The 56,795-nt window shown below is 43.3% G+C and overlaps 1 protein-coding gene across 2 annotated transcripts; it reads left to right on the top strand.

Annotated features, from left to right (window-relative positions):
* The first annotated feature begins 30,774 nt into the window (after positions 1-30,774).
* SYT13 (synaptotagmin 13) lies at positions 30,775-56,522 on the top strand. Of its 2 annotated transcripts, XR_007774678.1 has the most exons (7): positions 30,775-31,343; positions 41,145-41,367; positions 42,856-42,996; positions 44,917-45,230; positions 49,766-49,895; positions 51,159-51,821; positions 53,222-56,522. XR_007774678.1 is itself a non-coding variant. In XM_050955424.1 (6 exons), exons 1-6 carry the CDS (start codon positions 31,161-31,163, stop codon positions 51,461-51,463), a joined length of 1,296 nt encoding a protein of 431 aa, XP_050811381.1. In that variant the 5' UTR covers positions 30,775-31,160; the 3' UTR covers positions 51,464-56,522. The 2 variants fall into 2 exon arrangements, 1 of the variants encoding a protein (XP_050811381.1); XM_050955424.1 differs by having other exon boundaries at positions 51,159-56,522.
* The last annotated feature ends 273 nt before the right edge of the window (positions 56,523-56,795 follow it).

The raw sequence follows: 56,795 nt of genomic DNA, 5'->3' as shown, positions 1-56,795 counted from the left end.
TTCACACACTTATTTGCTGCCTACTCTCCCCCTTTGAGTCCCTCTCATCAGTGCCTGCTCCTTGGGTTCCTCTCTCCCACTGAGGATCTTGGGTTTATCTTGCTTTTCCTCAGGTGGATTAGCTTAATTTCCCCAGATTGAGTTGTGTTTTATTTCCTGCCCATGTTTCCAATCCGTTTAGGCCTCCTTGGATTATCTTCCTCTCCTCTTTGGTGTTCACAGCTGTTCCTTGTTTAGTATTGTCTGTATAATTCATTTAGTGACATGCCCGTATCATCAATGACCAGCCATAATCCTGATCCCTGGCACCAGTGGGACACCTCCCTAAACTTGGTACCCTGCCCTTTATCCTGATCTTTCATTTACAGTGTCTGAGCTAGTTTTCTGTCTGACTGTGGTAGTGAACTAAATCATGTAACCTGGTGCTAAGGAGAGCTGGGTGGGAAATGGTTTTCCTGTTATGTGGAAAAAAAATTAAAATTTCAAAAAGTTTCCCATTCTGTACTGGGACAAAACCAAGACTGTTAAAATTTTTTGTACAGAAGCCAGTGAATGCCTGAGCCAACAGACTATTGACTATTCTGTGGTGGGGCTCTCTCACTCTCATCTGTTGGAGCTATTTCACTAGATACATAATCAACTATTCATTGGGCCAGAGAGAGAGTTTATAGCACAGTGGTCAGGGCACTTACCTAGCCTACTGTAGCGGCAGGTTCCAGTGCCCTCTCTGCTTGGTTCAGGCCTGGATCTGAACCTGGATCTCCTATATCCACTGCGCTATTCAGGGGTCTCCATGCTGGACCCAAGAAACAGTCCCAATGACATTTTCATTGAAATCAACCCTCTCCCATGAAAAGTTTTGATTTTAGCAACAACAAACAACAACAACAAAACATTTGGTGAAAAATCCCCAAAACCAGCTGTACTGCTAAACTCTGCTAAGGAGACATGAGGAGGTAATGAACTTCTAATTATCTTGAGCTTTTCCTGAAAGAAAGGCCAAATTCCTCACTGGTATCTGGAGAAGTCATCTGATGTGTCTGCAGCCCTTAGGCGAAAAAAGATCGATCAAAGGTTTTAAATCATGTATTTGGCCCTCAGGACAATGCTGAGTTTAGCTGTCTGCAAAGGAATCCATGTGACAGGGTAAACTGAGAGTGGCTAGAGTAGGTGCCTGAAGGTATGTTTGGTTTCCTGCCCTCCTAATGTAGACCTGCCATCATATCACACTGCTAGTGCTACCACATGTATAATAGCAGAGAGATCTCTCATCTGCACCTTCCTGCTGATATTTTAGTCAGTACCACCCAGTTCCCTTGAATGTTCTCCTCTTCTTGGAATATGGGTTGCTCCATCCTGGCTGGTATTTTCTGAGTGCTCTCTGATTGTACCAGAGATACTAACCACACTGACTCCCCAGGGGTCAGTCCTAGGACCAATCCTATTCAATTTGTTCATAAATGATCTGGAGAAAGGGGTAAACAGTGAGGTGGAAAACTTTGCAGATGATACTAAACTACTCAAGATAGTTAAGATCAAAGCAGATTGTGAAGAACTTCAAAAAGATCTCACAAAACTAAGTGATTAGGCAACAAAATGGCAAATGAAATTTAATGTGGATAAATGTAAAGTAATGCACATTGGAAAAAATAATCCCAACTATACATACAATATGATGGGGGCTAATTTAGCTGCAACGAGTCAGGAAAAAGATCTTGGCGTCATCATGGATAGTTCTCTGAAGATGTCCACGCAATGCGCAGAAGCAGTCAAAAAAGTGAACAGGATGTTAGGAATCATTAAAAAGGGGATAGAGAATAAGACAGAGAATATCTTATTGCCCTTATATAAATCCATGGTACGCCCACATCTCGAATACTGTGTACAGATGTGGTCTCCTCACTTCAAAAAAGATAGACTGGCACTAGAAAAGGTTCAGAAAAGGGCAACTAAAATGATTAGGGGTTTGGAGAGGGTCCCATATGAGGAAAGATTGAAGAGGCTAGGCCTCTTCAGCTTGGAAAAGAGGAGACTAAGGGGGGATATGATAGAGGTATATAAAATCATGAGTGATGTAGAGAAAGTGGATAAGGAAAAGTTATTTACTTATTTCTATAGTATAAGAACTAGGGGTCACCAAATGAAATTAATAGGCAGCAGGTTTAAAATAAATAAAAGGAAGTTCTTCTTCACACAGTGCACAGTCAACTTGTGAAACTCCTTACCTGAGGAGGTAGTGAAGGCTAGGACTATAACAATGTTTAAAAGGGAACTGGATAAATTCATGGTGGCTAAGTCAATAAATGGCTATTAGCCAGGAAGGGTAAAGAATGGTGTCCCTAGTCTCTGTTCATCAGAGGATGGAGATGGACGGCAGGAGAGAGATCACTTGATCATTGCCTGTTAGCTTCACTCCCTCTGAGGCACCTGGCATTGGCCACTGTCGGTAGACAGATACTGGGCTAGATGGACCTTTGGTCTGACCCAGTATGGCTGTTTTTATGTTCTTATGTGCATGTCTTTTTATTTCTTCACCATGAGAGCTGAAAGACAGATGCATGCTAGCTCTATGCTCTTTGGGGCATGAGCATCAGAGCTGGTTGCATGTGTCCTGATTAACTCCACTTATTACTGGCATTAGTATACAAAGATCTCACAGCCTAGGTCCTAGATAGCTGAATGAAGGTTGGATCTGAGGCCCAGTTCCATTCAGGCCTGTGTTGTAGGAGTGCTTTCTTGGTTGAAGACCCACAGCTGTGGAACTCTTCTCCCTTAACATGGGGGGACTGACTAGGTGACCTCTTGAGCTCCTTTTCAGTCCTACATTTCTATGACATCATGAAGCAGAACCTTCCACTGTACACGCTAAGGCATGATTAAGTATACTTAGACCATCCCTGACAGATGGTTGTCTAACCTGTTCTTGAAAACCTCCAATGGAAGCGGATCACACATCCTCCATTGGTAACCTGCTTCAGTGCTCAACTATCCTTATAGGTAGAAAGATTTTCCTAATATCTAACCTAAATTTCCCTTGCTGCAACCTAAGCCAATTACTTCTGGTCCTATCCTGAGTGGACATAGAGTATAACTGGTAACTGTCCTCTTTATAACAACACTTTACATACTGGAAGACTGGTATCAAGTTCCTCCTCAGTCTTCTCTAGACTAAACTTGCCCGATTCTTTCAACCTTTCCTCATTGGGCAGGTTTTCTAAACCTTTTATTATTTTTGTTGCTGCTCTCTGGACTCTCTCCAATTTGTCCACATCTTTCTTTAAAGTGTGGGGCCCCAAACAGGACACAGTACTAATGCTGAGTAGGGTTGAACAATTACTTCCCATGTCTTACATATGTCCCTCTTGTTAATACCTCCCAGAGTAACATTTGCCTTTTTCTCATATGTTCTCTGCACTGCATCATCCATGTCATTAATGAAAATATTAAATAGTACCAGATCCAGGACAAACTCCTGTGGGACCCCTCATGCTATGTCCTTCTAGTATGACAATGAACTATTGATAACTACTTTTGAGTAGTTTTTCAATTGGTTGTGCACCCACCTTATAGTAATTTCATATTTCCCTAGTTTGCTTATGACAATGTCACATAGGACTGTATCAAAAGATTTGCTAAAGTTAAGATATATCATGTCTATTGCATCCCCTGGCCCTATCCACTAGGCCATTTACCCTGTCAAAGAAGGAAATAAGATTGATTGGGCATGATTTCTTCTTGACAAATCCATGTTGGCTATTACTTTTCACTTTATTATTCTCTAGGTGCTTGCAAATTGATTGTTAATTTGTTCCAGTATCTTTCCAGGTACTGTAGTTAGGTGGACTAGTCTGTAATTCCCTGGGTCATCCTTATTTCCTTTTTTAAAGATCAGTACTATGTTTGCCCTTCTCCACTTCTCGGGGACCTCACCCATCCTCCATGAATTCTTGCATAAAAATCACAAATGGTTCCAAAATTGTTTCTGCTAGTTCCATAAGTATTCTAGAATGAATTTCATGAAGTTCTGCTGACTTGAATACATCTAACTTATCTAAATAGGCTTTGATCTGTTCTTTGCCTATTCTGGCGTGTGTTCGTCCCCTTTGTTGTTTGTGTTATTAATTGTGTTAAACACCTGGTCACAATTAACCTTTTTAGTGAAGACTAAAGCAAAAAAGTCATTAAACATTTCAGTTTTCTCTGTACCATACGTTATTTGCTCTCCTTTCACATTAATCAATAGACCTACATATATTTTCATCTTTCTCTTGCTTCTAATGAATTTATAGAGCCTGTCTGTGACTCTAAGGGTATGTCTACACTACCCGCCGGATCGGCAGGCAGCGATCGATCCAATGGGAGTCTAGTCTAGACGCAATAAATCGACCCCTGAGCGCTCTCCCGTTGATTCCTGTACTTCACCACTGCGAGAGGCGCAGACAGAGTCGATGGGGGAGCAGAAGCAGTAGGCTCACTGTGGTGAAGACCCACGGTAAGTCGATCTAAGTATGTCAACTTTAGCTACGTTGTTCACATAGCTGAAGCTGCGTAACTTAGATTGACCCCCCACCACAGTGTGGACCAGGGCTCAGAGCACCTCACTGCCAGTTGGCACACTGTTGTCATGATATTCTAAAAAGGTGACATTTGATATGTAATTGGAAAATTAATAAGTCACTGGTCGTTAATATTTTTGCATGATATATGTATAATAAATCCATGAAGGGCTGTATAGATACATGGTGGAAATATGTTCTTAACAGGTATTTGGTAAGCAGTGCCTAAGCCACACCTGATCCAGACAAAGGAATATGGTTCCACCAGCTTGGATGAGTCTCTGATGTAAAGTAAGCAAGGTGTGATCAAAGAAAAAGAAAAGCACACGTACATGCAAGGTGAACAAAGCCCTCAGGAGAGCAAGGGGGAAATATGACCTCTTAACAATCTCCATGGCGGATGAAGACTGCAACCCCAGGAAGTCTTCCTGGTTCCTGCCTCTTGAAGCAGCGTCAATGAACTTTGGGAAGATATAAGCAGAGAGGAAAAGCCATTTTGGCATCCTTCACCCGAGGAGACAAAGGAACCGAGCACTTTGAGCTCTGTGCAGGGTCCTGGCCAGAGAGTCTGGTCAGCCATGCTGGATAAGAGACTTGGTATGAAACAAGAGACTCAAGTTTGTTAAATCAGGTTTTAGTTTTAGAAGTGTATTTCCACTTTTGCTTTCTTGTAACCTTTTCTATCTTTATTCCCTATACTTGGTATCACATATCTTTAAGGGAGCAGCGAACTTAACAACTTGTGTAAGTCTTCAGCAAAAAAGGTGCTTTGTAGGAAATTTTGGACTGGGGTTTTTTGGGGTCACTCTGCAAACAGTAATTGAGCGGTGGAAGCCAGGACATAACCCACATGTTTGTAGGCTTGCTGTTGGTGTCAGGGCTGTGAGCCACAGCAGCAAAACATTTAAAGCACCCAGAGTTGCAGGGCAGGTGGTGACACAACCTCTTACTGGTCTGGTTGAACCCCAATGTGTCACACTCTTCTTATCACCTTTTATGTCCCTTTCTAGTTGTAATTCATTTTTTGCTTTATTTTTCTAAATTTGTCCCTACAATTTGTGCTATTTCTTTACACTCATCTTAACCACTTTGTCCTTGTTTCCACTTTTTTATGGGATTCCTTTTTGATTTTTAAGTCATGATAAAACTCCTGATGGTCTCTTATTATTCTTTCTATCTTTCCTTCATATTGGAATAATTTGCTATTATGTCTTTAACATTGTTTCTTTTAGAAACTGCCAGCTCTCCTGAACTCTTTTTTTGCCTTAGATTTCCTTCCTAGGGGACCTACCAGTTCTCTGAGTTTGTTGAAGTTTGCTTTTTGGAAGTCCACTGTGTTTACTCTGCTGTCCTCGCTCCTTCCTCTCCTGAGAATCATGAACCCTATCATTTGGTGAACTGGCTGCCTGAATGCTCTCTGGTTGCCCAGATCCTTTAGCTCTGGTAAGTGCTTCACTTTAATTTTAGTATTTTGTATTGATTTTGTTCTATGATAGTCAGATGCTGATTCACAAGCACGAAATTCCTACCTAGCAAACCTCTGCTTTCTGGATTTTGTTTCTTCCACCTTCCACCTCCTTCTGAGACTTTTGGAAGATTTTGTGTCTCAACTAATCACTTCCTCTGAACGGTTGTTTGCTCAGGTAACTCTGAGCTGTCCTCGATTTTCACAACATCCCCACTTCCAGTCGAGACTTTAGAGTTAGATGAGCCCCATTGGAGTGGGGGAGGCTCAGAGGTGCTTGTGTGATCTCTCTTGGAAGTGGCTGGAAAGAAGGCTGGGAAGCAGAAGCAGGAGAAAAGCAGACAGGCTATTTCCAGGGTGAGCTGGAAGCCTGACCAGAGGGAGCCCGAAGTGAGCTGAGGAGTGTATCAGCCTCCGGACTGTGGAGTTGATGGAGACACAGGAGTCTGGGTCAAGGTGTGGGGAAAAGACAATGGCAGCTGAAAGGTGCCTGTGAGGAAGGGGTGGCCTGCTGAGCCTTGCTAGGCTATATCTTTGATTTCATTTCTGTTTCTGTTAGACTTTACTAAAAGACTCTGGGGCTCTGGAAGGAACTGGGTTCTCTAAAGTGGTCTGGCTGGAGGGCCAGGTTGTTCCTAGGGCAGGAGTAAGCCAAAAGGAGGTAGGGGAAATGCAGACAAGTGGTGCTGCAATGCCATATGCAGTCAGGGGGAGGGAGTGTGTTGGGATAGAAACTTTGCTGTCTTGTTATATCCCTTAAATGAGACTTTCAGTATTCTCCCAAAGACCTGACTCCAAAACTGACTCTTAGCTAGTTTTGTGTTATGTTCTAATCCACACATTGCCCTTTTTTTATGCAAACAAAATTTTCTGGTGTAGGCCTGTTATCTACACTAGTCGCTCTTGCACCTTTAACACAGATTGGTCAACTTTAGCGCCATGGGCCCTCTTCAATCTGTGCTCGATTTTCTCCAGCTTTGTAATTGTTTTATACTTAAAGAGACAAATCCTGCTTGCCTTACTCACTCAGCTGGCCTCAGTGAAGTTCCTGAGACTATTCACACATGTAAAGTGAACAGGATTTGGCCCTGGCTGGCTCTGGATTTCCAAATCTAGACAGATGCCCCAGCATGATGACTTCTGTGATTTCCAGTATTCAGTTACCCCATTTTTGAACCCCATGTCATAGAATATCAGGGTTGGAAGGGACCTCAGAAGGTCATCTAGTCCAACCCCCTACTCAAAGCAGGACCAATCTCCAATGTCAATGTGATTTTTCTAGAGCACTGGTCCCATACAAATGGGAGGTTCCTGGTTTGCCCTGAAATAAGTTCAGAATGCTATATGTACATGGATCAGCATGGCCATACCCAGCATTCGTTTAACCTCTGTATCCTCCCAGTTTCCCCAAGTTCTCTCAATTAAGTGTCTTTGACACCACTTCCTATCAATCTTACTCTTCATTAACTTCTGTACTTCTTGCCCACTAGTATGCAGTTATCTCTTCGAGGGATTCTCTCCCTACTCTCCTAACATGTCTTGTGGTATGTCTTTTCCAGTCAGTGCTCTAGGCTGTAGACTTGGGATCATACTGAATCCTGGAATTCAAACACCCCTGACTCTTGATCCAGACTTTCCAGCCCAGTCTTGAGTTTAGTTGAGAGCCTGTCTTCTCAAGATGGCAGCTTACTCTGCTTTCAAGATATTCTAACATTATATTTTTGATTTCCTGTCTAATTCTCACACTGTGGTTCATCATGTCAGCCAATGCCACATACTTCCTGGAACTTATCCTCCCCAAGGCAGCCAACTTTCTCAGTGCATCTGTGCCTTGCACTGCACTATCCAAAGTTAACCGACTTACAGATCATGACTTCTGCAAAATACCATTCCATCAGATTTTCAGCATTGTTTACAATCAGTTCCTAGATACATATTTGGTTTAAGTTTGGGCTTTGCTTCTGGACAGGTATGTCCCTTTCTGTAGGTGGCTAGGTGAATACCATCACCTCTAGGGACAGATCTCATGCAGGAGATCTTGGTCAGGTTTCTTACATTTCTCTTTGGTGGACCTACTGTGATACACTGTCTGGAGTTCTCCTAGTTATGCTGCCCTTGCCTGCTCCTCACTACAAGATTTTGCAATATCTCAATGGGAAGCTCCTGCTGATGAGAGGTTTTTAGTTTACTATATTTCACTGCTGGCAGCTTATGTCAGTGATGTGAGCATCATGGTGATTTATATCAATTTACTGGGTTAGCACGCTGTTCTGTTTCCTATACTCAGAAGGCAATTTGTAGTTTCCTTTAGGCCTTCAGGAAAAGCAGCTTGGACAGCTCTTCCTCTTGCTTCTGACCTCGTTTGAGTCCCCACAAAATTCTCTTGTATTTTTCTACAACAGGGTTTATATCACAATAGTTTCTTCTCACCTTTCTCACACATACATCACTTTGCCTGAGGATATATCAGATACTAAATGCAGTAGATGGTAAAAAGGGTCCAGGACAAAAATGTGTAGTCAATACTGGGGAAGTTTAGGTCGGGATCTGCGCCAAAGTTGAACATCATAGGCATCTCTAATCTTCATTGAACAGCTACAGTCCAAAGTCTTAGCTGGTAACAACCAAGAGATTGACATAAAAAAGTTTGGCTGATCCTGGCCTAGCAAATTTCATATTAGTGTCTGCCTAATGTTTCCTGAATCTGCAGAAGAGCTCAGTTCAAAAAGTCACCTGCCTAGTCAGAACATACTGATAACAGATCTGTGTGTAGTCTGGATGCTTTTGACCATGACTAATAGAGTTTAGATTCCTGGAATTGACACAGAACAGTTGGCAAATTAGTTTCTATTCAGTTGCAATTGTTAGATGATTAGCACAAGCTACTTGGGAGAAGTCTAGCATTGCAGTACTAGGGGTGCTATGGGTCAGGCCTGAGGGCCATCAGCAGAGCTGTGTCTGTGGAGCCAAGAACTAGAACAGTAGGGGTTGCTACCTATTGGGATTGAGGTCCATCAGCAGAGCTCTGGGAGACAGACATACAACTGCAATATCCGGTTTGCTGTACATTAAGACTATGGAGCATTAGAAGAGCTGCAGTGTGGAGGGCCTGCAGGACAGAACTAGAAGAGCAGGGAAGGTGAAAATCAACATTGTTATCAGCCCCTTGTTGTTGACGTACAACTTTCACACAAAATAATAACAACAATAAATAATCAAAAAATCCACAACCTGGAGCTCCTCAGTTAATATTTATAATATTTTGTATGAAAATCTCTTCACCCTTATTCACTTAGTGAGGACCAACAACTCTTCAAGAAATAAAAAAAATTGTGGGGTGCAGTGAAGGGGAGGGAAGGGGTCACATGCTGCATCTGGCCCAGGCTCTGGGGCCTGTCCTGTAACTGCTGCTGCCATTGGGTAGTGGGGCTGGGTGACTGATTCCCATGTGGTGCTGGTGGAGCATGAGCAGTGTTAATTTAGTTTATTGCCCGGGCAGGATAACCATTGTGGGCTCACTGGTTCAACCTCACCCTTCCCATTTTTAATGTAGTTGCTGGATCTCTTGTGATGCTGGAGTCTTTGATTACCAATTTGGGGGATCGGGAAGGGGCTTTTCTCACAAGGCAAAGATGGATAGCTATCATGTGATGCTTTTCACCTTCCACCTGGCATCTAGGAGGTCTGGTTTGGGGGGGTTAAATTACAATTGTTGCTACTCTGGTAGGTTCCAGTTTGATTGGTAGGTTACAAAGGGTCCCACTGAAGTCCCAGTAGCCCATTAGCTTGCTGCTTGGGCATTGATCCTGGGCATGACATTGCATGGTAGGGGGGTTTGCCTCTATGTCTCATGCAGCCTGTGGCCCCCCTTATCTCATGTCTCCTACCCGCAGCATGGAGAATGTTGGGGGGCGAGGGGAGCAGGCTTCTGGCTTCCACTCAGGGTTTGTTGGCAGCCCAGAGTGTAGTGGGACGATTTGTACCTGTTGATATGTGCACTGGAACAACTATGTTGTGAAGTTTGGCGTGGTCACCCCAGCTAGGTAATAGCTTTAGATAAAGTTGTGGCCTCTGCATTTAACCATATTATGGTATTTGTGTCTCACTGATTCTATGTCCACTTCAATGCAAAGCTAGCAAAAAGGTGGAAGTGACATACTGAACAACTATCACTCATATTCACCCAGTCACACACAGAGAAACGTACCTTTCCCTTGAGATTACACAACTGTTCCTGTTCTACAGACAGGTGGTGAACTTTCCCTTTTATATTCCAGTTCTCAGTGTCTCAACTTTGAACAGCATTTTAACCCACAGTTCACAGATTTTGACACAATTTGGGTGAAAGGTTAGACTTTAATTCTAACTCTGTAAGAGAAACCTTTTTCCTCCTAAAAACACAAATTTGAGTTCAGTTTTCATGTACAGGCCTCTTTATCTTTCTCTCAACTTTCAGTTTGATAAGCTCATGAAGTGCCCTGAGTGGAATGAGAACTTCACTGGAGTTTGGCAGTGTGGGCAGCAAGAAAAGATTGGAATTTGGAAATGTTACGAAGCAAGAAGCCATGGGATTTTTACATGACTTGGATATGTAGGGTAGGGAGAAGGATGAGTCAAAGATGACACCCAGTGTATGGGCTTGAATGACAAGGATGATGAGTGGCGACAGAGAATTGTGGGCAGTAGATAGGGCTTGGGAGGAGAGATCAGTTTTGTCCATGTTAAATTTAAGTTGATGTTGAGACATTCAGGAGATATCAGAACAATGACCCAAGGTGCAGGACAAGAGGGAGGGAGGGAGACCAGTCACTAGAGGAGATGCAGATTTGTAAGTTGTTGGCTTGAAGCTGGAACTGTGAGAGTGGATGAAAACATCCAGAGAGAGGTTTTAGAGGAAGAAGAGGAGGGAAGCCTGTGGTGTGTGGGAAAGGAGAAGATGAGGGCACACAAAAGGAACATCTAGAGTGGGTAGAAGAACCAAGAGGGGGCAGAGTTATGAAAGCAGAGGGAGAACGGAATTAAAACAGGAGGGTGTTACTGACAGTGTCATAAGCCAAGGGACATTAAGGAATATGAGGATGGAGCAGATGTCCTGAGATTTGGGCAAGATAAGCAAAGCAGTTTCAGTAGAGTGGAGATAGTACAGGAAAGGATCCAAGATGCCGTAAAAGTAGAGGGACTTGAAATAATGGTTTTAAACTACACCCATGGCTGCTCCATAACTTGCTGTTAGAGAGAGAATCCTCCCTCCCTTGAAAACCTCTCTCCTCACCACAGTGTGAATGTTTTTAACTGAAAGACCATTTATCCAGGAGTTGTGTAAGTGACCAGGATTTGGCCTTAAAGCCTGGTCCACACTTAAAATTTACATTGACCTAGGTACATGGCTAGCTAATTTTTTCACATCCCTCAGCATTATAGGTAAGACGACCTAACCCCTGGTATAGACACAGCTAGGTGGACGGAAGAATTCTTCTGTTGACCTAGCTACCACTGCTTGGGGAGGTAGATTACCTATGTAGATGAAAAAAACATTCCATCTCTATAGGATTGTCTACACTATGGCACTACAGCCGAGCTGCTGTAGCGCTTGTAGTGTAGACATAGACTAAGACCTTTGTAAGTGACAAGGCTGCAGCAGGGAGAGGAGAGCACACTAGAGCACTCAAGATTATTTTTTTAACTCCAGTTCAAATGTGAAGTGTGATTTAAGGTGTGAATTTATTTGTAAGAAGTGTTGGAAACTGTTCCTCTTGGGGTTACATGGGTAATATCAACTCATACGTTTGCTTTTGACTGGGATTTCCAAAGCTAATGGGAGGATACATTTTAAATTGAATGTATCCTTCTTAATTTCACGTTAGGGAAAGGTGCTGTATTGACAGATATGGAGACAGAAGTGCCTTGAAGACTGAAGAAATCCACCCTGGATACTTCAGTCCTAGCCAACTGTCACCAAAGCTGTCATTCCTGAGCAAGATCACAGAGAAGCTAGCCAAAGATCAACTACAAAATCATCTAACTGAAGCCATAATTCTAGATCTGGCACAATTTGGATTTAGGCCAAGACATGGAACTGAAACAGCATTAGTGGCACTGGTGGATAATCTCCTCCTGACAATGGATAGAGAACAGGCATCCATTCTCATCCTCTTGGACCCCTCTGCAGTGTTCGACACTGTTGACCATGAGATACTGCTGTCTGACCTGAAAGAGGTCACAGGGGTGCAGGGTAATGTGCAAAAATGATCTGAGTCCTTTGCCAGCATGCATCCAAAGAGTAGTGATGGGAAACAGAACCTCCCACGTTAGACTCCTCACTTGTTGGGTTTCACAAGGATTAGTTCTTTCTCTGGTCCTTTTCAACATCTACTTGAAATTGCTAGGTGAACTGGTCTGATGGCAGGGACTCAAGTGCCAGCAATATGGAGATGAATCACTGCTTTACCCATCTTTCAGCACATCTGACCACACAACTACCACCAAGATGGCCCAGTGCCTCGGTGAGATCAGCTAATGGATGAAGAACAGCTGAAGCTGAACCCAGTCAAGATGGGCAGAGGAAAGTGTTTGGAGGAGTCTGGAGCCACATTACAGTCTTCTTTGATTGAAGGTTCATATCCACAACTGGCCTATTTAGTCCATAATGTAGGAGTATTCTTGGATTCTTTGCTGACGCTGAAGTCTCACGTCACAAAGATTGCGAGTAATGCATTCAAACATCTCTGGTTGTGTAAGAGACTCCTTCCCATCCTGAGAGATGAAGACCTGGCCTCAGTTATTCATGCCTTTGTTACCTCTCAGCTGGACTACAGCAATGTGATATACTTGGGCATGAACCCTTAAGCACTTAGGCAACTCCAAGCAGTAAAAACGCTGTAAAGCATCTCCTCAGCAACACAGGCTACCACGGGCAGGAGTTGTAGGCCAAACTGGATGAGCAAGCAACTCAGAGAGGGGATTAGACAAAAGCTGAAAGCTTACAGGGAGTGGAAGGAAGGCAGAATCAGTAAGGAAAGCTACCTTGCTGAGGTCAGAACATGTAGGGATAAAGTGAGGAAGGCTAAAAGCCACATTGAACTGGAACTTGCAAAGGGAATCAAAACCAATAGTAAAAGGTTCTACAGTCACATAAATAAGAAAACAAAGAAAGAAGAAGTGGGGCCGCTATACACTGAGGATGGAATGGAGGTTAAGGATAACCTAGGCATGGCCCAACATCTAAACAAGTACTTTGCCTCAGTTTTTAATAAGACTAGTGAGGAACCTTGCGATGATGGAGGGATGATAAACGGGAATGTGGATATGGAAGTGGATATTACCGCAACTGAGGTAGAGGCCATACTTGAACAGCTCGATGGGACGAAGTCGGAGGGCCCGGACAATCTCCATCCGAGGATATTAAAGGAACTGGCACGTGAAATTGCGAGCCCGCTAGCGAGAATTTTTAAGCAATCGATAAACTCGGCGGTTGTGCCATATGACTGGAGGATTGCTAATGTAGTTCCTATTTTTAAGAAAGGGAATAAGAGTGATCCGGGTAATTATAGGCCTGTTAGCTTGACGTCTGTAGTATGTAAGGTCTTGGAAAAAATTTTAAGGGAGAAAGTAGTTAAGGACATAGAGGTCAATGGTAATTGTGACGAATTGCAACACGGATTTACTAAAGGTAGATCGTGCCAAACCAATCTGATCTCCTTCTTTGAGAAGGTGACGGATTACTTAGATAAAGGAAATGTGGTAGATATAATTTACCTAGATTTCAGTAAGGCGTTCGACACGGTTCCGCACAGGGAGCTGTTAGTTAAATTGGAAAAGATGGGAGTGAATATGAAAGTTGTAAGGTGGATAAGGAACTGGTTAAAGGGGAGACTCCAGAGGGTCGTATTGAAAGGTGAACTGTCAGGCTGGAAGGAGGTCACCAGTGGAGTCCCTCAAGGATCGGTTTTGGGACCGATCTTATTTAACCTTTTTATTACTGACCTTGGCACAAAGAGCGGGAATGTGCTAATAAAGTTTGTGGATGACACGAAGCTGGGGGGTATTCCTAACACGGAGAAGGACAGGGATACTATTCAGGAAGATCTGAACCACCTTGTAAACTGGAGTAATAGAAATAGGATGAAATACAATAGTGAAAAGTGCAAGGTCATGCATTTAGGAATTAATAATAAGAATTTTGGATATACGTTGAGGGCGCATCAGTTGGAAGTGACAGAGGAGGAGAAGGACCTTGGGGTACTGGTTGATAGCAGGATGACTATGAGTCGCCAATGTGATACGGCTGTTAAAAAAGCAAATGCGATTTTGGGATGCATCAGGAGGGGTATTTCCTGAAAGGATAAGGATGTGTTAGTACCGTTATATAAGGCATTGGTGAGACCTCATCTGGAATACTGTGTGCAGTTCTGGTGTCCCATGTTCAAGAAGGATGAATTCAAACTGGAACAGGTTCAGAGACGGGCTACAAGGATGATCCGAGGAATGGAAAAACTGCCTTATGAAAGGAGACTCAAAGAGCTTGGCTTGTTTAGCATGGCCAAAAGAAGGCTGAGGGGGGATATGCTCGCTCTATATAAATATATCAAGGGGGTTAACGTTAGGGAGGGAGAGGAATTATTTAAGTTTAGTACTAATGTAGACACGAGGACGAATGGGTATAAACTGGATATTAGGAAGTTTAGACTTGAAATTAGACGAAGGTTTCTGACCATTAGGGGGGTGAAGTTCTGGAATAGCCTTCCGAGGGAAGTAGTAGGGGCAAAAGACTTTCCTGGCTTTAAGACAAAGCTTGATAAGTATATGGAGGGGATGTTATGATAGGATCGTTAATTTGGGCAATTCATCTTGAATTGCCACCAGACAGGTCTGCTCAATGGTCTGCGGGGAGATGTTGGATGCGATGGGTACTGAGTTACTGCAGAGAATTCCTTCTTGGGTGCTAGCTGGTGACTCTTGCCCACATGCTCAGGGTTTAGCTGATCGCCATATTTGGGGTCGGGAAGGAATTTTCCTCCAGGGCGGATTGGCAGGTGCCCTGGAGGTTTTTCGCCTTCCCCTGCAGCGTGGGGCACGGGTCGCTTGCTGGTGGTTTCTCTGCAGCTTGAGGTCTTCAAACCATTTTTGAGGATTTCAATAACTCGGTCCTGGGATAGGGGTTGTTATAAAATTGGATGGGTGGGGTTCTGTGGCCTGCCTTGTGCAGGAGGTCAGACTAGATGATCAGATTGGTCCCTTCTGACCTATGAGTCTATGAGCTCCTCACTCTTGTCCTCTTCTCTCTACGCTGGCCTCCCATAGGATTTTGAATCAGTCCTTATCTTCAAAGGTCTCTATGGCCTGCACCAGGTTGAGCTAAAAGACCATCTAAAGCTCCATCACAAAGACTTCTGTCTACAACTTTGCTCTTCTGGCACAATGGAACTCTCAATAATAGAAATAAAGCTTGTCTGTGTGAGAGACAGGGGGCAGTATGAGACTGCAGAATTATCTCCCACAGATACTAAACACTATCAGAAACTTCACCACTTTCCACTCCAAGTTCAAGGCACATTTCTTTGACTTTGCTGTCTCTAATATAAGAACATAGCAACAAGTATATTTAACAACAACACAACAAAAAACCTACACAAAAACAAAAAAGCACAACCCTACCAAAACAAGACACTTCACTTGTCATGCTTGTCCCTCTAGGGAGAGCATGCAAGAACAAACAACACATGGCACGTGTAGTCACTTTGCTTAAAGCACTACTGGAAGGCGCTCGGACACTGCAATGATGAGTGCAATCTAAAAATCTACATAGACTAGAATATAGAATAGGATTTGTTTTGCTACAGAACAGGTACAGCATAGGACAGCAATAGGACAAGCTTCCCATAGACATCTAGTTCCCACTAGAGTGCCTTAACCATGATGTTGATTGGACTTCTAGAACCACTACGGGTATGTCTACACTACAAAATTAAGTCAACCTAACTTACGTTGCCATACAACTGCCACAGTAATTACATCACTTGTGTGTGTCTACATGTTGCTCCTTGTGTCGGCTGTGCATGTCTTCACCAGGAGTGCTTGCACCAATTGAATTGTCAGCATGGGGCATGGTGGGACATCTTCTAAAAACCAGCAACAGTGAATGTAAGCAACATGGTGCCCACACTGACACTGCATTGACTTAACTACATTGATACTGACTACACCACTCATGGAGGTGGAGTTATTAAATCACTGCACCAGGCAAGCTATGTCAGTGGGGGCAAAATTTTAGTGCAGGCACTTACAGAGTCGAGTTGACATAATCTGCCATGTGTCGACCTAACTCTGTAGTGCAGACCAGGGCTCAGTCCTAGGCCTCTCTGCTGAGGTTGCCAGTAAGAGTCCCAGCTGTGCAGTTAAGTGTTTTATGATGTGGACACCTGTCAACTCACGAATTGCACTGAAACGCACCAACTCATTTCACACAGGCCACCAAACAACCAAACCACCTGTGTCAGACGTGGGTTGGATCAGATTTGAACTACGACCTAGATGTGAAAGGTTAAAGATAGTCTGTACTTATTTCTGCAGTTAATGGAACAAATTCCTGGTCTGAATTATTCCAGTGGAACTCTGCTGGGGTCAATAGGTTTGCATTGGAGTGAGAGGGAAGACCCAACTAATAGTGGACCCACTGCCATCATCCTTTGCATGTCATCTCTAGTACCATGAGTGAATCAGAGTGTGGAGAAGAGCCTGCTGCAGCTGGGCTGATTTCTAAGGAGACTATTTTCGTGGAATAGTGTTTATATTGCCTGTATGTCTCCTTTTGATTGGAATGTCTGTGTACGTGATCGTATGTACAAGCTGGTTTTATAGGAATGTGTGTGCAGTAGCTGTGCTGTACAGAACATTGCAAGCATTCCAGTAGTAGAAGCAGCCTTACAGGTCAGACAGAAATTACCACAACAGCACAAACATATCAACGACATTTCTGAACTCTCACAGCACTAGAAAGTTCTGGGTCCTCTTCCTTCAGTCTTATGTCCCACCTCCCTCTTCTTATTCCATTCATAATTTCCCTCAGGCCTTCTGGAACAAAGCCCTTTGCTCGGGCAAGTGGGGCATTAATAATCTGATGACTGATGCTCTATAAATACACAGACTAGATATAAATCTCACCAGAGCAATTTCCTGCCAGCACCTTTCCAAGTCAGGAAGGTCTTGTATCAATGGGAGAGGATGACCAAGATTCAGGGGAAGTGAGGAAAGAAACAGAAAGAGCCCAAGGCTCATTGCACAAAGCATTCAACCCTAAAACATTTCCTGCCAAGATGTCAACTTTTTATACAGGCAGCTTTACACCTATAAAATAAGGAACTAATGATTGTACAGGGCCTGGCAGGATGGAGCCCAATCCAGATCTGAGGTCTTTACATAGTCCTGGAATACAAATAATAAATCTGTTTATTCATCATCCTTTTTATTGCTTGTTTCCTCAGTGCGTTTCACTCAGCTCAGCTAGTGACAATACTCTAGTCATTTTCACAAATGTTTCTCATCAGTGTTACTTAACGGTTCTAGCAGGATACCCTGCATTTGTTGGTACCTGCTTCAGTTTGGCTGTTTCTGCCTTAATAAAAAAACATGGTTCATGTATGAAAAATTGCTATTCCCTTCCCAGTTGTGTCATCCATATATCACAGTGGCTGAATTCACATTAAAGAATGTCAGTGTTTCACCAAACTAGGATGCCTCCCACTGAAATAACAATAAAAGTTGCCCCTATGGGCAAAATGCCAGAAATGCTGGAGGAAGTGTGTTTCATTACCACCACAGCAATAACCTCACCTAGCTCCTACATAGCATGCTTCATCAGCGGGTCTCAAAGCACTTTATAAAGGAGGTGAATAGCATTATCCCCATTTATAAATTTGACTCTAGCAACTCTGAAGATGATTAGTGGGAACTCTAGAGAGGAGATGGAGGTTAAAGTTGAAATAAGGCTTATTGTGTCACCCTCTGTGTTTTCTGTCACATGGGGACATTCCTTGGTAAGGAGTGGAGACCTCACATGGACAGTGTAACAAAGAGGTGCTGGGGAGAACCTGGTCTTTACTGTCTGCCCCAAAGTTTAGTGCTAGACACTGATGCCTTTAGATGCGTAGGCAGCCTATGATACTGTTGACCATTGGTTGACATTTTGTGGATGGAGCTGCTCCTGAGCAATTCCATTCCTATCTTTCTGACTGAACCCAAAGGATAGTTGTGAACAATTGTTCCTCTGTCATGACGATTTTCTCCCAGAACCTGTGCTAGGCGTAAGCAGAGTAAGCAATTGCTTAGGGCCCTGAGCAGCTTAAGGGGCCCCCTACTGATCATCAGTATGTGCTTGGCGGGGTGGGAGAGAATATTCCTGCCTAGGGGCTCCAATGGGATAGCACCAGAACTGTTTTCTCCTAAGAGGTGCACATGTGTCCATGTTGTCACTTCTGCTCTTCAGTAATGCCCAATCCCAAAAGTTCCAAATCATGAATCAGGCTCCTCAGAATAATGAGTGGTGCAAAAAAATCCTGAGCCCTTTAAAACTGAAGACTAAATAATGCTGTTAGAGCTGTCTTCTGATTTTGGAACATCCACTGCCCCTCCCCTGCAATGTGTGCGACAATTAGTGTTGCCAATTTATAGTGAGCAATAGGATGTTGGTCACCACACCACTGCATCACTGACAGCTGTGCCTCTGCCCCCAAAGGGAACTCTGCACTCCCAGCCCCAAATCAATTCATTCTGTGTCCGCCCAGCCCCAGCCCTCACATCTGCCCCAACCTCCAGCCCCACATCCGTTTCATCCACCCAGCCACAAACAATAATGCAAGTTGCCCCACCCTCAGGCTCCCAGCCCCACATCTGCCCCTTGCCCCCAGCACACCTCGGCATCCCCTTCAGCTGTGGAGGCTCTTCACCCCCTCCCAGGCCTGGCAGGAGGGCAGCTCCAACAGACTGTCCTTTGCCCCCTTTCCATACCTGGTGTTGTAGTCTGGGGGTGGGGGGAAAAGATGGGGGAGCAGAGGGCAGACTGACACATTTTACAATAAAGGAGGAAGGAGGAGGGAGCAGAGACACCTTGAGCTGCTGGGCTCTTTCTGCTCCCTCTTCCCCTTTTGTGAAAATGGTAGCAGCTGCTCCTTCTTCCCTTCCCTCTCCCCACCTCAAAACTTCTCTCCCCTTCTGAGATACAGCAGCCTGCCTCCTGAAGCAGCTCTGATTGGCTGTGCTTTCCTAGGAGGTGGGGAAGTGATCAAGGCAGCCCAGTAGAGGGTATTTTCTCAGGGGCGGTGGCCACATTGCGTTAATTTGGGAGTGTTGACAGTCCTGCCTGCCCAAAGTGTAGCTGCAGGAAGAGTTAGTGAGGAGACCTGGGCTGTGATGGAACCAGCTCTGCATCTCCATCATGACTATGTCTCCATGAGCAAGCTTACAGCAAGCACACTGAAACAGCTGTGCCCCTGTAAGATTGCTCATATAGCTGCTCTATGCCAACATGAGAGAGCTTTCCTGTTGATGTAATTTAACCACCCCCAATGAGCGGCAGTAGCTGTTGGTGGGAGAGCATCTCCTGCAAACCTAGCACTGTCCACACCGACGCTTCTGTTGGTGTAATGTATGTTGCTCAGTGGGTGTATTTTCACACGGAGTGACATAAGTTATCCCAACAAAAGTTCTACTGTAGACAACTATCTCCTAGCTCAGCAACAGAAGGAGAACAAATCACCCCCTGCTTAGATCAGGATTTTTTCAGCCTGCTGGTCACGACTCAAAACTGGATTGCCAGCAGGGCCATCCCTAGGAGGGAGCAGGGCCCGGGGCAGAAGCGATGAATTTGTCTCCTCCAGGACTGAGTGCACTGACCAATTGCACCGGCCCACAGGGCTCCCCAAAGCATGGGGCCCGGAGTGGTGGGAGGCAAGGGTGGAAGTGACAGTTTTGTCTCTTCCGGGACTGATTGCGTCGCCAATAGCACCAGCCTGTGGGGCCCCCCAAAGCATGGGGCCCCGATTTGCCCTACCCAAGGGACTGCTCTGGTTGCCAGAATGTGTCAAAGGGTTGCAATGGGGGGATTTTGTAGAGGGAAGGAAGGGGTCAGGGAAGGGGAGTGGGAGGCCCTGAGTGAGGGGTGTTGCAGAGCCTTCCCTGCACCGATCGTTTCTGTGGCTCCAGTCCCACAGTTCTGGCTGGGCTCAGCTCCCTGCTCCAGGCATTGTGACCTGGTGCACGGGGTTGCAGCCCATTCAGGTTTGACCCAGCCACCCCTCCGCCATAATGACAGGAGGCTGGCCAGGGCGAATTTGAGAGAGTGGCATTGTGACCCTATGCACTAAGTCAATGGTTCTCAACCAGGGATCCGGGGCTCTCTGCAGAGACTGTGAGCAGGTTTCAGGGGGGCTGCCAAGCAGGGCCAGTTTCAGACTTGCAGGGGCTGACGGCAGAGAGCTGACATCCCGCTGTGTGGGGCTGAAACCCCAGGATTCTGAGCCCTGCCACCTGCAGCTGAAGTCAAAACTTGAGCAACGTAGCTTTTCGGGAACCCCTGTGGCATAAATCCCCGGGGAATTGCCCTGTTTGCTACCCCCTAATGCTAGCCCTAGCTTTTATATGCAGAATAACAGTGTTGTGGTACTGGTGGGCTGTGGAGTTTTTATAGTATGTTGAGCAGGGCCTCAGAAAGAAAAACTTTGAGACCCCTCTGGACTAAGTCATGGTACTACTCACTTCAAATTTAGCCTGGCTAAACCTGAGCAGTGCGGCAACCCTGGAGGTCACAATGCCTGGAGCAGGGAGCCGAGTACAGCCAGCAATCCAGGACTGGAGCTGCTGCAATGGTCCACACTGTATATTTAGTACTTATTCCATAATGTGTATATCACATACTGTGGGTAAGAAATATTTACTAACCCAGATGTTTTTTGCACAAATGCTATTTACTGGGTCCCAACAGCCCATGCAGGTTTACAAACGAGTCCCGAGCCCAAACAGATTGAGAACCATTGGACCGGATGAACCTGAGATTTGGATGAGAACTGACTGACTGTGGCTTAATTTAGATGAGACGGAGATAACATTGTTGAGCTGGGGACCTCTTTCTGAAGAGTTAGTGGCGCTCAGATTAGTAGAAGTAAAATTCCATGCTCCAGTTCAGGGCAGTGCACGGCAAAGAGTATGAGGACTTTCTCTGAAATTGCTGCTGCTGGGGACTGCTGTCATAGAAGCCCCTGAAACTGAGAGCAGGATGATGGTCTCTCTTGTGCTGTCCATATTCTCCCTGCTGACACCTAGGCAGAGTGAGGAGGAGGAGGAGGAAACAACCCGACTCAAGCGCAAAGATCACAAAAGCTGGACCTTGGGGTGGGGTAGGGAGTAGATTCGGACAAGGAGCCAGAGGGACTGGGAAAAACAATACTGGGACTGGGAACAGACATTGGAGGGAGAGGACGAAGACTGGAGCTGGGGTGGCAAAACTGGGATGGGTGGGCAAGGACTTTGGGACAAGGAGCTTGGGGTGTTTGTGAGGGGATAACTGGGATGAGGAGGCCGGGAAGGGATTCAAACCCTGCTCTGAATACAGAATTAATTATTAATGAATTTATTTTCACAACACCCCTGTGAGATGGTGGGGGGGGCGTTGTTATTCCCATTTTACAGAGTGGGAAGTGAGACAGAGAAGAATTAAGGCAATAATTATCCACTAATTTGGGGCATGCACTTTATATGTTAAAAGCACAGCTCCCGTTGACTTCAGTTAAGCTGTAAGTGCTCAGCCCTTCTGTAAACCAGGCCCCAGGTCTCAAGATTGGTCCTCATTTTTTGGGTGCCTCACAGTGGCCACCTGTAATTTGCCTATCACCACACAGGTACTCTACAGTAGAGGTAAGGGTAGAATCAGGGCCGACTCTAGGCCCCAGCATTCCAAGCATGTGCTTGGGGCGGCTCTTTTCAAGGGCCGGCACTCCGGGTTTTTTTTACTTCGGCGGCAGTACTCTGGCTTTTTTGGGGGTGTGGGGGTGGGGGGGGGGGCGCTTGGGGCAGTAAAAAACCTGGAGCTGGCCCTGGGTAGAATCCAGTTCTCCAGAGCAGAATTCAACTGCCTTAGCCATGAGATCATCCTTTCCCTTCCCACAATCCCCTGCCTCATTCACTACACACCTTTTAACTTCTGTAACAAATGGGTCTGGAGGCCTATAGTCACACAGTCAACAATCTTCTTCATTACAAAACACAGATTCATCCCCGAGCAGGTCTATCCTGTGCACTGAACAAGGCAGGGATCCTGTGTAAAACACTGTATGTGAACCTGTGATTGAAGACTGTATCATAATACAGTCACAGGGGAGCTGAATTAAGATTTCACAAGTAATCTTAAATTCTGGAATGTCCTAACTCTGGAGCATGTTACTTTTTAATCTTATTATACTTTAAATATCTTTTGGGATGCAATTTTATATAATTGGATCTAGTTTTTGCATCTCGTGTATTTGTACAGTACCATGTACACCTATAGCATTGTATATACAATATTGATTAATAATCAACTATTAGTGTAAGCTGTAAGAAAAATACTGTTTATCACCTCTGGGTGGCAGCATCTTATAGCTGATATACTCTACAAGTGTTATAGTATCAAAAAGATACTTCAGTAGCTTTTCAGGTTTTTAAAGGTAGTGTGATTAAAAAAGTTAAATGATAAAAGAAATAATCTGGTTTCTTAGAGTTTGTTACTAATCTGGGACATATTTTCCAAGAAGCCTCAGACTCTTTTCCATTTCTGTTCTGAGTATGAAAATCATATCCATATGTTATTTTTGCACACAAATATGCATATGAATAGTAGGATTTATATGCACAAAACCCTTTAAGGTCAGTTTGCTCAAACAAATGATTTGTTTGTGTAAATTTGATCAGCAATGCCTTGTTTTACTGCTTATATTTTTTGCTGAGAAAATAAATTGCATCTTTTAATCACATTTTGCTAATAACAAAATGCCTTTTGCTTTACTGTAAGTGATCAGGTTCAAAATTAAACTGTCTTGTTATTTTAAAATGTCATCTGCGATCTGGGCATGCAAAATATTCACAATGAAATGTACAATATTCCCAATTTGATGTTTTCATTTTTATTATGAATGGCAATGTTAAAAAAAATCTGTAGAAAAAACACTCATTTCCATTTTTTTCACTTGAAAAGGGGATCTTTAGTATAAAAACCAATAAAAAAATACATCCAGGAGAAAAGTGCTGATTCTCAAATGAAATGGGGATATTTGACAGTTCTTTTTGGTGGCTTTGGAGAAAAACAACAACATTAAAACACTTGCTTTTTTCCAATGCAGAAACGCTCATTTAGTAGAATTGGTGGAAAAGCAAATATCTGGGGTGCCCAAATGCCCACAATAAAATGAGACCAAATTCAGGAAAATACTTAAGCTTGTGCTTAACTTTAATAGCTATCCTGAATTGGGATGGGCATAAGCACCTGCTTAACTGCTTTCCTGAAATGGGGCCATGAGACACATTTGCAACAAACATGTTTTCCCTACTTGCCCTTAGCTCTGTCACGAGCCCAGGGTGACTTGTCTTTTGGGGGCTCTTAACACTGCAGTGCAAAGATTGCCTCATGAAGCAGCTCTTCCTGTGAACTGTGAGAGTCACTTTCCTGCTGTACTGCATCCTTATGCTCTGAAGCAACCTTCTAAAGCATGTCTGACTTCTTCTGTGCAAACACAGATGGCTCTTTTGTTGCTCTCAGTAGAACTGTGATTTTTTAAAAAAAAGTCTGCCTTACATATTAATGCTTTTATAATCTCCCACAGGCACCCTGTGGGAACAGCAGCTGAGTTTATCACACACTGAATTGGGGTTTGGAGCTCTCTCTCGGACATATTTTGGTCAATAAAAAAACCGTTCATGTCAACCCCAATGACTACAATCATGGCTGCAGCTGTAGCCTCCACACCTGACACACAAATCATATCATTCCTAGTTTATAGTCCATTGATCAACTCACAATAGAATGGCTCAAAACCCACATTTCACAGAACAAGTCTCTGGGGAACATGTGAGACCTTAGCACGTACTTACAGGGGGTCTTAGGAGGTGACAGGTGGTGGTGGCGGCAGCAGCAACAAACCAGGCTGTTTATTTTGTTTTAAATACTGGAATCAGATGGCTGACATGAAATCAGTGAGATCATGGGGAGGGGGGACGAAGAGGGGAAGAAGGGGATTGAATAAAGTGCCTCAACCCAGGAAATTCTCACATGCTCCCTAAGCATATGTAAGAGCAGCACTGCAGTTATGTTAGCAACAATTTCAGATAATGAGTTACATGACCTTTCCCTGAAACAGCAGCATACTATGAATTTTTTTCTGAGATTCCCAAACCTGGGAGACCCTGTTCTGAAGAAAGGCTCATTTAAAAGTTTTATTTAGACAAACTAAGCCCTACATCATTTACATATCTCTCTCTGTTTTCACACACTAAATCTTTTTCACCACACAGAGTATATAAGACAGACAAAGGGCCAGATACTCTGCTGGTATATATCAGTGCAGCTCCCTGGATTTCAACAGTGCTGCACCATTTTACATCAGCAGGAGAATGGGTCTCAAGGATGTACATGGCACTCATCATAACCCTGAAGCAATTTTTTCTTGGAATCGACCTCTGCAGTTTGCTTACTTTTTGAAGACCAATCCCTGCTTCTCTCTTAAATCTGTTCATTTTACCGATTTATATCTCAGTGCATAAACAGTGGTTCTGACAAAGATTAGGGGTCAGAACTCACCTTTCTTCCACACCCAAATCACCCTTTGGGTCAGTGACAGTGTGCAGAGATTTCAGGATTGACCCCTACATTTATTATTCAAATGTTTTGGGGAATATTTCAATGACTTCTTGTATTCTAGTAGTGCTCACAATGCTTTAGGCACAGTTTACATGCACACATAGGAAGATACAGGCCCTGTCCCAAAGAGTTTCCAGTCTTAGATGACAAACAGCATATAAGGGCCTATGGAGAAGGATGAACTCACCATAAACACAAGTTGTTATGTATACTTCTGTTACTTTGATATTTTGTTTGGTGTTAAAGAAATGTACAGCAGCTATACCTGCTTGTCCCTCAACTTTAACTTCTCTATTATTGCTGGACAATATTTTGTAGGACTCATGAAAAAGAAGTGAGTGTGCTAGTGTAGCTAATAATTTGCAGGTCAGAATTTGTTACTTACCAGACTATCAATAATAACACTCCTCAGATACTTTCCTTCTAGCTCTGGACTGAAAGCCAGAGTTTCTGTCCTTTAGCTGATAACAACAATAATAATACATTCACGTGCAACCCCAAACCCCCATACACATAAGGAGTTACTAGCTGCTGTAATCCAATTAGACTTGCAAGAGCCAACGTTTAATACATGAAGGCAATGCATTATGAAGAAGCCAAAACTGAAAGATGCTTCCCGCAACACATTTTAGTTTAGTAACTGAAATTCTCCTAGAATAAAGTCTTGAACAGCATAAAAACTGGGGATGTTTACTTTTTAGGAAAGAAATGATGTGGAACCTAATAACAGTCTTTAAATGTATTAAGGGCTGTTATAAAGAGAACGGTGATCAATTGTTCTCCATGTCCAATGAAGGTAGGACAAGAAGTAATGGGCTGAATCTGCTGAAAGGGAGATTTAGGTAACCTATTAGAAAAAAAAATCCTAACTATAAGGATAGTTAAGCTCTGGACTAGGTTTCCAAGGGAGGTTGTGGAATCCCTGTCATTAGAGGTTTTTAGGAACAGGTTGGACAAACACCTGCCAGGGATAGATTAGGTATACATCATCCTGGCTTAGCGCAGGGGACTGGCCTAGATACCTCTTGAGGTCCCTTCCAGCTCTACATTTCTGTGATTCTCTTCCTTGCTGCTGATACGAGTATAACTGACACCATTTCCTGGAAATATTAGCCCCTGTGCAAAGTAATGGGGAGCAACGGAAGGTGCATCCGAAATTTACATTTTGAACTAGTAATTATTCAAAGAAATTATGCTTTGCACTTTTAGACCATGATCCTTTTCAGGCTTATCCCATTTCTGGGACTTGGCTTCATTGGTAACTCAATAGCAAGGCAACAAAAACACACACCTTAGCTTAAGTATTCTCCCCAAGTTGACTGTTGCAAGGGTTTTCCTGAAGAGACTTTTCCCCAGACCTTAGTTCCTTCTGTCTGAAGTACCAATTCCATCTTCTCCTGCCACAATGCTCAGCATCTCCCCTGCAGTGTTCCAACACCTGCTAATGGGGTGGGTCAATAGAACAAACTTTCTACCCTGTTGCACATAGGCATAAGTGTAACATTTGTGCTAGTGAGGCATTTTGGTAGCTTACTTTGTGGCTGCCAGTGGCAGTGTTAATGCTACCAAGTTCCTGAGCAGCTTACCCTGTTCATTGGGAATTGCAGTAAGTGCCTTGTCTGAGAGGGCACCAACGACCACCAGCACAATGCAGTTACTTACAGATCACATGAAAACTCTCTAACGTTTTGTCTCTATTGCACTAGCAAGCAACTAGCAATTATTTCCTTTAATTCAGAGAAGGGCCCTTCCACACTGCTTGATGGACAGAAAATCTCAAAATGTCACTGGAAGAGCTTGAAGCACCAAAATGGAGCTCTGTAGCACCAAATATTGTCCAGTGTCTATGTTTTGTCTTTTACCATGTGTTATCCATATGGGCATATCTGAGGTGAGCTTAAATAAGACTCAGGCTAATGAGGTGCTTACCTTCTAGCATGTGCTCCCTCTTAGGCTTAACGGCCTCTCAACACTAACATAGGACTGGCTTCTCTCGTCTTCTGTTTTGCTTATCCCTTTTTACCTTATACCTATATAGATAACTCTCCAAACCTGCACTGCGTGTGATCAATTTCTTAGGAGGCTGAGGAAGCTAACAGATGGGTATGAACGGTCTTGTTGAAATGAAGCCTTTCTTGATCTATGCTGCATGTGTCTGTGCCATTCATAACAGAGAGCTCTTCTTCTGAACTAGCTGCTGTTTTCTGTGGAGCTTCCTGGGTCTTACTGGTGGCTCTGTCCTTTTCAACATCCCTAAGTTGCCTTGTGGAAGTTCTGTTGTAGGTCAGGGCATGTTTTTCATGCTGACCAGACTTGGATTTACCTCTCTGTTCCGCTGGTGTCTATTCTCCCTGTTTGGCTCTGTCTGGAGCTCAACACCGATGGACACAGGAACATCTGGAAATTAATGTTGAGCAGATGGAACTTCTATTGATTGCTCCTTATGAACTTTCAAATGCCTTTTGCTTTTACACTGTTCCACCTGATGACTTCACTTTGAGTCCAACAGCTGAGGTTGGAAACCTTTGCATTACTTTTACTTTAGGGCTGTCATGCCAAAAGAAGATCAATTTCATTATCTATCAATCCTATTTTTGGAACATCCTCAGGCTTGTATTAATGTGCAGGAACATCCTCAGGCTTGTATTAATGTGCACAGACCCTTGATTAGAATTGAAATATTGTAGTTCACAGCCAACTGGTCTCTCGGTTGTCCCTGTACATTGTCTTCAGTCATCAATAAAACAACAATAGTGGTTATACTGTTATAACAACAACAAAGTCAATCAATCACATAACACAATTCCATATTTTGGTGAACTATCCCCTGTAATCCCTGAGCCCTTGTGGCTGGGTATCCCAACACCAGCGTTACCGTCTCATTTCCCTTCCCAGGCTCCTAACGACTCTAAGACTCTTGCCTCCTCATGGCTGATTTATTACAAAAACATATCACAGATAATCCATAACAAAAGAACCAATGCAGTCTTTTTGTCATCCACAGCACAAATAGTCCTTACATCCCACAGCATCAGTCCATCAATATAGAACATACCACACTTAAGCATCTTCCACTACACATGGGCTCTTTTTTGCTCCTCTCCTGGCTTTCTGTCAGGAGGACCACCCCAGCTCCTCCAGGTGGAGTGCAACGCTGCTCTTCCCAGCAACAACATACACACCCAGCCTCTCTGCTGGAAGTTCATCCTCACTAAGGGAGCATCTATCACACTTCCTCCCATCCTTCTTATGTTAATTTCTTCTCTCAGATAGGTCAGCAGCTAGACCCTTCCACTGTTCCCCTGGCCCTCAGGCCTCCAGCATGGAAACATCAGGAGTTAAGCCCCTCCACTGCTATTCTCCCTTCAGTCCTCAGCTCTGGCTCACCAACTTGGCAATCAGCAAGCAACTCCCTTTGCTGTCTTCAGCTTTCCCCACAAACCTCACACAGCTTCCTTCAGGAACAACCTCCTCCTTCTCTGATTCTCCTTGATCCCATATAGTCCTAGGTGCTGCCCCACAGTCTTAACTGGCCAAACTGGGGGCACCTGTACTGGCACAGGGGAGCTAGACCTGCTTCATTTAAAGAGGCCAGTGACCCTGTGACAATCTACATTAGCTTCCAGTGCAGAGAGTTGAGCCCTATTGTGCATAATTGTGGAGTGTCTTTTATAGAATTTCTTCTCTCCGATGAGATTTGCAGAGTGTTAATCTGCCTTTTTAAGGAAACCATGTCTATTTCATGCTCTCTGATAAAGAGCTATAAATCACTGCCCAGGGTCTGTGCTGAATTCTGCCTTGTCAGAGGTCTCCAGTGGTGCAGGAAAGTCTACTCAGGGGAAGAAGTTATAACAATAGAAAGCTGCCATAAATTGCCATCCACTGGCATCCCCCTCAGGGACCAATTGCAGCCAAAAATTCTGTGGTACTGGCTTCAGAGGATTCACAACCATGCAGCTGGGAGATGAGGTTGACCAGACTTGGATTTACCTCCCTGTAGATTTAAAGTGCAGACATACAGCTGAAACACTTGGCCTTAGTGTTTCACGTGGCCTTAGTGATCCTCTTTCCAAAAGTGGCCAGCTTGGGTGAAAAATGATGTCATCTTGGACGTCAGTAATGGGGTGTCCATTGTCAGGGGCAACAAGCCAGTTGCTATCCTCTTTTACTGTTGTTTTAACAACCAAACAATTTTCCTCTTTCATGTCAAAACAAATAGTTGATGTTTGTGCAAATACTGCAATTAAATTATGTATCTGCACTATTTGTGTACACCATTGCACATGTGCACTTCTGAAACCTTTGAACACAGTCCCTTATATGGGTTTATGTACTGTTGATGTCCAGTTTTTGCAAGGTTTTTTTCCCCAGCCAAAGGCTGCTGAATGACAATTTCAATTAAAAATGTTGTCTTGTACTTTTCACAGTTTGTACAGAATGTGGCAAGAAAACCTTGTTCTCACCATGTGAACTTACAGAAAACATCACAGAAAAGTATAGTATCAAAGTACCATTTGGAAAACTGATTTTTTTTTTCCAGCCTTGCTTCCCCAATTGATTAACAGTTTTATAAAGTTCTCAGTGGTGCTTGTGTGAAAGGTGTTAAAAAGCTACAACTGACGGGCAGAACTAAATTTCCATTTCAAGTTCCTTTTCATACAGTTCTGTCCTTGTTGGTATTCCACAGCACTGCTCCGCTCATGGACTTGAAGAATGATTCCCAATCACTAAGGCCTTTGATTTGACAGTTGCAGTTTTGTTTAGGACCGTTGGAAGAGGTAAAAGAAAACAGAACCTCCTGGGCAATGTTGTTTACCCTGTGCCAGCCTCCCTCTTCATACAGCAGCCCGAGGGACCCCAGGGAACTTCACACATTGTTTAATATGAATGTGAGACAGTGAAAAGAGGTATCCAAAAGGAAAGCTTCAAGGACCCATTAGAATTAGGCTTGGCAGAATTTTATTTTTATTTTTATGTAATTTCGATGGATCACATCGATGTTTATTTCTAAGTCTTTTTTTCTATTTTTAGCCATTAAAATTCCCAGTTGGACAGAATTATGGGGTTTCAGCATTTTATTAAAGTTTTATCAATATGCATAGGGCCAAGTTTGATCTTGGTCCAGTCCTTGCAGGGACAGGTGTCCATATTACCAAAAACACCCTTAGAAGTGGCACCAATTTTCCCTCTTTATGTCCGTCTCAGCAGAGAGAGCAAGGACTAAATGGGACACTGAAAATGAATTGCCCTATCATCCCAAGAGGGGATCCTTCTAGGGAGGAGGAATGCTGGCAGGGCAGTAAAGGGAAGCATAACCTGCTGCTGTCCATGTTCAATTCTATTCTTCTCTGTTCTGTTCAGGTTTGTGTGGCACATGTTACTGCAGTACCGGAGATCCTTCCAGTATGGCATTAAGCAATGTGACTACACATCTGTCACATGTTTGTTCTCTCCTCAGAAGGAGAAGCGTGTGCACTGGAGTGTCTTGTTTTGGTAGAGGATGGATGTGTTTATGTTAAAGCAGGTAGGTCAAACAAATGTGCTTTGCACTTGGAGAGGAAGGTGCTGAGGTTTATGGTGGCCCTTGGTTCCTGGGGTAGTGTGTTCTACTTTCTTGGGCTGGCCCCAAGAAGAACTTCTGTCTCCTGCACAAACAAGTTTTGCTCTGATTGTAGAGAGTTCATTGTGCCAGTCTCCACAGCTGCCAGGCTGGCAGCTTTCATCAACCACTATATTAACTTCAAGTAAAAAAAAAAACCCTAATCCAATCCCCTCCTCCCTCCTGAGAATTAAAAACCCAGCCTTCCCAAACCCTGCTAAAGAGCTGATCCAACACTTGGATCGCTCTGTGAGTTAGCCTGCAGGGCCCACCCCTTTCTGCTGACGTCTTCCCTCTATCACACATCAGACTTTTCCCAGTGGAGCTGGAAAACAAGCTTCAATGAAAACTGCCTGCTTGCGGCTGTAAAGGGATTGCAGGCACCACAGACACTACTATTTCTGCTTTTCCCTTCCTGGCCAGGAACATAAACCCAGAAACTTCATCAGCAGGTTGGAGAAGCTGCCTCATTGCCTGGTAAACCTGGGATAATTTATTTCTCTCTTCAGAGTCACTTCTTTTCCCTGCTGTTATTGAGGCTTTTTTTTCCTACTTCAAAGTGAAGGAAACCAGGCTAAACTTTGAAAGGGACTGAATGAAATACATACTGCTTGAGAAGAAGAATCGCATGATTCTTGTGTAACATCTGTGCAGCCTGAAACAATGGTTTTGTCTATCCCAGTTCTAGCTCTGGGTGCCACCTTGGGGACTGCAACTAGTATCCTTGCCCTCTGCGGTCTCACCTGCTTCTGCAAATGCAGGCGACCTAGGAAAGGACTCTTGGGAAAGGACCAAGACATGGACACTGAAAATGCTAAGCCCAGTATGCTTCAGCCAGTCCAGCAGGTAAACCACCTTCTCTAATTTACTCTGCCACTTTTCTGTAAGTGTAGATGGCAGGAATGCAAAATCCATGCCAGACTGTGGTGAGTGATTTATCACATCCTATTTGTTTGCAGGATTCAGGATGTAGCAACATTTCAGTGGGGGAGGGGAGACTCAGGTGACCTGCAAAATGCACAAAGCAACAGTCAGCTCAGCTGTCATTTTACCAAAGAGAAAGCTCCTAGTGGCAAAAATACAGAAAAAGATTTGAAATTCCACTCGAATTGTCAGGCTAGATCCCAGGGGAAATCATTTAGCTAGAACAGAAACCTGGACTCTCCTAAGAAGCAGTCAGAACATAGTTGTGTGCAGAGTAGGAGCAGAATATCAGCAGTGTAAAAATCTTTTATAATTTTTCTCTCTCTGCACACACATACACCTATGGCTACTGCAGTATAGTGGAAAGGCTTCTATGTAAACAACTGGTTTGTTATGAAAACAATCCTCCTCCACATGTGAAACAGATGAAGTTTTAGGAAAGTTAAGACATGAGGTTAAAATAAGGTTTATAATATAAATCTAATAACCTTAACTGTGGAGAGTCTACTTTCAAAATCACCATGCCTACTGTGACCTGCTTTTTCTTTTCCTTTACATTTACTAGAACAGCTGTTTTGAAGGGCTGCAAATGCCAGATATTCCTGGTGATCTGACTTAATTGCTCAGAGGATTCAATCAAAATAGGAACATAGGAATTGGCAGGCTGGAACAGACTTACGGTCCATTTACTCCTGTGTCCTGTCAGTGGCCAGATGCATCGGCAGTAAAGTGTAACACTTCCCTGATGCACCTAATTATGGAACACTCAATGCTGAACCTTGGGGAGAATTGTTTTTAAAAAACTTTTTTCCCTTGGTTGATTATGACCTCAAGTCTGAAACATAAAGCCTGATGGTCACTGAAAGCTTTACCTTAGCTCATGTTACTGTAGAGGCTATTCTCATTTATATGAGTCTAATGAATTTTTTCTCATTCTCACTAAGCCATAACAACATGCTACATCAGCTAGTTCCAAAAGCTGATGATACATTAAAGACTTTGTGATACATTCATTTGCCTTTAAATTACACGGATTGCTCTATTATTTTTGTATCACTGAAAACCACAGTAAGAGTCCTGATTGGCTTTCTCTATGCCATTCATTAGTGCATACTCAGTCCCTGTGTAATGGACTCTCTTTTTCTTTCCAAAGTAAATACTCCCAGTCTCACCATATTTCTGCTGTGGTTGTTTTGAGACAAGATGGCCAAAGCTGATTATTTGCAGTGTTGTAGCCATGTTGGTCCCAGGATATTAGAGACACAAGGTGGGTGAGGTATTATCTTTTATTGGAACAACTTCTAGTGGTGAAAGAGACAAGCTTTCGATCTACACAGAGCTCTTCTTCAGGTCACCTGAGCCGTGTGTAGCTCGAAAGCTTGTCTCTTTCACCAACGGAAGTCAATCCAATAAAAGATATTACCTCACCCTCCTTGTCTCTCAAAGTTGATAACATTTGTGGTATACAGATGTAATGGCACCAGGTTTCCACATTATCGATTCTTTTGGACTGCCACTAGGTATTGAGTAGATACTCTTACTTAACTTAGATCTTTTCCCCTAGACATTACAGCTATTTCTGAAACCCTCAGGTGAGTAGGGTAGAGTGTGTTTTCCAATGGAGATTTGCCTGTAATTATTCTGAATTTCACCTGTTAACATGTTGCCTAGTTTCCTAGGTCCTCCTCGGGTTTCTCATTAGTTTTGGCTAACCTAATAGATTATCATCTGCTGATTTTTCCAGCTTACTCTTTGATACAATACTACAACAAGACTGAGATTTTCAAAGTTTACAATTAAAAATGTATGGGAATTGGGTGCCCATGCCCCAAGGCTGCTTTGAAAAATTTCATTCCAAACCTTTACGGTGCATCTCTTTCACCTATTTCCAGACTGTTAATATATTGAGCAGCGCTATCCACAGAGCACTCCATTATCCACTTCTTCACACAAAGACAATTTCTTTTCTAATGCTACTTTTTATTGTTTTAGCTCTAAACCAATTTTTAATTCTTTATACAACTTCACCCTTGGAGTAACCAACTTTGCTGAATAGCCTCTTGAGAAAGACTTTAAGAAAAGCCTCTGGAAAGTGTTGATACATTTCTGCAGCTTCTCCCTTAGGGTCCCATCCTGCAAATTGCTAAGCATTCTGATCTATCGCTGAAGTGCATTTAGATCTACCACTGAAATCAAACTGTGCTCAGGATGCTCAGACCCTCATAGGTTCAGGCTCTCATAATATTTATTAATTTAGCAAAGCTTGCAATATTTTAATATAGTATGTGACCAATATCTTGTTAAATTATTCACCCAACTCTTAGCACAACATTAGTCTCCTCCTAGTGCTCCAGGGTAATAGTATTTTGATCATCAGTTAGTTATTATGGTTAGTATCTAATGTTTTTTGCAAGAATTCCATAAAGACGATGTCTGCAAGATGAACAGAGCATTCTGTCACTGAAGGTGCAAAATGTCCCTAGTTCCCATATTCCATATGTTTGCTAGTTCTTTCCAAATTAAAAGGAACCTATTGCCAGGAACATGCACTCCCTAAAATGTCTCTGATTTAAAAGTCCTCCATACTCATTGTAAAGATTAATTTCAAATCTAGTTTTGTCTGTGAAGTGCTGTACATCATCTGTGTCATTTGTTATGAACAGTCCTGTCTTTTTTTTGTTGTTGTTGTCCACTAACAAAAAGCTACTTTAATACACTGTATGTCCTAGCCAGTGCTTGGAACACTTTATTATTGAGGCTTGTCAATATCAGGCGATTCTGATACACAGAGATGACAAAGAGAGAGGAAGCTAGACTATATTGGATCCAGTGTTGTTGATGTAGCTCAATGTTAAAGAAAATAACACATGAACTAGTTATCTCCTAGGGTGCGTCAGCAGGATCTACATGGGGCAGTTAAAGTGCTCTATAAATCACACCTCACTAGTGCCCTTTGCCGGTGCTATGTAGACAAGCTCTATGTTTGCTGTATAGAAAAGCCCCAGGGCTCTGAAAAGCACCTATAAACAGGATTGGGTCTTGTGCAAACAAAGATTCATAGATTCTAGGTCTGGAAGGGACCTTGAGAGGTCGAGTCCAGTCCCCTGCCCTCATGGCAGGACCAAATATTGTCTAGACCATCCCTGAGATACATTTATCTAACCTACTCTTACATATCTCCAGAGATGGAGATTCCACAACCTCCCCAGGCAATTTATTCCAGTGTTTTACCACCCTGACAGTTACAAACTTTTTCCTAATGTCCAACCTAAACCTTCCTTGCTGCAGTTTAAGCCCATTGCTTCTTGTTCTATCCTTAGAGGCTAAGGTGAACAAGTTTTCTCCCTCCTCCTTACAACACCCTTTTAGATACCTGAAAACTGCTATCATGTCCCCTCTCAGTCTTCTCTTTTCCAAACTAAACAAACCCAATTCTTTCAGCCTTCCTTCATGGTCATGTTCTCAAGACCTTTAAACATTCTTGTTGCTCTTCTCTAGACCATCTCCAATTTCTCCACATCTTTCTTGAAATGCTGTGCCCAGAACTGGACGCAATACTCCAGTCGAGGCCTAACCAGCACAGAGTAGAGCGGAAGAATGACTTCATGTCTTGCTCACAACACACTTGTTAATGCATCCCAGAATCAGGTTTGCTTTTTTTGCAACAGCATCACACTGTTGACTCATATTTAGCTTGTGGTCCACTATAACCCCTAGATCCTGTTCTGTCATACTCCGTCCTGGACAGTCTCTTCCCATTCTGTATGTGTGAAACTGATTGTTCCTTCCTAAGTGGAGCACTTTGCATTTGTCTTTGTTAAACTTCATCCTGTTTACCACAGATCATTTCTGCAATTTGTCCAGATCATTTTGAATTATGACCCTATCCTCCAAAGTAGCTGCAATCCCTCCCAATTTGGTATCACCTGCAAACTTAATAAGCGCACTTTCTATGCCAATATCTTAGTCGTTCATGAAGATATTGAACGGAGCTGGTCCCAAAACAGACCTCTGTGGAACCCTACTTGTTATACCTTTCCAGCAGGATTGGGAACCATTAGTAACTACTCTCTGAGTACGCTTATCCAGCCAGTTATGCACCCAACTTATAGTATTCCCATCTAAGTTGTATTTGCCTAGTTTATTGAGAAGAATATCATGCGAGACTGTATCAAATGCCTTACTAAAGTCTAGGTATACCACAACCACCACTTCTCCCTTATCCACAAGGCTCATTATCCTATCAAAGAAAGCTATCAGATTTGTTTGACATGATTTGTTCTTTACAAATCTATGCTGGCTATTCCCTATCACCTTAGCACCTTCCAAGTGTTTGCAGATTATTTCCTTAATTACTTGCTCCATTATTTTCCCTGGCACAGAAGTTAAACTAACTGGTCTGTAGTTTCCTGGGTTGTTTTTATTTCCCTTTTTTATAGATGGGCACTGTATTTGCCCTTTCCAGTCTTCTGGAATCTCTCCTGTCTCCCATGATTTTCCAAAGATAATAGCTAGAGGCTCAGATACCTCCTCCATTAGCTCCTTGAGTATCCTAGGATGCATTTCATCGGGCCCTGGTGACTTGCAGGCATCTAACTTTTCTAAGTGATGTTTAACTTGTTCTTTTTTTATTTTCTTCCAAACCTACCCCCTTCCCATTAGCATTCGCTATGTTAGGCATTCCTTCAGACTTCTTAGTGAAGGCTGAAACAAAGAAGTCATTAAGCATTTCTGCCATTTCCAAGTTTCCTGTTACTCCCTCCTCACTGAGCAGTGGGCCTACCTTGTCCTTGGTCTTCCTCTTGCTTCTAATGTATTGATAAAAAGTCTTCTTGTTTCCCTTTATTCCTGTAGCTAGTTTGAGCTCATTTTGTTCCTTTGCCTTTCTAATCTTGCCCCTGCATTCCTGTGTTGTTTGCCTATATTCATCCTTTGTAATCTGTCCTAGTTTCCATTTTTATATGACTTCTTTTTCTTTTTTAGATCATGCAAGATCTCTTGATTAAGCCAAGCTGGTCTTTTGACACATTTTCTCTTTCCTGCCCAGCGGAATAGCTTGCTCTTGGGCCCTTAATAGTGTCCATTTGAAAAACTGCCAACTCTCCTCAGTTGTTTTTCCCCTCAGTCTTGATTCCCATGGGACCTTACCTATCAGCTCTCTGAGCTTACCAAAATCCACCTTCCTGAAATCCATTGTCTCTATTTTGTTGTACTCCCTTCTACTCTTCCTTAGAATTGTGAACTGTATGATTTCATGATCACTTTCATCCAAGCTGCCTTCTACTTTAAAATTCTCAATGAGTTCCTCTCTATTTGTTAAAATCAAGTCTGGAACAGCTTCCCCCTAGTAGCTTTTTCAACCTTCTGAAATAAAATGTTGTCTGCAATGCAGTCCAAGAACTTATTGCAGCGGTCACCAACGTTGTGCCCGCGGGTGCCATGGCGCCCGCGGGGGTATCTAAATGCACGCGCGTCCTGGTCAGCGGTCTAGCATCTGCTGAAATGCCGCTGAAATTTGGCGGCATTTCAGTGGCAATGCCTCTCGATGACACCGCTTGCCGCTGACAAGCAGAGTCATCGAGAGGTGTCGCCGCCAACAAGCAACGTCATCAAGAGGCACCGCAGCCGAAATGCCGCTGAAATTCGTCAGCATTTTGGTGGATGCTCGACTGCTGCCACGGTCCTTCGTCTGGCGCTCGCCAGACAAAAAGGTTGGGGACTGCTGACTTATTGGATAGTCTGTGCCCTGCTGTGTTATTTTCCCAACATATATCTGGATAGTTGAAGTCCCCCATCATCTGCAAATCTTGGGCTTTGGATGATTTTGTTAGTTGTTTTAAAAAAGAAAAAAGATGATATCTATAGAAGAAGTAAAACGAGGTGGCTTTTATATTGTCACTTTGAAAAAGCCTCAGAGCATCGGACACAGTAACTACCACAAACTTGTATTGCTTGTGAGTCAGATACAAGATCAGACAAGGAAATAATCTAGGCCAGCATTATAATGATGTCAAGGAGGAACACAGAAGGGTCAAGAGCAGCGTCCGATCTAATTTGGTTTTATTTCATACAGAATGGATTCAGCTCTCTTGCTCTTCACTTTATTTAAGAGTGCTGTAGTTTGATTTGTAAAAAAGAGACTTTTCGTGGGCAGAGCTGGCAGCATGAACAATAAACAGAGGCAGATGCAGTTGGAGGAGGAGGTGGATTGGTCCCCGCTGGTTTGCATATGTCTCTCATCTCTAATTCTGAAGAGCAGACAGACTAACGTATTATGTAAACCCAGTGGAGCTGTCAGTTGTTGTGTGCTGATGGATTTCCTGACTAAGTGTCTGGCTTTTTGCAAGCAGAGGAAGTGATAGTAATAACAATACTTCATATTTGCATTGCATCTTTCATCTCAAAAGTTCCTCAGCTGCTTTGCGTAGTATAGACTTACACCACTGAAATGCAGCCACCTGTGGTCTGGAGGGCAGCAACCAGGTGGACAGCTACTGCAGAGCACTCTTTGTATAAGAGTGAAGAGAGAGGAGATGTTGGTCACAACCCCCAGGGCATGGGACCTTGTTTCTCAAGATATTGCCCAAAGGGTCCTTCCCACTGCACAGAACACAACTGATTTACTTTAGGAAGAGGAAGGTCTGACCTGACCATGCTAGTATTTGAACCTGTTATTTCAAGGAGTTTAAGTATTTCAGAACTGATGTTTAATCTCTAAGGGCGAACTCTCACTCCCTCCTTTTTGCCAGCAACAGGCTTACTCACTGTGCAAGTCCCACTTATGGCCAGGGCTGGTCCTCATCAGAGGGGCAAATTTCTCTCTAAGAGTATAGACCTGAGGTCATAAACTAGAGTGGAGAGAACATGGATAGTGGACTATAGTGAACAATCCTGCACTGGCTACCTGGGGAGATAGAGGCAATGACCTAATAGGACTCTTCCATTGCTAATGGCTATGACACTATGACTCTGTGGGCATCAGATGCAGAGTGGGGTTAAAAACCAAATTACATTATTCTTTTTGCTCTATTGAGCTGCTCCTTGAGGAATGGGACTATTCCCTAAGGACATGGAATCTGGGAGCAAAAGGCTAACTCAAGAGACTGCTTCTCCCATGGCACCATCCACATTCATTATTAATATGAATCAAATAACTAATGGAAAAACATTAATTACAATTAAGAATATTGTCTTGCTGTCTCTCTCTCTCAGTCTAAATGTAAAATGAAACAGCTTGGCAGTTAATGGAACAAGAGATCCTTCCACCACAGCATGCTCACAATAAAACAGTCTTTTCCACTTCTCCAGCACCGTTCACACAAGATCCTTTAAATGCTTTAGAAGCACAAAAGCAAACTGATCAGAGTTGGGGTAGCTCCTACTCAGTCTCTGTTTTTTCCATGGACAAATCCAAATATATGTTCACACAGAGTGATTTAAATTTCACATAGCTGGGATTTACATTTAGAGTGTAGGTGGGGATGGAATTCAATGTCCCATTGTCAGATTTTTTACCTGTCTCGCCTTATCAATGAAGGGTTCCTATGTTGGGTGAGCTATAGCAACAAACCCACAGCTCTGAGTTCACTGCTGTGCTTTTCACACTATCCTTCTGTACTCTGTGTTGATTCTTGTGAACCAGCATGGGACTGAAACCATAAAATGAACTCTGGCCTATCGGACCATCCAATCAAGGAAATTTTAGCTTAATTTGTTGATGCTGTCATCTTGATTGTTCCATGGAAAGTTCTCTGACATTAAGGTGCTGGGTGAGGTATAAACCAGAATCAGTAGCCAATGCCTGATGATTCCAAGAGAAATGGAAAAAACCCATCATATAGAGGATAGTATTGATAATATTTTTCCATGAAGCTTTGAGAGAAAGGCAGGGCCTGCTGATCTAAAACTGAGATGGCCCTGATCCCACTCCAAACTTTGCAACTGGCCCCTCTTTGTGGAATCGGCAAAATGAAAAAAAACAAAAAACAAAACAAGATCTGAACAGTTCTGAAACCAAGTTTTGTGACTCAGGCCTGTCTTGAGTTCAAAATCCTTACTGCCAAACTGTTGTTATGTATATTACAATAGCATCTGGAGATCCAACTCAAGAATGGGGGGAGTGGTAGCTCAGTGGTTTGAGCATTGGTCTACTTAAACCCAGCATGGTGAGCTCAATCCTTGAGGGGGCCACTTAGGGATTTGGGGCAAAAATCAGTATTTGGTCCAGGAAGTGAAGGGAGGGGGCTGGACTCAATGACTTTTCAGGGTCCCTTCCAGTTCTATGAGATAGGTATATCTCCATATATATATTTTTTATCACAGCCCCATTGTACTAGACATGACAAATGCATAGTAAGAACCATTACCTGACCTAAAGAGCTTACAGTCTGAATAGATAAGATGGACAACAGGTGGGAGAGGAAACAGAAGCTCAAGAAGGTTATGTTATTTGCCCAAGGCTACACAGTTGGTTAGTGACAGAGATTAGAATACAATCTAGGCTTTCTGATTCTTAGTCCAGTGCATTATCCATTAGACCATACTGCCTCTCACCATTTATTTATTGACAGTTCACTGGATCACCATTCCCCAGGTTTGCCCCGGCCCCCCTCTTGAGCCAGTTACCCTTTAAGCTGTTTCACAGCAAGTTTCTTTATAGTAAACATTACATATATTTCCTTTGCTGCTTGTATGAAGTTATTTTGCTGCTCGCTTTCCTGGCTCAATTTAGCTGTCACTCCAGCCAGCAATTTGATTGCAAAATTCCTGCTGAAGTTAGGATAAAGCCACTCGGAGTCTAAGCATCAGGATATAGTCAGCAGACAAGTCCAACCACAGGAAATATTTAAATGAGCGAGGGTAAATGAATGTTCAGAAGCAGGGAACAGATGTTTAGATAGTTGGATGTAGATGGGGACAGGAAAGAAGTTTTTACATTACCATCCTGAACATAGAGATAATAAGATTCAATATTTGCAGAGCATGTTGTTGAAAGAACAGTAGACTCTTAGATCTGGCCTCGTGAGTATGCAATAAGCCTTCCCACTTCTAGGGGCAGTCACAATCCCAGTCCTTGTGTTTCCTGAGTCCAATGACAGGAGAAGTAACAGCACTGCCAATGGCACTGGACATTCTAAAACATGTGGGGAGGTGTGACTGTCGGGCTGTGGCTGGCAAATCTGTGGGAAATGCATATTACACCTTCCCAAGGAGGCAGTGTGAGCATTAGTCTGCCTGATTGTGTGATCCAAAGGAAGCCAGACATCAGTCACAGCACAAACCCAGCTCCATTCACAGCCTCTGAGCCTGGTGAGGAATTGGCATAGACATATAAAGTAGGGGCGTATTGCTCTGTGTTCAGGATGGTAATGTAAAAACTTCTTTCCTGTCCCCATCTACATCCAACTATCTAAACATCTGTTCCCTGCTTCTGAACATTCATTTACCCTCGCTCATTTAAATATGAAATCAACAAATGGGAACGTTTCCCTTTTCTATTGCAAACAAATGTGTTGAGGCGCGAGTCTGAAGAGGACACAAACTGAGAAACTGGGCAACAGGTTTGGCAAGGAGATCTCTTCATGGTAGATCAGCCAAGTAACAATGGCATTAGGAATGACTGGATGGATCATTTTTTCCCTTGGTCTGGGCTCAGCTGGTCTGGGACAAGTTGGTAGCATTAGTCTAATCTATACAGAATAATGAACAGGATCTTTATTTCAGTTTAGCGTTAAGAAGACTACTGAACCCATCCAGCCTCGGACCCTCCTGAAGTTTCCCAACATCTATGGCCCAAAGCCAGTCGTGACTGCCCCAGAAATTGTTAACTATGTGGATTATGCCTTGAAGACAACTGAAGAGCCAACTAGAGGAAAAGATGACATTCAGGATCAGAATAGAATGAAGATACAAGTCAATGAAGAGTTATTTGTTCTCCCTCAAAATGGTAGGAACATTTTCAAGTCCAGTGGAACCATTTCCCATTCAGACTAGTGACCACTGCTCCAGTGCCCAGGTGTCTGATAAGCAACACAGGACTTGTACACACGATTAAAATGCAGTTATAATCAGAATGGTAGACTAAAAATGACCATTTGGGGCTCCATAGTTCTTCTCTCTCAATGATCCCATCACAAATGCTCAGTTAGCAAACCATTGGAGGCTTGCTCTGTCCACCATCATTTTAAATGTGGTTGATTAAGATAAAGTCAAGATGGAGCCCATCAGGGGGTTCCATTAGTGAAGCAGGGGCACACACCAGTGCCCTGAATAGTTTTAAATCCAGAGTCCTCTGACCTTAGAGAGTCTAATTCTAACTGTTTGCATCTGGCAGCATTTCATGCTTGTAATGGTTCTGTGCCCATATTGATTTTACCACCTTAGCTGCCTTTTTAACAGCACAATTGATCCAGGAGGCTATAACATTAATACAGTCTTTCTGGGGATTTTCCAGTGGGAACAATGCACTCCATGCATGGTTTATATAGAGATTTATTTTTAATTTGAAAAATCACTTGACAGTTTCTCTGTCTCTTTCTGGGCAGAGAGCCACCCTCCCAAGCCCTCCTCACTGGGAAAGAAGGAGGCGGTGAGCGTTTAAGCATCAGCCTACAGAGTCAGAAGGAAGGCAATAGGACTGAGCTGCTAAAGCAAGCTGGCTGCACATAGGCTGGCACCAGAGCTTGAGGTGTGTGAATCGATGCACTAATCTCTGTGCACTACCAACTCCACAAGTGCTCTGGCTTCCTGTTGTGCTTGATTCCATAGGTCAAGTGTTATTAAAATAAAACAAGAACTGTTCGCTTTCTCCTCTGTATACCATGTCACACTGATTTTGATTCTGACTGGCATTTGCTTGGGGAATAAGTCCCAGCCCCCTACCATTGCTGCCTTCTGGCACCTGATCCAAACTGATACTGCATGCACCAGTGTCTGACAATAAAATACTGTGGCTTCCTTTTCAGTCCTGCCTGTTGCTTTACTTGAGGTGATTAACCTAATATATACCCCCATCCAAACAGCCTCACCACTTTCTACCTAGCCAGGCACTGTGGGAATTAAGGTAACAGTGGCCTTCTGTGTGGAAAAGAGGATCTCCTAAAAAGGATTCATTCCAATAGCTTTAGTAAAATTTGTTAGCATTGTAAGTGGGATCAGAGTCAGCTGTGATGTCCTTACCCCCAAAAACATACAGTCTAATTCAGGGAATACATGACAAAGAAATCCAAGAGCAAGAACATGTGTAGTTTCCATGGGTGGGTAATGGAGTGAGATGTATGGCTGGCTTCCTAAAGCCCAGGTAGCACGCAGAAAGTGAAGTCTGGAAGGAGGTGGAAAGTGAGACAGGGAGGGCAGTGCTACAGAACAGTCAGTGAAGCCAGGTGGTGAATTTGGCTTGATGAGGAATGAAGCCATGCTAAGTGGGTTACTTCAGTTCCAGGTGCAGTAAAGGATGTGTGTGTCACCGAGCACCTGAACCCTGAGAAAGCAGCCAGCTGTAACCAGGTCCCTGAACTCTGCTATTCCCTTGGGTATGATCGACAGAAAGCTGAACTGTGTGTGGCCTTTCTTGAAGGTAAGTGGCTCCCCATCCTGCATACTTTATATAAACAAGCCTTTATTTGAAAGATACAAGATATCTTCTGACTCAAAGTATTTCATCTCCCACATAATAATCAACATGTCCCCACAGAACCTAGAGACATTTTATTGGCTATGAGGCTTTCAAACTAGAATTGCCAAGAGATTTCACTGCTTGAAAAGAATGCACCATGGTTTAGCAAGAGCTTGTGTGGTTCAAAGGCAGTATGAAGGAATCAGAAGGAGTTTGTCCTATTCTACCCATGTTAGGGTGGGCAGATAAGGATCCTTCTCTCCTACTTTTATTTTAAGGCGATGCTCCCAATGAGATGACAGGCTCAACATCCCCTTCCTTCTCCCACCCCTCCAGCCAAACATTTTTTTTTGTTTAGCCCTTCTGTCCAGTCCTGTAAAGCAAATCCAGATGAAAGACAAACAAGCACATGGATTTATGATTCTTGTTAAGTGACAGGAAAAATCTACAGAGCCTCCCACAGCTAGACTATCAAAAGAAAAGTCTAACACTACATATAACAACCCTCTTACTCAGGCCAAGTTGGAGGAAGGGATTTTTAAATCACATTTCTCTTATAGACCCTGTGGATAAGGTAACTCCCTCCAGCTGAGCCCATCCATGTGGCCAGGCTCTCTGGCAATCTCACTAAGGACAGGCAGCTGAGGGAGCACCCTTACTACTCAGAGATAGAATGCAGCTAACCCTCTCCTTGCTAGTTACAGTCCTCCTGGGAGTATAAAGCAGAGCTGAGTGAGTAATGCACAGATAGTATGAGTTCCCCCCGAAAAACAGCCCAGTTATCACCTTCCCAAGCAAGAACTGAAGGGGTGTTAAATTGCAGCCACCATCATGGGCAAGCTGCCAGCAACAAGTCCAGAGCCTTGAGTTTCTGAGGTTGACATGCATGTTCGGTGAGCACCCATACGCATGTTGTACTCTCCCTGTCAGCTCAGAAGGAGCTCTACTCTCTTAAGGAGACTGAGGAGTCTCCTGGGTATCAAAGACTTGCCGACTCACAGCTGCTGAGCCAGTGGGCAGAAGGGCATCTTTCCACTAACAGACAAGCACGCTGACTTCTGCGGTAACAAAGAGGCCTTGTTGCTACATTATGCAGCTGAGGAGTAGAGACATTGCTGCAGATGTTGCTGCAGCCCTTGGCCTCGAGGGCTTATAAGTTCATTTGTCACTGTTCATGGAACGTGTGAAATGATATTTTATGTACATTTTTCATTTGAGACCTTTCAGCCTCGGGATGAAATAAAGAATAGGAAAATCTGGGCCTGAATATCAGGAGGAAAATCCTAACACTAAGAGCAATTAGACTGTGGAATGGTCTCCCAAAGAAGCCATTTCAAAAAGACTGGACAAAACACTTGGGAATGAACTTTAGGGACATACTGCACTGGCCCCTGGGGGATGGACCAGATGTGCTAAGCAGCCTTGTACACCTCCACCTTCCGTGACTGACCAAGTCCCTTTAATGCATTTTATATGAGGCTCTCTTTCTGATCCAGTGCGAAGATAAATTAAAATGCCCCCTCCCCAAATATCTCATGTTGTGTCTTCTCAGGCTACTGGTTCAGTACCCTTGAATGATGCACATTTTCTTGAGTGTGATTGAAAATCTCCCAGACAATAACAGTATCCTTGTGCATTTGCTGAAGGACAAGGACAATAATATTCTTGGGCATGTTGAAGGAAAACTAAATAACATTAGGCCCTGGACTTTGGTCTTTCCAGTGCTAGTTTGAAGGAACAGCAGGTTTTAGCAACAGCTTGGATTTCATTTTATGACTACAGTGAGACAGGCAAAGGCACCACAGCCTTCTGCTTTTGCATATCTAGCCCTTGTGGTAGGGTGTTTCTTTTAATGCAAGCTTCCCTCTCTTTGTCCTCCAGCTGTGCATGGAAGCATGATAGGGGACCAGGATGCTGGCTGTGACTGCTACATCCTGGGCACCTTGGTGAGCAAGTCTGGCACCACAGAGACCCAGACAGTGCTGAAGAAGAAAGCGCACCACATCATCTGGGAGGAAGCTCTACTGTTCCCATTAGCTGAGGAGGAGGTGCTAGAAGGGATGCTGACTCTCACCCTGAGGAACTGCGACAGGTTCTCTAGGCACAGCATTGTTGGGGAAATTAAACTGAGCCTGGCTAATGTGGGGGAACCCTTCAAAATGGCACAGTGGGAGAAACTGAAGGCCCCTGAGAAGGTATCATGTCAATACTTATCAGTAGCTCAGGCAATATAACAAGAGTTAGTTTCCAAAGTTAGAGATGCTGATTTCAATATGACCGATATCAATATGCGTGTAATAACCAGGTCTGCATTTACACTGGGCTAGATTCTGAGCGGTGATGAGCCTCCGCAACTCCAAAGACTTCAAAAGATTAGCAGCAGAACTCAATATCTGACCATTTCAGCAAGTAATTAAAGTGCTCCAACACAGCTCCTAACCTTATAGCTTCCAACACCTACACATCCCTTCCTTCTCCTTGTGTTATCTGATAATCAATCACTGAACTACAGTAAAAACAACAAAGAGTCCTTGTGGCACCTTAGAGACTAACAAATTTATTTGGGCATAAGCTTTCATGGGCTAAAACCCACTTCATCAGATGCATGGAGTGGAAAAATACAGTAAGCAGGTATAAATATACAGCACATGAAAAGATGGGAGTTGCCTTACCAAGTGTGGGGGAGGATCAGTCCTAATGAGGCCAAATCAATCAAGGTAGATGTGGCCCATTCCCAGTAGAAACCTCCCCCTGCCCCTCTCCCACCCTCCCATGTGGACACACTTGTTCCAGTATAAGAGTTGCTTTTTTGGGTTTAACTTAACACTTCCCCAACCAAGCCACACTTCTACTGGAATAAGAGTGTTTACACAGGGGATTAGATCAGTATAACTATATTGGTCTACATTCACACCTTAGGCTATACTGAAAAAGCATTTCCATGGAGACGAGGCCAAAATCTGCTCCGGTAGCCATTATACAAAAGCTGTCAAGAAGCTCCCTGTATATAGGATTAGGAGACACCAATACATCTTCAAGATGACAGGACCCTAGACATATTGTCCCCTCTGCTATGGTTCATCTTTACAGCCATTTGCTTGATAAGGCAAGACTGATTCCTTTTCTAACACGCCAGGAGTAGGTTAACGTTAACAGTGGCTATGAACAGTGCCCCAGTTTGAGCTGAAAGATGTGCAGTGAAAGCTGTATTTGCGTCATCAGGGACCTGGGCGAACCAATCATTACACAGCCAGCTTAAATACAAGTCATGAATCATTAATTGAGAGCCAGGGCGGGAGGAAATCAGGGAGCAAGAGAGAGAGAGGATCAGAGAGAGATAGGAGCTATTTTTGTCAGCGTACATCCAGGAACAACGTTGCTGGGATTTGTTTAAAGTTTGATATTTCCTTGAAAAACCATGAGATGCAAAAATGTCCAACCCACCCTCTCTGGAATAGTCCTACACAAATATAAGAACGGAGACAGGCGCTCACAACTGGCCAGGTGATGTCATTGCTTTTTGGAAACGTGTAGAGTGCTGCCGCTGGTTCACAGCAATGTTCACCACATTATGAAAGCTTCAGATGTTAGACTGGTACCACTAGTTGTCTCCTCCACCCCTCCCACTCGTTTAATGCTCTCTGCTTCCATAGCACTTTCCATCTCAAGCTCTCAAAGTGCTTCACATACATTATTAACTGATGAAACCTCAGGGTGTGTTGATGTGGCAGGTAGTTATTAGAGTCTGGCAAATAAGTGATTTTTTTTTAGTTCACTGCAGTTTTGAGAAATTGAAAAAAGAATTGATTCTACCTGAACCAAATACAAAAATTCAGAAGAATTTTGATGAATCAAAACAGTCAACCAAAATTTCATTTCCAGTTGAACAAAACATTTCATTCAACCTGAAACAAATGGTTTCATTTAATTTCCAGGTACCTTATAACATTAAAAGCAAAGGAAATGGAGAACTAGATTCACAAAACAGTCAGAGAAGGAGGTTTCACTGGAGCAGGGATTTGAAATTGGGTCTCCCACATTTTAGGACAGTGTCCTAATTGCAGTGGTGTAGGGTATTTTGGGATAGGGCTTTCTCAATCTTTTCTGTCAAAACTGTTCTATTTTGTTTAAAATACTTGGATAGCCAAATAGTCAATCCCCAGTGCTGCAGAGCAAGTCATTGGCTATGTCTTTACTGGGAGGGAAAAAGTGTGTGTATTTACGTTGAGATAGATAGCTCTCTTGATATGAAATCCTAGTGGAGACAAGTCACAGCAGTTTTTTCCTAGCGGTACCTCAACTAGTTATGCTGAGGTGAGAGCCACCTGTGCCTTATCTCCAGTGGGATTACACATTAAGAGAGCTATCTTCATCTCCACAATATTTTCAGTGAAGACGTAGCCATTGTCAAAAGTCTGATTAGAATCCATGGCTACTGCCTCTCTTTAGATTAATTTAGATTTAGGACACTTTTTCCAGAAGGTGGATGAGTACAAGGTATTCAGTGTTGCCTGCGCACCTTACCTGAGTTCATGAAAAAGGTTTACATTGGCTCCTCTGAGGACTTTGCTTAATCTGAGTTTGGAGTTTCCCTGGTAATGACTTCTTGGCTGGTTTGTGTATGAGTCATTCCTATCAGAGAGTAAATCTGTTGTTAATGAATGTCTGTTCACATCCACAGCAGCAAGCAAGAAAAAAAAACTTAATCTGAAATATTTATAGCCTACTTAGAACTGAGAGAGGAAGGCACAAAAAAGTCCTGGATAAGGGATCTCTTTCCTAAAGATTCTAGTCTTTGTTGGAAAGTTCAAAGGGAATCCACTCAATCGATCAGCGGCTTTCAAGGACCTTTCTGGACCATTAACCTCACATTAAAATGGGGTTTCTGTCACAAGCTGATGCTACTTGAGTGAATAATTACTTCCCCTTTGCTTCCCTCTTTCATATCTCTGTGCACACACACATTCTCTCTCTTTCGCTCTTCTGACTCTCCACTAGAAAACAATGTCATTTTCAAAGGAAAGATCAGTTGTCAGTGTGATTATTTTCCAATTGTTCTGCCTACAGGTATACATGAGGGTGGGGAGAGGGAGGGAGAGAGAGAGAGGGCGGCCAGAAGGCTAAGAAGCCAATCACTAATGGCAGAAAAGGAATACTGTGGCCTTGTAAAGTGAGTTTGATCATTCGGAGAATGTACCTTAAAGAAACTAGAGCAGAGGGGGGCAAACTTTTTGGCCCGAGGGCCACATCGGGATTATGCAACTGTATGGAGGTCTGGGTAGGGAAGGCTATGCCTCCCCAAACAGCCTGGCCCCTGCCCCCTATCCACCCCCTCCCATTTCCTGTCCCCGACTGCCCCCTTCAGAACTCCCAAGCGACCCCCCCCTTTGTCCACTGACCACCCCCTCTCCGGACCCCTGCCCCCTATTGAATCCCCCTGCTCCCTGTTGCCTGACTGCCCTGATCTCTATCCACACCCCCGCCCCCTGACAACCCCACAGGCACTCCCACCCCCCATCCAACCACCCTCTGCTCCTTGTCCCCTGACCACTCCCTCCCCTAACTGTCCCCCGGGATCCCACCCCCTTATCCAACCCCCACTGCTCCCTGCCGCCTTACTGCCCTCCCAACTCCTATCCACATCCCCGCCCCCTGAAAGGTCCCCTGAGACTCCCACTCCCCACCCTCCTTGTTCCCCATCCCGACTGCCCCCCCAACCTCCACCCCATCCAACCGCCCCCTCCTCCCTGACTGCCCCCCAGGACCCCCCAGTCCCCTACCAGAAGCAGGAACTCGCAGCTGTGACACCTGGGCAGAGCCAGCTGCGCTTCCCACACTACCCAGCAGGAGCAGCAGGCCAGAGGGACTAGGTTCCCCGGCCAAGAGCTCAGGGGCTGGGCAGGACAGTCCCATGGGCCGGATGTGGCCTGCGGGCCATAGTTTGCCAACGTCTGAACTAGAGCTTGGGAAAATAGAAGGAATCACTCTCAGATTTGGCAAAACAAATGGCACAAGTGCTGATTTTATACATGTATTTTTAAAATACCCTTCCAAGCTTAAGTGACTAGCTCTGGTTCATTGGGTGTCTGAGTGTAAGTTAGTGTTGTGGTACCCATGGGCATTTTCTTCTTTCCCTGGGTATAGCCCATCCAGATTATTTAAAACCAGGACTTAAGTTTAGACAGAATTTCCTCACACAAAGGGTAGCTGATATAAGGAACAAATGATCAAAGGAAATAATCAAAGGAAGAGACATGAATTCCCTGGAGAGGCAGCTGCAGGATAATCTGTCAGAAAAGGCTAAAGGATGCAGGTAAAGTTCTCTGTTTAAATCTTTCTGGTACTGCCCAGCATACTATATCTGTTACATCCCGACTCTCCATTCTCTCGAGTAAATGTCCCACTGAATGATGCTGCTGTTAGGAAACAGTTATTTTCCAGCAGCTACGAAAGGGTTAACCCACACAGTCAAGTGAATCAGTGAGGGGAGCACTACTGTGAACCTCCTTTCAGCAGAGTTCTGTCCAAAAGTCTACTCTCTGCTTCATTCCATCAGACCTCAACTAGTCTAACTGGGGATCTGTGTGTAATAGGGCTAGAATCCAGAGACAACATGACTTGCTGCATTTGAGAGTTTCTCCTTGATCTTTGGCACCACATTGCTCAATGGTATGGACAAGACTGGATTTTGAATTTGCCTTTCTTTCATGCTTTTTTTCTTGACTTCTAGGAGCCAGATGCAGGCTATGGGGAGATACTCTTCTCCATCAGCTATCTGCCAGCAGCAAACCGCCTGCTTGTGGTGCTCATAAAAGCCAAGAACCTCCATTCCAAACAGCTGAAAGATCTCCTGGGAAAAGGTGAGTGAAGAACAGCAATAGGGAAACTGGACAAATTTCTATAGAACACAATTTAACCAGGATGATCTGATTTATGGTGAGACAATACAGTCACAATCTAATCTAATGCCCCTCATCTCCATATCTAGAAACCCTGCACATAATTAAGGCAGTCATATACTAGGTACACAGTACATAGTCATATATTCACTTGCCTATTCATTGTAACTGTATCATTCTATGACCATTAATGGTCTAATTACAGATAGAAACCAATGGCGGCAAAGACTGCATTTTGTGGTGTGGTTTCAGGACAGGCAAGGAGAGGGTGGAGCAGTAGGAGTTCAGCAAGAGCCAGCAGCCCTGCTACTATATTGCTAAAGTAGTGCACAGCAGTTTCAGATGCTTCGCCACACTCTCCTGGGAAAGAAGGTGTTCTGCTTGTGTATAATGATTCTTTCTTGCCCTTGACCTATCTGAAGGCCTTCAAGGAGTAGGGTAGGGAAAGGAAGTCAGTTATATTCTTCCAAGACTTCCCTCCAACCTACAACCCTGAGGCTACGTTGACTTGCACTGCTTCATCCTCTGCACTGCAGAACTTCCCACCACATCCCCTTATGGGAAGAATGGGAGAGTCTTTGGAAGCATGCACCTGCAAGACCTGTATAGCCAGGTGGTAGAAGGGAGACAAAGGTCGTCACTGTGAATCCTTTTTGCCTCCTGTGATCTGTAGGTTGGGGAAGGAATCCATAGGATTCTTTCAACATGGGACGAACCATGTCCACTCTGGCAAAAGAATTCATATTAGAATTCAGCAGTTTCCTTTTCCCTTTGCAGGTTCTTTCCATGTAGGGAAATGGGACCCATTGCTTTTGCGGATGGAATACTGGATGGAAACTCCAAACTTTGGAGGTGTTCAGAATCTAACCCCATATCTGCGTCCTAAACTCTATCTCTGGCCTTCAGCTCTATCCCAGGGTACACAAAAACCTTGGATTTAAACTTCTCTGAGCTCCAAAGGAGTGTTCTAGATTCAGATGCTGATCTCAGTCTGAATAGGTTGTAGCATGTGTTATTTTATAACATCTGCCTGGGCATTTTGGGCTTAATAAACTGGGATTAAAAAGCAAAAATAACTAAAATTTTAAGAGAGAAAACAATTAGAAGTTGCTCATACGCTTTTCCTTTGGTCCATAGTCATTAGTTCAGATTCTCTTTTAATGGCTGTCTGCCTGTCCTGTGCTCACCACCGTGGTGTCTTTCTTTCCTTCATTTCCCATGCAGATGTATCTGTCAAGGTGACCTTGAAGCACCAGTCTCTGAAACTGAAGAAGAAGCAGACAAAGCCTGCAAAACACAAGATCAACCCAGTCTGGAATGAGATGATCATGTTTGAAGTGCCCCATGAGCTGCTACGTGCCTCCAGCGTGGAGCTAGAAATGCTAAGCCAAGATGGCCTAGGGCAGAGCCAATCACTGGGCAAGTGCAGCCTGGGTCTGCATGCCACAGGCACAGAGAGGAACCACTGGGAGGAAATGCTGAGGAACCCCAGGAGGCAGATGGCCATGTGGCACCAACTTCATATGTAGCCATACAATCTCTGTCATGACCAGCCAACTGCCTTTCATACTGGGAGGTCTCTGAGTCAGGAGGAGTAAGCCAAGTTATATTTCATCTTGCAGGAATGTGAACCACACCCATCCACAAAATGACCAATCACTGCATTCTGTTATGGACACTGCCTTTTTCGGGACTCTCTCAAGCTAGACCAGGCAAAGTCCTGGAGCCTACATTGTAGGGAAGAGTCCTGAACTCTCTCATAGGGATGGAATGCATGACCCCAACAGACCTCTAACTTCTACAAGGACAAGATTCTGACACTGAAAAGCCGCTGGTGAAAATAAATGGGGACTGTCAGATAGGCTTTTGTATGTGTTACATTTAAAGGTGAGCTGAAAAGGGAAAAAATGGGCTCGCGCTATTATTTACTGCTTTATGATGGAGAAAGAAGGCCTGATTTTTAATTATTTAGTTATTTCTCTGCTTATTTTATATGTTCAGGTCTTATCTACCCTGCTTTCCCTTGAAGACTCTATAGATGACTGGAGAGCTAGCAGGTATACAGCATACTTAATCAGGTTCCCCTTCTATGGTAAGAGGGGAAGTGAGTTTTATTCACGGTGTTCAAACCACTTTGTCTTTTCATGAACATTTTTAAATCAAACACTTGACAAACTGTTTAGAAGAAAAGCTCTCTTTGTTAAAGGTTTAACACCTCTAGCCCTTCAATTAATGGCAGAGAGAGAGCTCCATCTCTGTGTCTAGCTCTGCTATAGAGACCGCCGGCAAAACTGGGAAGCACAGATTGAGATTTTTAAGGTTAATATGTACAAGAAGAATTTTTCTATGAATACAAAATGAGAAAAGGGCACAACCCTCCTTTGTTTGTTTTTGCCACTGTAAATCTTTTTTCAGAAACACTGGATTTCTGAACTCCTCTTGGGAATGTAGAGTTCAGGCTCAAAACTCAGGCCTTCGCCTATGTCATAATGTGGTAGCCAAGCTTCTCTAGTGGAAGCGACTGGGCTCTCTGCATGGTTCAACCTCACCAAATTAGAGATGTTAACACACACACTATCATTTTCCCCTGGTATATACTTAAAATCTGTCCCTATTCCTGTGGAAAAAAACAAGTAATGGAAATAGATGGGCCAAAAGGTTATAATTCAGTCCCAGGTTTCTGACCTGTCAACAAATCTTCCTCACCAAAGCCCCCATTGAGGTGGTGGTCTCTGCAATAGTTGTGTCCATTTTGCAGTCAATGTTTTCCATATTGCTTTAGGTGACCATATGGAATAAAGATAGCAAAAATAAACTGATTCCTGAGATATGAAAAAGAGAGAAGCTACGTGAAGGGAAAAAGAGGCAGAAAAGTAAAGAGACAGTAGAACAAAGAGAAAGATGGAGAGAGAGAGAGAGAGAGAGAGCAGATTATATAAAAACAGTGAGAGAGGCAAAGAAGCAGAAGTATTCTCCTGATAGGGTACTGTACAAACCCAGCCTTTGAAGGGAGCACTTCCAAACCCTGTGTCTGGATTCCTTCCTGTTCCTTCGTTGCTGGAGTCTTTGCTATCTTGGATTTAGGGTTGCTAAAAGCCATTGAAAACATGAAAGTTTCAAAGTCTCTTATCCCAAATCTATGTGTGTAAGTAGTGTATACCTCTTTCCTCCCAGTGTTCTTGGGGGAGCTCTCCTCTCTGTCTCTCACATGCAGGTCATTGACATAAGAACAGCCATACTGGGTCAGACCAAAGGTCCATATAGCTCAATATCTTGTCTTCCGACAGTGGCCAATGCCAGATGCCTCAGAGGGAATGAACAGAACAGGAGATCCATCCCACAATTCAGAAAAATCACTGACGGCGTTCTATCCGGTTATTGACAATAACTTGCCACAAATCCTTCTACTTATTGCTATCCTTTCTGCTCAGAAATAGACTAATTTCTGAAGTGAGCAGGTGTTGGATATTCTGATTATGTTCCAGGAAGTAGATGAGACTGAGTAACTTACATAGGATTGTTTCACCAAGTTTGGGTTTGATGCTGAGGTGCCATACTGAAACCCAATCTTAGTTACCAGCACCGCTTAGAAGAGCAACCCAGAAGGCTGCCAGGTACTACATCATCTCAGGACTGAATGACTTTCTCTTCACTGGCCCACTAACTCACCATCACCTTTCTCTTGTGCTTTTGAGATTTGGCATGACTTAAGTGTAATTATTTACACTCCTTTCCATGTCTTGGGATACAGAAGGGGTATCATCAACAGAGATGTTGCTTTGTCTCTATGAGCTCACTGCTTGTCCTGCCACTCCATTGCAAACAGCGGGCTCACCTTTAAGAGACTTGCCTGGGGACAAGGCATTCAAGGGGCTAAAGATATAATCATATTGTCCATAGCTCTGGAATACTTAAGAGTAGGATACGAGACTAAAATTACAGTGCTTTCCACTTAATTCTAGCAAAGATCGGATTGATCCACCCTTTAATTTGAGTAAAACTACAAAAACCAAAGCATTTATATTAGCAATTACCCAATCTTCACCACATTTAATAAGATTTGGTCACTTTAAACCAGTGTTATTCACAGGTTGTTCCCTGGCCTACAGAAGATTGCGGCTTAATTAATAAGCAAGAGCCAAAATTCTGAACAAGATGGAGGAACAGCCCGCACAAGACTCATGGAGATGCTAAAAGATGGATTACAGTGAAAAGTTGTGTTAGCCACTCTGGTGTGCATTCCAGTTTACACAGCACGATGCCTATATCATCAACAGCAGTATAATAAGATCGAACATTTATTTAAATCAAAGTAATAAATTTGGACTTGATTGAAATAAGAGGCTGCATGTTGGTGAATCATACCCTATACATCTTAGCTTCTGATTATCCCTGTTTTACAATTATAAAATTGTAATATACCATGAATTAATAGTGTTAATTTACAGTAATGATAAGACTATAGTATCATTCAGGATGTTTGATCCCAACCTCTTGCAGTATAATCTGGAACTTTTTTTGGTTTTGTTTTAACTGTGCAAACCAATTTTAACATTGTCTCCTCTATAGTTTCCTCAGAGTGGTGTTAACCTGCCTTATTTTGATGATAAGTTATTTTTTCATGCTGTTATGATAGTTAGCTGGCACTGGAGAGCCCAAAGGGCCAGATATTTCTGTGGTCAGAAATCCAGGTCATCAAGTTACTGATCACAATTCAAGCATGGTGGTACTAATTAAACTGGTTGTTATGGTTCATTATAGTTCAGAGGGGAGTGAAATTGTGGAAATACAGCAAAGAATCCTGTGGCATCTTATAGACTAACAGACATTTTGGAGCATGGCATGCATCTGACGAAGTGGGTATTCACCCACAAAAGCTCATGCTCCAAAACGTCTGCTAGTCTATAAGGTGCCACAGGATTCTTTGCTGCTTTTACAGATCCAGACTAACATGGCTACCCCTCTGATTGTGGAAATAGTGGGGTAGCACGGAGGAAAGGCTACTGCATTGGAAATGCAGCTCCCTAATTCCATATGTACCACTTGTCATACATGTTTCCCCATCTGTGGATTTTTTACTATTGGGACTACAGAACCTGACTTGTGACCAGTATGTAAAAAAAACAAACCAAAAACCATCTATTCAGTTACAATATGTACTGTAACTGTAGGGTGCTGTGTCCCAGCTGTGTGGATAGTTCTGTTCTCTCAGTTAGCGCTGAATCAATGTACCAGCGCTGAAGTAAGGGAGGATAGCTGGAAAACATTGTTGGTTATTAAAGTTTCCATGCTATGTTTTGTAAGTCAGTGTTATATTTGGTCTCTTTGCCTAATTCTAATGATGTAGCAGCTCGATCCTGTCCTCCCTAAACTGCCCCTGCAATTTCAAACTTCCGGTCCTAAATTGTTCAGCATGTGGCTGCTTTCTGTGAAACAAATGGTGTGTTTGATATGCAAAGGAATTTCATTTCAGTGATGAATGAAGTGATCACTATATATTCTCACCAGGGTCAGCATGAGGCTCAGTAAATTGATGGACTCAGTTATGCTTTCACACATTGAAATGCAACTCCATTAAAGTCAATAGACTTGCACCAGTAAAAGTGAGAGGAGAATCTGGCCCCATGTTTGGAAAGACTCAGAGGAAAGGAGCTAGAGAAGTGTATGATATTATCACCAGATACAAAGTTTTCCCCCCACCCTCAAGATGGGAGGAGGTTGTAGTTTGGCTCCATTAGAGAGAGAAACCCAAGAGCTGAAGGCTCTAAATTCAAGTTTCCCCAATGTTTGCCTTGGATTTGAATCTGAGATTCCAGACTGAGCCCCTCTTTTATCATTAATGATACACAGGAAATTCAGTTATCTTACAATTACAACCAGCATTACTTGATTCCTATTATGTCCAGCTGAAGTACATACTGGACTCACTTGTAATTACCTCCACTTCACAGTGTAAAGAGTTATTGATTCTCTGTTATGTACTGTGTAGTGCAAGTTGTCAATTGTTATTCACCAGCAAATGCATGATTCATATGTGATTCAATAATGAGGTGGAAAATAGGGTACAATCCACATCAGTAACAGAGGCTAGAATTCAACATAATGACATTTATTAGCACTATGACAAATTTAACAAAGGCACTGAACTGATGTGGCGTTGGCCTCATTTCTTGCACTTTTGTGAAGGTCAGTTTAGGTCTAATTAGATCTAATTAAAGAGCTGAGATGGAACATGTTACATGTTTTAAAGTTCAGAACAATCACAACTGAATTTTGTTCTCTTAAAGAAAGTTAACAGAGTGATGAACTATCAGAAATAATAATACTTAGCAGTCAGCTAGTTCTTTTAACTGCTAAGTCTCAAAGGAAGGAAGAATATTGAACAGCACAGAAAAATGGCGATGTGTGCTTCCAAGAGGAATGACCAAGCTCTTCTGGTTACTCAGCCCCTTTCACTGATGTCTTAATTGTACAGAATCAGCTTTTGGTTGTCCACCTTGTACTCACAGTCCAAGACACAAAAGGAGAGCATGAGACTTGTCAGTCGTGTAGGACATTACAGCACAAATGTAAATCTTCAATAGTAAATAAATAATTCCAAACTTGAACATAATGTCTGTTTTAATTATGGTAGGATAAGTCCCCTATGTTTCTAACTCACAAATCAGACAAGTAACATTTTTGTGGTGGGCCAGTGGAAATCTGAGGAAGACTTTTTGAGCTATGCCATTGAGTACATAGATGGTATAAAGTTATGCTGCGGCGTGAGACAGAATTCAGGGTCACACCCTTGCCAAGCACAGGAAGAGTATTGCCTTGCTTTTCAGCAAGAAAATGTAAAAGCAGTGCTGGAGAGGCTTT

The sequence above is a fragment of the Gopherus flavomarginatus genome, chromosome 5 (genome assembly GCF_025201925.1).
Source record: "Gopherus flavomarginatus isolate rGopFla2 chromosome 5, rGopFla2.mat.asm, whole genome shotgun sequence".
Classification (NCBI taxonomy): Eukaryota; Metazoa; Chordata; order Testudines; family Testudinidae; genus Gopherus; species Gopherus flavomarginatus.
This window is presented reverse-complemented; position numbering and strand designations above follow the sequence as displayed.

Excerpts from the sequence above, each read along its gene's own strand:
- SYT13 (XM_050955424.1), top strand. The coding sequence starts at position 31,161 with ATGGTTTTGTCTATCCCAGTTCTAGCTCTGGGTGCCACCTTGGGGACT. Across the intron at positions 45,231-49,765 it reads AACTGAAGGCCCCTGAGAAG|GAGCCAGATGCAGGCTATGG; the intron begins GTATCATGTCAA and ends CTTGACTTCTAG. Across the intron at positions 49,896-51,158 it reads GAAAGATCTCCTGGGAAAAG|ATGTATCTGTCAAGGTGACC; the intron begins GTGAGTGAAGAA and ends TTTCCCATGCAG.